The 70,646-nt window shown below is 49.2% G+C and overlaps 1 protein-coding gene across 1 annotated transcript; it reads left to right on the top strand.

Annotated features, from left to right (window-relative positions):
* The first annotated feature begins 17,237 nt into the window (after positions 1 to 17,237).
* SFRP1 (secreted frizzled related protein 1) lies at positions 17,238 to 59,331 on the top strand. Its single transcript, XM_037142511.2, has 3 exons — positions 17,238 to 18,059; positions 23,047 to 23,124; positions 55,773 to 59,331. The coding sequence occupies exons 1-3, from the start codon at positions 17,516 to 17,518 to the stop codon at positions 56,093 to 56,095; spliced, it is 945 nt and encodes a 314-aa protein (XP_036998406.1). The 5' UTR covers positions 17,238 to 17,515; the 3' UTR covers positions 56,096 to 59,331.
* Positions 59,332 to 70,646: the final 11,315 nt, after the last annotated feature.

The raw sequence follows: 70,646 nt of genomic DNA on the forward strand, positions 1-70,646 counted from the left end.
GGCCAGCCTTGGGAGCAGAGGTCCTTGTCTTCTTTGGCTGTTTGAATAAGCTTTCGTTCATAAACCCAGGGCAGAAAAATGTTAGGGGAACTTTGAAGACGGGCTACTTGAAGAAAATCAAGTAGAATTATAAAAAAGCAAATATCATCTCTCCTTTTTCTTCTTCTTGCTTTTGTTGGGAGTGGGGCAGAGGTGGAGGGGACTCTGTGCCCATGGAGAAACCTTGACTTGTTTCCTCAGAACAAGCACCCATGTTCTCAGTAGGAGGGGGCTGGGAGAGGGGAGTGCGGGTTGCAGAGAGGGCAGGCCTGGTGAAGTCCAAACTCATGAGCAGGACATAATTTACACAGCCAACGGCCTTATGAAACTTCTGGCAAGCTGGCAGGGCCCCCACCTCTTTCTACGAAGTCCTTCTTGGCCTAGGTGTTCTCACCTGTGCTCTTCCTCTCTGCTAACCTGGGCTCTGCAGGCACAGTGGGGGGGGCTAACCGAGAAGAGCCAGGATCCAGAGGCCAGACAGGCCTGCAGGAGGAGAGCCAAGAACGAGAAAGGCAGGGTTGTGGGGAGGAGAGGTGAAGGTGGACAAGAATCCACATACACCAGTCACAGAAACTCAGGACAAAGAGGCAAGTAGCTCTCACATACTGTACCTGCACACTCACTGTCTCATGAGTAGGCCGTGTTCTTTCTGCCCCTTCCCCCGGCTCCAGCCTTCCCCCACCTGGAACACCCAGCAGCCTCTCATCCGCCTAGCCCCGAGGTCACCCAGACTGGGCTCTGCCTTCTTCCTGAAACCCCCAGCTAAGTAAGTGTTAGTCCCACCTGACTTCATGCCAACTTGTTCCCTGATTGTTTCTGGGGTAAGGTAGGGGGTAGTCCTGCCCTGAGGCCCTTACCCTCTTGTTTGGGGTTAGACTGTCCTAAACCCACCATTCGGGTTCAATGTCACTTCTTTGGAGAGTCCTTCCCTGATCGAAGCTCTCCAGATAGAATCATTCTGTTTGATTTTTGTGCATAGCACTTCCCACTTTTTAACATCTTCTCGTTAATTTGTGTGTTTGTTTCTTCTTGTTTCATTCCACTAAAAAGAAAGGCAAGAGGGCAATATGCCTGCCTGTTCACTATGGTGCCTGGCTCATTGTAGACCCTCAGACAAATGTGTTGAACAAACTGGTGAATGAATGAACCCTCCTCCCCTCAGCATAGTAACCAATACGTGTTTGCTGATGGATTAGAGAAAGCTAACGGCTGCACCCTGAGGGGAGCGGAGGATGGAGCAGCGCAGAGAGGGCTGGGGCAGATCCAGGATTAGGATTTGGGTCTCCCAACTTCACCCGGTGGCTGACTCTGAGCAAGCTTCCCCTGTGGCTGCAGGACATACCCAGCCCTTCCTGCGGTGATTCTGGAGCTCTGGAGTTGAGAACATTCGGGACTCCCTGGCTTGGTGCATGGACCTGCCTTGGCAACCAGCGCCCTGTGTGCAGGGAAGGTGTTCCAACGTGCCCTGGGGGCTGCAAGACTCTTTATGGAGCCAATGGAACAGGCATCATTAGGAGAGGAAAGGGGAACAAAGAGCAACCTTCCCAATTATTAATAAGGCAGCACCCCCATCCATCTTAATGAGACAAGGCGGAAAAACCCAGCAGCCAGACAGCCAGCACACAATGGGATACAATAGAGACCTTGCTTTCTTTTTAAATAGGAGGAAAGAAAGAGAGACACGCAGAAAAGAAAAAGCTACACAGATTGGAAAGCAGTTCCAAAACGTTCACCTCTATGCCCCTGGTAGAAGGTGTCGCCCTGCTCGGCAACCACAGCTGTCAGAGAAGTGCAGAGGGCGCAGTGGCCCTGTGCTGGGCCCTGCAGAGGGGCGGGGTGGGAGCAGGTGCAATAGGGTGGGATGGGCAACCTTTACGGCAAGCGGTGGGTGGAATGGCACCCGTCCTAGCAAGAGACTTCGATTGCTGAGCGTAGTGTGGCCCAGTGTGAACACGAATATATCTGGTCTAGTTTAATTCTAGCTTAGCTCAGTGGGGGCTCAAAACAACTCGTTAACCTTTTCAATGAAAGCTGCTCTCCTCTACCTCCCACCCCACCCCCATGTTCTGTTAAAATTTTTCTGAGCCCTGGATCTTGGTTCTTCTATTTGTTAGTTGTGTGGGTTTGAGCAAATCACTTAATGTCTCACCCTCAGTTCCTTTAGAACAAACTTGCCTTCTAGACTTGCTGAGAAGGTTACATTGTTTGACAGAAAGGAGGCATTTGGTGCATCTTACTTGACCCAGAGCCTGAGTCTTATTTCAGCTGGACAGGCAAATGAGGTCTCCTCCAGGAGGCTGGGAGTATCTTGCCAAGGATCTGTCTGGTGTTCCCTCTGACTCCCCCCAGTTTAGCACCTGGCCCAGCACAGAGTAGCTGAATGAGTGACAGAAAGTCCAGATGCTGATCCACTGGTGGAGAACGAGGCTCAGCACTCACATCGGAAGCCCTCCAGTGGGGCGGAGCCTGGATCCCAATTAGAGCAAGGCCTCTTGCCAGTGACTGCCGCCTTTTGCCAGGATCTTCACTAGTCTGGCAGGAGATCCTCGCAGGCTTAGCTGGATCCCACCACATGCCCAGACACACTCCTGATGTTCGGATCACTAAGCTCTTAGCAGGTGACACACAGCTCGCCCAGCATTTCCTCAGGCCAAACATCCCCGGGCCTGCGCAGGAAGCTCAGGTGCTCTCTGGGGCACTCAGGAAAGCGTTTTCACCATCTCTCCTGTCCTGGGACAGGGCCCAGTCCATACAGGAAAGGTGTGTTTTGTGTGGCAAGTTATTACAGGGCGAATTCCTGCAGCCAGAAAGAGTGGCTGCCAAGAGCTCTACTGGTACGACAGGTATATGACCTTCTAAATTTCCCCTCTTGGCATGGCCATCTAATGGTAAATTACCTCAGGCAGCGTTTGTTCTATGCCCAGTGTGGCCAGGAGGGCGGAGGAGTCAGAGTTGTCTGTGCTGGGAGGGAGCTAAGGGCCTGATATCTACCGAGGACCTGTAGTAGGACTTTGAACAGGCTGTTAAACTTCCCTGAGTCTGTTTCAAACCCTGCTCTGCTCCTTGTGGAAACAGCTCAGAATCTCTTCTCTTAGAAGGATACACGATGCCATGAATAGATGCCCAGATTGGGCCTGTGATGCTCTGGCAGCGCAGGAAGCCCGAGCAAAAGCACACTGGGATGGTGGGAGGTAACAGGGAGCAGCTAGGAAGGGTGTGTGTATGAGGTAGAGCAAGGACACGTATCCTGGATAGAGCCCTGTGCGTAGTAGGAGCTCATTAAGTACCTGTTGACTGATTGCTGGCCTAAAAGCTCTCCCTCCATACTTCACTTCTGTGTGGTCTGGAAGGGAGATGTAGAATATGACTCCATAGGCATCGAGACCTGGACAATGGAGGCAGTTATCCAGAAAATGTGAGCCAGCACTCACCCCCCCCCCACTAAATCTGTTGCAATAATTACCTGACATTTCAAATGAAGCAGGATTTTTAAGAACCTATGTAATGGAGTCAGATATTAGAGATGCACACACTGTTCCCTCTGCCTGAGAAAAACATTTATGCTGTTCTATTCACCCATCTTTTCTTTAAAATTGAGTTATACTTTTACGTTCTTTTTCAAAAGTGCTATATGGCCATAGGAGAAATTTTACAAGATGAAGAAAAGCAAAAATAAGACAGTTTAAACCACCGAGGATTCCAGTAACCAGAGATGCTTAACAGTTCAGTGTACTTATTTTCAGTTCTTTTTAAAACTGTTTTCCTTTTCTCTCTCCTTTCTCCTTCTCTTCTTTCTATTCTTTCTGCAAAATTGCATCACATTATATATATGTTTGTATTGTATATTCTCTACACCAATCATTCAGCAAGTATGAGGACACTGTTCTTTGGGGTATAGTTGTGAACAAAACTGATAAAAATCTCTGGCTTTGGGAAGCTTAAATTTTGGTGGTGGTCATGGTGATGAGGTGGGAGAAGACAAAATAAATAAACAAAATATGTGGTGTGTTAGAAGATCATAACAAATAGGTAGGGAAATAAAGTAGAAGGGCTGGCGAGCCATGGAGAAGTCTGGGTGCAGTTTTCCATAGGGAAGCTCTCACCAAGGAGGTGCTGTCTGAGCCCAAGCTGGCAGGGCAGCGTTCTGTCCTACAACACTCTATTTTCAGTATCTGATCTTTGGGTTCTTAGAATGGCTTTCTCAGGTGCACAAAAAATCTCAGCAAAAGTCTTTGTGTATTAGCAATATTAATAATGCAAAATATAAGACCAAAAAAAGCAACAAAAAGTACTAACAGGTCTTTCCTTAGCTAAGTCCAGGTCTTTCCTTCAGGGTGATCAGAGTGTGTCCATGGCAGAAAAGAGAAGGAAATAAGGAAAGGCAGGGTATGTTGGGGGGTCACAATGCAGGTACCTGCTTGTCACAGCTGTACCAGTGTAGTGGCTCTCGCGTATCTCCACTTTGACTTACTGTGTTATAGTAACAGCTATATTTCAGGTGTTGGCTTTGCTTTCTTCACCGATTTTTGTCAAAGGTCATAATTATCACTAACATTTGTACTGAGCTTTTCAATTTTCCAAGTCCTGGTGTATTTGGAGTTCTTGATACAGTACAAGGTGGTAAAGTAAAGAAAGGGTGGTAAGAGTTTTCTATTTATATAAAATCTCAAAGTTTGAAGGTGTCTAGAGTCTTTTTGGTCCAACTCCTTCCTAAGTTAAGGACCTGAAGCTCAGAGAGGTAGAGATTGCACATGTCGAGAACTTCTGGGCAAGATGGAGGTATAGGTAGATACACTTTGCCTCCTTGCACAAACAAAAGAAGGACAACAAATTTAAAAACAAAAATCAAACCAGAACTGCCAGAAAATTGAACTGTATGGAAGTCCAACAACCAAGGAGTTAAAGAAGAAACATTCATCCAGACTGCGCCACAATGCAGTGATGTGGGTTGCCCCACCCTGGTGAATACCTAAGGCTTTCAGTGTGTGTGTGTGTGTGTGTGTGTGTGGGGCTCCACCTGCAAGGCTCCCCCAGCTGCCACAAATGAGAATAAGTCTACCAAGACATGATTTGCTTGGGGAGGAGAGGTGGCCAATCTCTCAAAGGAGAAGGGCCAAGAGCTTTTTCCTCAGTGGGCTTTTATTGGGTTCATTTTGCACAGGAATGCAGGTAAAGCTCATTAATCATTGTCAGGCAATAAGGATCAAACAATAAATAATAAAGAACTCTGAGGGCCTATTTTGAGTCAGGGTCAGATAGCTAAAGAGCTATAAAACTTTGAGGAACAAACTCACTTCTTGCTTGGACCCCTATTTAATTGAGAACATTCTAAACAAAGCAGGTTTCACAGGATTTTATGTATTCTTTCTTAGGCTTGATTGCCCTAGGGAATCCACCGTTTCTAGAACAGGATGGTACCCACCACCAGCATTGCTTCAGGCTTAAGGCATTGTCTCAGGCTTAAGTCAGGCAGGGGTAGTAAGGCAGCCAAGAAATTAGGAGACTTCTTGCAGACAGAATGAGGACTCAGGCTATGTCAAAGCCAAGGGGTGAGGGTCCATCACCCCCTTTTGCTGTAGCCCCCCCCAAGTTCTTCCTTGGGGCCTCCGCATGATCATGCCTATCTTAGGTTGTTCCCCTCTTGGGGAATCTTACCTGTCATTGGCTAACCTATCAAGCAGTGGGGGCCAGTTATGGATGAAGAAAAGGGAACAGAAGTGGTGCCCCTGCCTAGAGAGATAAGCTTTGTGTCCTTCATGGTGTGGTCCAAAGGTCACTCACTCAGCTTAGCCATGGGGGGTGGCTGTGGCTACAGATCCTGAAACAAGGCAGGGCAGTTCCCAACAGCTCTGCCCCTTACAACGTAACAGGCGCACTGAGACAAAAAAATATGACCCAAGTGAAAGAACAGATCAAAGCTCCAAAAATAGAACTAAGTGATGAGGAGAGAGCCAGCCTATCAGGTGCACAGTTCAAAACACTGGTAATCAGGATGCTCACAAAAATGGTTGAGTATGGTTGCAAAATAGAGGAAAAAGTGAAGGCTAGGCAAAGTAAAATAAAGAAAAATATACAGAGAACCAACAGTGAAGGGAAGAAAACAGGGACTCAAATCTACAATTTGGACTAGAAGGAAAAAATAAACATTCAATCAGAACAGAATGAAGAAACAAGAATTCAGAAAAATGAGGGGAGGCTTAGGAACCTCTAGGACAACTTTAAGCGTTACAACATCTGAATTATAGGGGTGTCAGAAGAAGAAGAGAAAGAACAAGAAATTGAAAACTTATTTGAAAACATAATGAAGAAGAACTTCACAAATCTGGCAAAAGAAATAGACTTCCAGGAAGTACAGGAAGCTCAGAGAGTCCCAAAGATGTTGGACCCAACGGAGCACATATTAAGGCACATCATGATTACATTAATCAAACTTAAGGATAAGGAGAGAATCTTAAAAGCAGCCAAAGAAAAGGAGACAATTACCTACAAAGGAGTACCCCTCAGACTGTCAACTGATTTCTCAAAAGAAACCTTGTAGGCAAGAAGGGGCTGGAAAGAAGTATTCCAAGTCATGAAAGGCCAGGACCTACATCCAGTATTGCTTTATCCAGTGAAGTTATGATTTAGAATGGAAGGGCAGATAAAGTGCTTCCCAGATAAGGTAAAATTAAAAGAGTTCATCATCACCAAGCTCTTATTATATGAAATGTTAAAGGGACTTACCTAAGAAAAAGAAGATAAAAAATATGAACAGTAAAATGACAACAAACTCATGACTATCAACAACTGAACCTAAAAAAAACTAAGCAAACAGCTAGAACAGGAACAGAATCACAGAAATGGACATCACATGGAGGGTTATCAGTAGGGAGGGGGAGGGGACAGAATGAGCAGAAAGGTACAGGAAATAAAAAGCATAATTGCTAGATACGAAATAGATGGGGCGGGGGGTTAAGAATAGTACAGGAAATGTAGATGCCAAAGAACTTATATGTATAACCCATGGACTTGAACTAAGGCAGGGCATGATGGTGGGAGGGGGATGCAGGGCATAGGGGAATAAAGGGAGAAAATATGGGGCAACTGAGATACCATAATCAATAAAATATACTTTAATAAAAGAGATTGCACATGTCACTTAGTTATCTCAAGCTGGAAAACTTGGCTCTTTCTCTAGTGTCCTGTCCACAACAGTGGGTTTCTCACGTGCGTTGATGTCATTACACCATCATTCCCTTTTAGCAGCCAAGTTGGTTTATTCCATGTAAAATTCTAAATGATAAAGAATGCTCTACAGTGAACCATTTGTAGCAGGTCTCTTAAATGATAAATGGAATCTGTCTTGCCTGTTTTCTTTACCTGCCTCAGGACCAGTGTGGTCTTGGTCCAGGGATGGGCCTGGGTGGCAGGTATCAGTCTTAACGCTCTTTCTTGGGTATTGGCATTCTTTGAGTGTGGGTCCCAGGAAGAAGCCTGGTGCTGGCACCCCTGTGCCTGTTAGTCAACCCCTTCTGAAATCCTGAATATGGTTCAGTGGACTCCACTGTGCTCCAAATGGACTAAACCCAGTCATTTGGCAAAAATCAGCTCAGTGGCCACCATTGTTCTTAAAGAGGAAGAGCTGAATGGGCTGTGGGACTAACGGATTCTATTATGCCCCTCAGGCTGGCCTCTGAGTGGGTGTTGGGGAGAGGCTTGCATTCAACAGAGCTCCCTTCCCCAGCTCTGCCTCCAGGGCTCTGCCTACCCTGTACCCCAGAAGGGAGCTGCCCAGCCAGCCCTTGGGCTAATTGGTGTCTCGCCTCCCAGGAAAAGCCCCTAAAAACTAGCTGTGGGGCAGGTCCCCCAGCTGGAACCCTTAGGTGGGAACACAGGGTATAGAGAGAGGCCAAGAATCCAGTAAGAGAACCAGGAATGGACATGGAGAGGCAGCCTTGGCTGCTGAGGGGAGCAGGAGTCGGGGGATCAGGCACGCTGCCCCCGCGCTGCCTCCCTCACACCGCCACCCCCCTCTGCAGGGCATATTCACCAGTCACGCCGTGTGTGTCTGCTGCCCCATTTCCCACCAGGAACATTCCTCCTCCAGAGGACAAGGAGGGTCACGGGGTTTGATCTGAGCAGCCTGCAGGTCTCTCCTTCCGGGGTTAGTTATGCCTGCACCGAGAGAAATATGATGTGTGAAAGATAAGGGGAGCGGGGTTTGGAGACGGGAGCCTGGGCTTACACATTTATCATATATGCCCTTTTAAGCACAAAGGAGGGGTTTGTGTGAGTCTTGGGTCACTACTTCTGGTCTTTGTGTTTGACAAAGCTAAACTTCCACCCCGGACTTCCCTTCATCTTGGAGCGTTTAAGGGACCCTCAGCCAGGGGAGAAAGGAGAGAAGGCAGGGTGTGGTTTGGAGATGAAGTGTCTTTCCTAACAAGACAGAGGTTTGGAAGTGTGACTTCCCAGCCCCAGGGCGTAGCCAGGTCTCTGTCCCTTTTGAACAGTAGCACTGCCTGTTTTTTTGCCCCACCGCCCCCTTCCACTGGCCACAAGTATATTTATTCTCACTGACGTCTACCCAGCCTTCGGGAGAGCCTACTTCTTTGGGATAGTTTGGGTGAGGCGGGATGGAGTGGGGAGAGGTAGACAAAGCAATGGTGAGACAGAGAGAGCGTCTCTCGATCCGACAGAATCATTAGGCCTGAGGCATCTCTGTGTGTCCAGTGCTGTGATGGGAGTGAGGTGGAGTCCTGCCGGGCTTGTTCTGGGGCCAAGTGCCTAGATGCCCCTTGGTTTCTCCGAGCTGCTGCACAGTGGGCGGGCACATGAGTGCTTCAAGATGAATCACATTATCCTGGCTAACTGACATCTCAGCCCGAGCTCTTCCCACACCCACTCCCCCAACCCTTTGCTCTGTGCACACTGCCCTCTTGGTCACCTTTGACGTGTGTCTTCCTTCTTCACTGCTGTGATTTTAGGGTTTGGGGAACCTGGCTTAGATGTCCTCTCTTTCCCACATGACACAGCCCAGGCCAAGGTTATGTCTGGAGAAAAGACAGGATGGAATTAAATTCCAGTCTGAAATCCCCCCTAATTGTGAGGACTTGATTTCCTTGGGATGGGGATGGAAATAAAACCAAAAATCAGGGAACTGGGGTGAATTGAGATCATGCAAGATGTAGAGCGCTTTATCCTCCCAAAGGAATATTTTATTCTGTGAAGGTGCCAAGGATAATGGCAATAAAAGAAAACATAAGCGGTGGTGGTAAGGATTATATGGCCATTTAGGAAGCAGCCGGTTATATACTTATGGGCCCAAATGGCTGGAAAACCCTTCACACCCGAGGAGTTAATGCAGAACTTGGAAAGCCCTCTAAGGCTGAGTGGCTGCATTCGGGAAGCTGTTATTTATGGAGCTTTATACTGTGTATTAAGCAATCTGGTGGTCTAGACTACAGTTAAAAATAAAGAAAGAACAAAAGGTTTTGATGGACAAATTATGCTTTTCTTGGGAGGGGATGGTCTTGTAACACTGTAAGTGTTAGAAGGATTTGAGAAAAGGCAATGTTTGTACAGTGACGTATTAAATATGATAGAGTGTGAAACTGCTGGAAGATCACAGAAGCCTCCAGATATATAGTTGCTTATGTCACGGTGTGTGGGGGAAGAAGGCAGGGTCTGTTGGCTCCTGGCTGCTGCAGTCGGCCTCAGAGGGGCCAAGCGGCAGGGCTTCTCTGCTGTCTACCCTACCCTGTGACTTTGTAGTGCTCCTGTAGCACTGCTTCCTTAAGAAAAGGGTTGCCTGTCCATCCTTTCTGCCTGCGAACTTGATTTCGTTGTTAAAGGATTGTCTGAGTGCTCTGGACATGGGAAAGCTGATGAGCCTCTCCTCTTCTGAAAAGGGGGGGTTCATAAGACCCTTCCAGTGGGGTGCTAAGTCAGGGGATACAGAGCAATGCAGGTGCATGTGTGTGAGAACTCCACCGACACTTAAAATACAGCGTTTCACAGCCATAGGAATGCAAGGTCTGTCCGGAAAAAGCCCAGCCATTGTTAACATAATGAGACTAGTTTGCACAACACTGATGTAATCTGGTTGCTGAGGAGAGTGGACTGGAATGCAGGGGCATGAACAATGATGACTTTACTGTACCAGTCAGTGGGGGTGGTTAGAGATGTTGAGTGAGCATGTGCACTGTGTGGCCATTGCATTCAAAATGATGGAGCGAGTAGAGTAACAGATCTGCATCAGATCTTGCGTTTAGCTTGGACGTTGCTCCATGGAAACTATTCGGATGATTCAGAAGTCATAGGAAGCTGATGACTGGCAGCTTCATTACAACAACGTACCCGTTCATACATCATGCCTCGTGCAGAGTTTTTTGGTGAAATGTCAAATCACCCAGGTGACTCAGCCCCTGCAGCCCAGATTTGGCACGATGTGACTTCTGGCTTTTTCCAAAATTAAAATCGTCTTTGAAAGGGAAGACATTTCAGACCATTGATGAGATCCAGGAAAATATAACGAGTCAGCTGATGGCGACTGGGAGAACTGTGAGGTCCCAAGGTGCCTCCTTTGAAGGGGGCTGAGGCATTGATGTCCTACATACAATGTTTCCTGTATCTTGTATCTTCTTCAATAAATGTCTCTATTTTTCATATTACATGTCTGGATTCCTTCTGGACAGACCTCATAGAAGTGGAAAAAGATGTACAAACTTCTAGGTACATGGAAGAGTTTCTTAGGATGTTGCTTCTTTGTCTTCAATATGCATAAGATTCACCTAGGAATCCTGTTAAAGTGAACATTTTGATTGACTAGATCTAGGGTAGGGCCTGAGTTCTGAGTTTCTGACAAGTTCCTTGGAGACACTGCTACTGCTGCTGCTGCTGCTGCTGCTGGTTTGGGGGTCGCACTTTGAAGAGCCCTAGGAGACAGTAAAAATTAGAACTTTCAATCTCTGTGTTCCTTGTCTGCTGTGAGAATCCCTAAATTATAGACTCATGTCAGTTGGGTTTGTTTCTAGCTATATGAAAGAGAAAACCCAAATGACTTGGACTTAAGCAGTCATTTAAGAGATTGTAGGTCTCACCTAATAAGAATTCCAGGGTAGGCCGCTCAGGTCCCTCCTTAACACCCAGTTTCTTTCCATCTCTCTGTTCCTCCACCCTATTGTGTGGGCATTTATGTTCATGCTTGTGGTCTCATAGGTGCAAGGTAGCTGCCGTACCTCTTGGCATCACACCTGAATGTTAGGTAGGAAGAAGAAAGGGTCAAGGTGCATGCCCTTTAAGGCCGTTTGTGTGCCACTTACCAACCTGTACTTACTTCTCAGTGTTCAGAACTGGTCTCACTCAGTGATGTCATGTCTGTGCCCTTACCATGTGGCGGACACTGGGCGAAGTACTAGAGATACGAGGACAAACAAGAGATATAGTTCCCATCCTCAAGAAGCTTCTGGAGGAGGTCAGACAGGTAAATGAGCAAACAGTGAGGAGAAATGCTCCGATAGCTGTGGTGCACGGGGCAGAGGGAAGAGTGAGCTGGCCACTTCTAGTTGGGAAACCCAGGGGGTGGCCTGGCAAGAGAAGGGGGAGAGCTGAGTCTTGGAAAAAGGCTGGGAGGACAGCAGGGCCTGTGGGGGCAGCGTGAGCTCAGCACAGAGGCAGGCAGCAGCCTGGTGCCTCCTGGGAACTGCCCCAGGGCTGGGGTCCAGCCCTCATATGCCTGTAGGGCAGCACGGGTGGTTTTCAACTGGGATACAAATCTGATTGGTTGTGTCCTACTGGATTTCAAATATTTTTAATATCATCCCTAGAAAGACCCTGGAACTCTCAAAATGTCCATAAATAGACCTCCTGCCTTACATGCTAGACCAGCCCTCTCGTTGGTGTATTGTGAGGCCTCCCTCTTTGCGTGGCTCATGATCTTTCTTCCCCTAGAGCATTTCTTCTGGGCATCTCCATGATGGCAGGTCAGAGACACAGGGTTTAAGGGCAGCCACCTGCACAGAGCACTGTGGTCACCGCTGCAACCCAGGACTGGCTTCTCAGGTACTTGCTTCGTTATGCTATTTTTTTCTGTCCCAGGATCCCACAGAAAGACACCTTGTGCACTGCCCAGACCATCAGACCTGCCCATGCATCCTCTCCCCTTTTCAGATCCATCTTGTCCTTCAAGCTGACCTCTCGGAAGAGTCTGATGAATGAAATCAGCATAGAAGTCAATGACAGCCAAAGGGTCTCTGGGTTTCTCTCCCCAGCGCTGGCATTTAACAAAGGCAATTAGGCCCAGGGCAGAGTCAGTAAAGATCAGGGTTCAGGACAGTCCATCCTGCAGCAGAGTGCTGTGATAGCTGGCCTGGTCCCGCCACTCTGAGCCTCTGCATCTTCTCCTGCTCAATGGGAATAACAAACTTGTTGTCAGCTCTGAGGCTTTTTGCCTCAGTCTGACAGTGTGATAATGCACACAGAGTGCAAACAGAAAAAGACTCCGGGAAGGTAGCTTACTTTTGGTGGGGTGCTATGTTGTGTCCCTGCTGGACAGTGCATTTCAGATGGGGACTGGTTTACTGGGTGGAGGAGGGAGATGGGAGGGAGAGGCCCCTCATTGGCCCAGGTGGAGCCCTGGAGGTGAGCGCCTTCACAGCCAGGGGTGAGGTCACCAGACCCTCAGGGGGGAGGAAAGGCCCTCCTGAAGGGTGGAGGGGTATGCTGATGGGCCCTCTCCCACTCCTCTCCCCCCACACCTCATTTATATCCGAGTTGTTCCCAGCTCCAACCCTTGAGAAAGGCGGTGGAGCCGTCTGGCGCGCCTGCCACGAAGGGTTAGGTAAATAAGCACAAGGCTCCTGGGGGAATGTGTCTGCCATGAGCTGCCCTCCCTGCAGCCGTCTCAGCAGATTTACGGGCCTCCCTTCACCGAAGCATGTGCCACTTCACTTTCACTCCTGGGAATCATCAGAGAGGAGGGGTCCCTAAAGGCCCAGTTCTGCTCCATGGTGTCCCAGCGAAGCTTTGAGCTCTGAAACCAGGATCTGGCTCCAGGTGTTACAGGCAGAGCCCTATTCTAGCTTCTCTGGCCTCCACTGCAATCCCAGGTGCGGGCAGAGGTTCCCAGAATCCGCAGCCATCTAGGCACCGGTCTTTGTTTTGGCACAGGATTGCATTAGGGTCTGGGGGTCAGCATCCAGGTTAGATTTACAGGAAGTCCTGTTTTCCTTCTGGGATTGGTCATTGCATTCACCAACCCATTCTTTACTGAGCAGCCTCCTGGGCCCGCCCTGGGGGGATAGGGGACTTGGGCGAGGCATCTGTCCACAGATCAGCTCTGGGATGGATGGGAAGAGAGCCAATGCAAAGGCCCCGCACTCTGCTTACAGTCTTCATAGAAGGCTCTGTGGATCAGTTCTCTCAGGAGTCAGATCTAGAGAAGATTTTCCATTCCCGCAGACAAAGACAACTATGTGAGTGATTCATGTTTACATGTTGCCTTGGTGTTCAGAGACACAATGCAAAATCAATGCTCAAGTGCAGTTCCTCTCTTAGCCTGGATATTTTACGTATCTTGTCCCTCACTATATGTTCATGCATTTTTGGGGGGTGCAGGGCCTTATTGAGCACTCACTGTGTGCCTGGCACCATGCTACATGCTCAGAGGTGGTGATAAGTGAAACAAAATAAGGCAAGATGCTGACCCTTTACGAACTCCAGTCGTGTGGATACCCCAAAGCAAGAAGTTATAAAACTGCAAGGTGTGTGCTGTAGTGAAGTGTGAACAGGGACATGCTCTGCGTGCTGGTAGGACACAGCACCTAATTTGCCTGGGGGTGGAGTTGCCTTCAAGTCCGAGTTTTTATGTGTCTTCCTAGACATCCCCAAATCCCAGGTAGCACATCAGCCTTGTTCTTGAGTCAGAGGGGCTCGGGATCAATCAGGTGCACACTGTATCTGCACCTGCACTGGACAGAATGGAAAAGAAGCTTGTCCAAGTAAGAGCATTACTGTACTTCATGATGTCTTGTACAGAGTATCACTTCAAAACTTTTCATATTTTACCAAAAGCCTATGTGTCTCCCTGATGCTAGCTATCAATAATTCACATATTTTATTTCATGAGGTAGCAGGGCAGGCAATGTAGCTCTGATTTACAGACAAGAACTCTAAGGCCAGAGGGATAAAGTACCAGTCACCAGCCTGTGAGCAGAATCGAGGCCATACATTGTATTTCCTGACTCTGGGCAAGAATATTTTCCTCTGCATGGCCCCAAAGCCACTGCCACCCAGCCACAGGCAGGAGACCCTCCCACTTCGCTGTGCTACTCCTGGCTGATGGAGAGGATTCTGGGTGTATCTTTGGAGAAGCATAAAAATCAGTGATGCTATGATAATGGAACAGAATAAAAGGAACGGGGTGGAAAGGCTCCTCTCTCCCCACCCCCCAGTTTTTCTAGCAGAGGGCAGGAAGGAGCCCTGTGTGTGGGAAGGGGCCCCCAGGTAGGCACCTGGGAGGCCTTTCGGTGACCCTGCTTGGCCTGACAGTTGGCTTTGGCAACAGGGAGGCTGAAGAATGCCTCCTTGAGCTGGCTGATGAAGCACCAGGCAATGCACTTCCAATTTTCACGTACAGGCATCTGGCAATGTGGGGAAATCAGAACCTTTCTGAAATGGAAAACACAAGTTGAAAACTGTATTTTGCCCCTGTTTTCACATGCAAGAACCCTGGTTTCCAGGAGCTCTGTCATGTCAATAGCATGTTTAAAGAACCATTGTTCTAGAACTTTCTCCTCTCCACACACACATTCTTGCCATTAGGAAAAGGAAGACTGGGCTTTGAAGTGTAGGGCTTTGAAAATATGAAAGAAGACAAACAAGCAAACAAACAAAAAACCATACTCAGTCTCCAGGCTCTTCCGCACGGCTCCACTGCAGAGCATGTGAACTGATCGGCAGTTGCCTTCCCGAATTCTAGGTGCGGGGTCACGTCTGTCAGTGAGACTGAGACCTAAGTCCTTCCTTTCCAGCTGGGCCTTCGAAGGAGCTAGAAATGTACTGGGTTTAGGATTCTGGGGTCTTATTTACAGCCACACTTTCTTTTTGTCCTTGAGACGGTTGTGTGCCCTGCATGGCCTGAGAGGCCTCTGTCTAAAGCAGTGAGACCATCTGGGGGTGGGGGATGGACAGGAGGATTGTGGGTGATCAAAGTCAGTGGGGACCAACCAGTCACAGGCGAGGTCCTCCCACAAATGCATTTGTGAGATTTACTCCTGACTTGAGACTCCAGGACTGGTGGAGGCACACTCACCCAGATGGAGTTCCAGAATTGTAATGGGGGACAGACTAAGTTCTCCCACCATTTGGGAAAAGGCACACACCAGTGAGAAGCCAGCCAAGCCTGGCCTGAGAGGTGAGAGGATGTTATTTACTAACACAACTCTTTCCAAGGAGTGAGTAAACAGACACATTTGGCTTGGGACTGAGGGCCTGGCTGGAGGGGAGAAAAGGACCCCCTACCAAACAGCATTTTTCTCTAAATGCCCCTTGAATTGAGACACAGTTGCCAGGTCTCCTGCGGTCTATTCTCTGTGAGGAATGTCTTCCCCAGCTTCTCAGCTGAGCACTACCAATTGTTTAGGGATTAACCCTTTGTCATCCAACCTCTTGTTTTATCTCTTTCCATCTCTTTCCCTCCATCTGCTCCTCTCACTTTGGCAGACCTTCCATTAGCCTAGAAATGGCAGAGAAGTTTGACCATCTGCAGATGTGTTTTGTGTGCGCAGTGGAATCACAATCTCCATATGGGCACGAGTGCTTTAAGAAAACAGTCTCGCTTCTTCACAAACTCAAGTAGCTTTACTTGGAATCTTTCCATCAAGAAATTTGGTCTGCAGAGTCCAAAGCCAGCTTCCCCGGAGCCTTACAAACAAGCCGCTGGCAAGGCAGCGCCTCCTACAGTGTCTGCCTTGAGCAATGAGATCTGTGGCCCATTGGCCACGTGGGGCGGTACCGCAACTGCTCAGATGCGGCCTTTTTTAGCATCCTTTGCCTCCTTCCACCCATACTTCAGGGCACACGCAGTGCAGATCCAGCGGACTTCATGAACTGCGTGCTGTCGTCTCCTGCCTCTGGGGTCGGTCATAGTCACACTCCCAGCTCTACGAATGTTTGAAACATACAAAGAATTCCCAGGGACTCTGAGGTGCAGGGTGGCAGGGAGAGTTCTGTTCTGGGGGGCTAGGTGAGAAGGCCCAGCTGTTTCTGCTAATACTCTCCCCTTGCTTTCTGCCTTAACAGGAACCCTTGGTTTTGACTTGAGCTTCCTGGACCAGCTATGAATGTAGCATGTGTGCTTGAGTGATGGATTTGATATTTACACACACCACGCTGATAAGTGCATGTGTTTTCAAAGTTTTGGCGTTCTACACCACAAACATGTCAGTGTGGATATGCGTGCACACACAACACAAACATGCTGTCGGGCTGGGGCTTGCGGAGGCCCCCCCCTCCTTTAACTGTCCTCCGAAACCCAACACCTTTGCAAGCAGTATTTCCTGCCACACCGAGCGACATTTACCTAGTGCCTCCGGTTTCAGAGGGCCACCATCCGGTTGTCCCACCTGGAAAAGTGCTGTAGTTTAAAACCAGCAAACAGCTCCAACCACACACCTTCTAGTGGTCTTTGCGGGAGCCGAGCTCGGCTAGCCGGGGATTTAAAGGCGGACCTCCGTCTCTTCTGCCTTCCTGAGCCTCAGTTTGTGGGGGAAACTCCATGTCTTTATAGTGCAGTTACAAAGGACGAAACCGAGGGGGTGAGCTGCCTGTCTGGTGAGCTGCCGTTTGAATGAGGAAGAAGTGTTTTTTAAAAAGTCTTCATTATCTTAAGGATTTTTCAAGTACTGTTAAATTCCTTGCTTCTCCGCGATCCGATGCAAGTTAATCACAGCGTTAAACATTCTCTTTATTCCATCCCGCACTTTTATTTTCTCTTCCTTTCATTTTACTGTTTTCTCTTCTTACCCCCTTCTTCTTTTATTTATTTACTCTTTGATTTTTGCTTTTTAAGGGGTGTTGAGCTGTGTTGCGTTCTAGTAAACCGGACCCTGTTGCAAGAACGGCGATTGGCTAATTTCGCCGATGACTGACGTGCTAAATGAGTGCGGCCCGCCGCAGCCCGGCGCTGATTGGCTGCGCGGGGAGACTCGGAGGGCTCCGCAGCAGGAGCACCGGGCACTCAGGTCGGGCAGCCTCGGGAGTCGGTGCCGCGCGCTCGAGCCCCCGCAGCACTCAGGCCGCGCACGCTCCCCTCCCCGCGGCAGGCCGAGGGCCGCCACCCGCCGAGGACTGGGCAGGAGCGCGCGGCCGCGGATCCGGGCAGGGGTGGGGACGACGCCTTTTGTCCCCGTCGACTCTTGGAAGTTTGCGGCGGGACACGCGCGGGGAGGCGGCGGAGGCACCCGCGACGTCGCAGGCGTGAGCGAGCCGAGCGAGCATGGGCAGCGGGCGCGGCGCCGGGGGCCGGCGCGGGGCCGCCGGGGGCGTGCTGCTGGCGCTGGCCGCCGGGCTGCTGGCTGCGGGTTCGGCCAGCGAGTACGACTACGTGAGTTTCCAGTCGGACATCGGCTCGTACCAGAGCGGGCGCTTCTACACCAAGCCGCCGCAGTGCGTGGACATCCCGGCGGACCTGCGGCTGTGCCACAACGTGGGCTACAAGAAGATGGTGCTGCCCAATCTGCTGGAGCACGAGACCATGGCCGAGGTGAAGCAGCAAGCCAGCAGCTGGGTGCCCCTGCTCAACAAGAACTGCCACATCGGCACCCAGGTCTTCCTCTGCTCACTCTTCGCACCCGTCTGCCTGGACCGGCCCATCTACCCCTGCCGCTGGCTCTGCGAGGCCGTGCGCGACTCGTGCGAGCCAGTCATGCAGTTCTTCGGCTTCTACTGGCCTGAGATGCTCAAGTGTGACAAGTTCCCCGAGGGGGACGTGTGCATCGCCATGACCCCGCCCAATGCCACCGAAGCCTCCAAACCCCAAGGTAAGGCCATCCCCTCCGACGCTCCGGTCGGCTGGGGACCCGGGGACCCGCCGGGCTGCAGCGGGGGTTGCGGGAATGCTTCCGCCACCCCGGCCTCCAGCTGCGGCACCACCCCGGAGTTCGGACATGCTCCCTAGAGACCGCTCTCAAGCGGAGCAGAATGATTTTTCAAAGCTCCCATTCCGTCCGAGGTGTTGCTTTGCGCCTTTCCCGATCCAGGTGCAGGGACCGCGGGGCTTGCGCGGCCGCGGCGGCTGTGCCGCGGCCGCGCGCAAACTTGGTCCTGCTCCTGGAGCGGCTCTTCCTGGGGTCCAGTCTTGCTTTTCCATACCTGGAAAAAAAAAAAAAGCGCTTAAATTTGCAAATGGAAGGAGAGCCCGTCTCTCCTCTGGAACGGAACCGAGTCCCCATCCAAGTGCTTTAACACCCCAAGCGGGATGCGCCTGAAGGAAAACAACCGAAGCTCAGAAAGGCCGAGGACCTGCTAAGGCGCGGGCTTATTTTCACAGGTTCCATGAAGATTTAAAACAAACAAACAAACAAACAAACAAACAACAACTCTTTCCTTAACTAGGTCGTTCGGCCAAGTAGCCCAAGCTGCAGAACTGGCTGAGAAAGTTTAGAAACTGGGAATTTCTGTTTCTCCACCTCGTTCAGGTGACAGCTTTGGAGAGGTTTGGGGGACGGAAAGGCTCTTCTCGCATACCCCCTGCTTTTCTCATTTACACAAATCCTCAGGTAATTAGAAAGATAAGAGTGTAATTAGTTCATTGTCCGTCTCTCCTTGGGGAGTGGGGTTCTGCGAATTGGAGACTTTCCCAACAGCATCAGGGATGGCCTGAGGTTCCTAGAAGAACAACACCCTCCCACTTAAAGGGCAGTTCTTGAGTGTTTTTTCGGGGGTGGGGGGAGAAATCCCGGAGGGGCAACAAAACAAAACAAGCAAAACAGCACGTGGCCTGACTTTTAGAGGAGTGAATTCAACCCTGAAATCTTTGGAACCAGAGTTGAGTCTCTGTCGGAGATGTGGAGATTGTCGGAGATGTGGAGATTGTCGGAGATGGGGAGATTGTCGGAGATGGGGACTGTGCCCAGGTGTGCCTAGCACAGGGGCAGGCATCTGGAGGGCTTTTTCAAGGAGCGGGCTGGCTGTGTGCTGACTTTGCCCATCTTTATGTGATGCCAAAAAGACTTGTCCACCGAAGGGTGTGTCCCCCCAGAGTGAAGGTGGGGGTAGATGTGAGGAAAAGGGCACCCAGAACTTTGAATGCACTTGCTAATCCCAGGATGGAGAGGATCGGTTTAAAGTGATTGATGCTGGGTGGCACGGGTCCTGGCTGGTGGAGAGGGAAAGACAGCAGCTTGCCTGCAGTGGCCCAGTCTGGGCACCTCTGCTCTCCCGCTTCCTGGGTATGTGCACAGGGTTAACCTTTGAGAAGGGCAGCCCTTTGAGAGCAAGAGCTGAGCAATTACCTAGAGCAAACAAAGCACTTTGTGTTCTTTGGTGTGGAGCCATCCCCTGCAGCCCCCAAGATTTCCCTTCTCCCCTTCCTCTGCTGGCCACTGGGGGATTAGCCCAGCCCAGACCTGCCCGGAGAGGCCTCGGCTAGCTCTGCTTGGTCTGAGTCCGCTTGTCCTTCTGGGACAGTTAGTTGGTGGACACGCAGACCTGTGGGGGAATATCTTCCGAGGGGAAGATCAGGGGACTAGCTGGGGTGCCGACCTATGAAGAAGTAAGAATTGCCTCAGCTGAATCCCCCAAAGGCCCTTCTTTCCTTGGCTGCGTGCGATTCCACTTGCCTGGTGCCTCTGGTCTGGGCCTTGCACTGTCCTCTTCCTTCCGTCCCAGGAGTGCACAGGCAGTCCCCACCCCAGACCAGCTGCTGAGCAGAGAGAGAGGCTGTGAAAGGACCGGTCAGGTGTGCAGCTAGGGAGCAGGCTCACTCTTGGCATCGTTGGTGTGAGGCCCTGCCTTGAGAGGGCATCCGTTCCCCCAACAGGACGACAGCCACCCCGTGACAGGGGAGTCCCATGAAATTTCCCCAGAAGTGGGAGGGCTGTGTGTGTGTGTGTGGGGGGGGGTGTCAGGGGCAAGTTGAAGTGGACCGTTCTTACGGCTGGAGGCTCCTGAGTAAAGACTGGTACTTTTGGATGACAATAAGTACACGCACTATTTTTATTCTTCATTTTATTCTTTAGAGTTGAGTTAAAACTGAGTTCTCAAAGCGGCAGCATCAGATCTCTGCATGATCTGGCTGGTTTCTGTTTACATCCTGGGCATGTACAGCTGTGGGATTTGGGGCAGCCCTTTGCGGCCACATGTTATTAAAAATAAACTCAGTAATGAGAAATGAGACAAAAGACACCTTTCCCCATACAGGTCATTGTCCAAGCCACACCAAGCATCTGTTATGGGAGAGGCAGTGGTTCTTTTTCTAGGAGAGTAATTTCTGGCCCTTACATTAGACCTGTGCCCTCTGATAAGTTGTTCCTCCTCCCTCCCTGCCAGGTTTTACTATTGAGGTTGTATGAACAAGCACGTACCGTTAGTTTAGTTTTGTTGTTGTTTAGGCATGTTGTGCATGAAATCAGCCTGGCTGCTTTGGCCACAGTGCCCTCATTATGCCTGAGAGCCTTCCATAGAGTCTCTTCCCCCTGTAGCCAGGAGCTGGCCCGGGAAGACCTGCCCTGTGTGTGTGTGTGTGTGTGTGTGTGAGAGAGAGAGAGAGAGAGGGAGAGGGAGAGGGAGAGGAAGGGGGAGGGAGGGAGAGAAGGTGCTCAGTGTGTGTGTTCACATTGATTTTAAAAAATTCACTTAATCCTGGTTCCAGTGTTGGACTTGTCTTCTACTTGCCTTTAAATGTTAATAAAACATAAAACATTTTAGTTTTTGGTTCCTTTGCTTTCAATATTATTTTGAATATGCTTTAAAACAGCGATTTAGTTCCACCTCTCAGGCAGATGACTGGGTGGATTTCTCCTGCGGAGGCAGCCTGTGGGGCCCCAAGGACAATCGTAGGGGGCGCAGATTAATATTGCATTACACATTCCTCCCTGTTCTGGATCGAGCTGCTGCTGCTCTGGAGTCGGCGGGGAGGAAAGCAGGGTGGGGGAAAGCCACATGGAGAACACGCAGCCCTCACCTCCAGGAGCTCCCATGCCCTGAGAGGCACTGATGGAGGTGCCCCCAAGGGAGAGGCTTCTGTGGGGTACAGAGATCCCTCGGGGAGCCCAGAGTGTCTAGATGAGACACACGGAGCAGATGAAGACCTGGCGTTGATAGTGTGGTGGCCGTCGCCCTGCCCTTTGTCTGGTTAAGATTATATTCATAGAACCTTGCAGCGTGATAGCTTCCGCTTTTTAAAAAATAACGTACACAAGGAAAATCCCCAAACACAGTGGACTCTCCTACCAGAAGTCACATGGTCCTTCCCATATTGCGGGACTTGCTTTCCCTGTTTTTCTCCCCATGGAAGCAAGAACCATATGTAAAACTCTGGGCAAGTTTTTCCCTTTGTTGGAAACACTACCAGTTTCAAATTTGCTTTTGGGTGAAAAGCAAATTTCCAACATCTGGGCCAAAACACAGTCCCACACCACAGTCTTCTCCTTAGAGTGTGGCTGTGGTTCTTGCTGCACTGAGAATGTGGACAGCGTTTGGCCCTGGGGATAGAGGTGGAGAGGAATCTGTCAACAAAGACTGAGGCACGTGGTCTCTGCTGGGCCATGTAGGGACCCTGCTTCAAGTGGCGGCTGTGTGGCCAGCTCTGGACTAGCTGTGTCCTGGGAGCAGCATTGGCTTGGGAGGGCTTGCAGCTCCCTGCTTACTCTTCATCTCGGGAGGCTTTGCCCACCTCCCTGAGCCACAGCGGAGCTCACGAAGGAGGAGATGCTATTCCAGAAGTCATGGATGGGAAAGGGAAGGAGGACTGAGAGCCTTATATTTCAGCAGAGGTCGCTCAGTACACCATACTTCTTCCAGGTGACTTTCCTGTGCTCCTTAGCTCCAGCCTGGCATGGCTTAGAGTGCTGTGCCAAGGATGGAGTGCCCTTAGAACATACCGATGCTTTCCTGAATCATGGCTCAAACTCCAAGTTGTTTGAAAGATGGTAACAGTGGTGGTGATGGTGAGAAATGGTGATGGTGATGGTGATGATAAGCCGCCTGTACTCTTCTTGGGAGTCACTGTACCACTTTTTTCCTGCCCTTCCAAAGAGACACTTCATCTCCTGGGATCCCTCCAGCATCAGTAGCGTTTTGGCTTGGAGGAGGCCTCCCGCCCTGGCCTCGGGTGCCTCTTCCCCCTGGGCCTTAGCCACCTATCGGTGGTCTTCTTGCCAGCCGCACACACATTTCCTCTTCAAAGCACTTCGCAGTACCATGAAGATGCCTGCAGATCCGTCCAGCTCTGTCCTCACATTTGGCAGCTCTTGCTAGCAGTAGCCCTTTTGAGGAGGGGTGGGTGTTCAGGGCCTAGGGTTACAGTTCATGAATCTGGCTGAATTTTCTTGGCTCCTTGAGAGCCCGTCAGATTGATCAGCTCTTTTGTTGGGGGGTTGGGGGTGGGAAGGGGGCAGGATTCAGATGGGAGGGTATTTAAAAGGGAGGGGAGAAAGAACAGGAAACAAACCAAACCAAATGCGTTTGGTTTATAAATTAACTTTCCCCGGGGACCCGCCATACCCCTTCAAGCCACAGTCGGAGGACTCACTCCCACCCAGACCCTGACGTTGCTTTAAGTGGTTGTGCCATACTCTACAGCTCTAGCCCCCAACTTTTCAAGAAATCGTATGTCTGTTTATATAGCTTTAGGTCCTGGGCTTTAGGACCCTTCATTTTGATTCTCGGGTTGCCCTTCAGAAATTCCAGAAGACCTTTAGCTACTTGCATTCTGGTTGTGGGCTGATCTTTCCCGGGAGAGCTTCTTTCTGCACCCCCCCTAATCCCCTAACTCACAGCTCCTTTTTCTCCCCCTTCCCTTCTTAGGCACAACTGTGTGTCCTCCGTGTGACAACGAATTGAAGTCTGAAGCCATAATCGAACATCTCTGTGCGAGCGAGTTTGGTAAGAGAGCACCCCCGGCCTCCTTGGTGAGGTTTGGCATTCCCTGGTTCTCCTGGCCCACGTGCCTGCTGAACAGAGCCTGTCGATGCATCTCCTTGAGGCTAAAGTCAAACTTTGTTCTTGTCCCTCCGTGTGGGAGGTTACTGGACAGGGGTTTGGGGACCTTGTCTTGGAGTGAGGGCTGTAGACTTGGGGGCAGGTGGGCAGGGAGTAAGGGAAAGCACCACTCCTTGGACACTCCCAGGAGGTACAGCAGGCAGCTTGGGCTGGCCTTCCCTCCACACTGGCTCTTTCTCCACCCACCCCTAGGTGTCAGCACCATCCTACCCAGGATCTGGAATGGCTGAGGGGCGGTGCCTTCCCTGGGAGGCGGGAGTCAGAGGAGGGGCCCCTAGCAGGTCTTTCTGGGCAAAGAAAATTGACGTCCCCACAGTAATGGAAGTTCTCCCCCTTTTTTCCCAAATCACTCAGGGTTAAAGGGGAATTTCAAATCAGTACTTAGAGCCCCAGGAGCAGGGCTGAATGTGGGGGGCCAGCCTCAGGTGGCCCGTAAGGGATGGTCCCTTATAGTCTACCCACAGAAGACCTGTGCTCCAGACACGCTGAGGGTCTCTCCTCTGGGAAAAGTAATTGTTAACCACATCCATTGGAAGGGCTGACTCCCTCTCGCCTGCCTGTATTTTATATGGATGCTGTGAAGTGGTTCAGGCTGGTCCTACTTTGCTGAAGGACAGGTTCGGCCTGATTGATGCTGAACAAGGCATTTCTCATAGTGCCTGCATTGTGTCCCTGAGGCTGAATATTGTACTGAATTCTCACCAGGTAAAGCAGAATGGTAGGTAATGCAAGTCTTTATGTCCATTTAGAGCTATCTAGTCTGTGTTTTCATTAACCCACCATCATAAAGCGCGCAAAAGGCCTTGTACTGGCAGAGCGCCACAGGTGAATGAGCTGCACGCATATGTACGTGCACATTCGAGTTCAAGGAGATTGTACATGTGACAGCTATGCTCTCAGGGTGTTTGCCGCCGTGGCTGAAGACGAGTGGGAGAACTCGGACCCTTTGCCACAGGGAGCCTCAGGAGGATGGATGCATTCTGTGCGCTTATTTCTACACCAGGTGTCTCTGCCTGCCTCCCTTGCTCTTGGTGGAGGACAGCGGGACCCCAGCGAAGACGTGGTCTATTCTGCATTTTTCTGCTTGTGTTTGTCACATACTCTTTATTGCTGTCCTTTTAAATGAACTCAAATAAAATTATGGTGGAGGGCTCTGGTTACCCTCCATCTAACCGAAGTGGCAGTGGCTTCTCCAAGTCCACACTCTTGTTTGGGCAGGAGGCATCGAATGCCAGGCTGAGCCTGGTGGGTCGCCTGCCAGAAAGCCTGGTGTAGGGGTGCATAGCCCCACACTGCCTCAGCGGCGAGCCCTTCCTCCACAGATGGGGTTGCACTAGAGAGGCCTTTGGGTGGGAAGGAAAAGGACATAAATAAAACCTCTCGCAGATCCTGATGGGAAGCCTTTTGCTGCATGGTTGGGGCAGGGAGAATCTGCTCAGGTGTGGCTCCTTCCCTGAGGGATCCTTAGGAGGGGTCGTAGACTTCAGATATTGTAAGTCTTCCACACATGCTATTCGAAATTGGGCCCCTCACATTTCATCAAATCCAGAGAGTCGTATTAATCTCTGCAGGGTAGTGTATTAGCTGATGTATATGCTCATAGGATTTCTGTCGGGCCCAGCTCCTGGGGGAAGTGTGCCGGAAACTCCAGAACTGAGTGTGTCCAGTATGTGGAGGTCACTGGCATACGATGTCTTCCTACTGTGGAGCTCCATTCAGTGCATCTGATTATTCACTGATTCAGGCATTTCTTCATTCGGTGTTTCTTGAGTGCAAAGCACTGCGCTAGATGCCATATTCAAAAATACGTACCTAGAATAAGCCAAAATTTAATTGGAAAAAAATTTAAATCCTGAACAAACACTAATCACTCATTTCCTAGAAACTGTGGAGTCGTTTTATAACTCACTGGCTGAAGGGAGAGCTGTCAGAACTTAAGACCAAAGTTAACGCTAAGAAGCTGTGAGGAGATAATCAATCCACGCTTATGCTCAGATTGTTGTCTGGAACATACCAGCCTGAACTTGTCATCAGGTCTCTGCTAATCTCCCCCAGTTACCCACCACAATTCTGGTAGCCGGGGCCTTGTGGCAAGTAGTTAGACTGGAGACACTCCCTGGACATAAGCTGAAGAGGCAAGCCTTGGGGAAGAATTTGAATTTGGAAGGTTGACCTCAGGGTGTAGGGTAGGGGACTAGAGGGTGCTCAGGTAACTCTCCTGGATGGACTTTTCTTCACTACAGCAGGCACCAACCAAGTCAGCAAGCACCTGCTCACAGTTTATAGGCTATATTTTATTTTAATAACCAGTCAGGTTTTGGTGAGTCTGAGTGATTAACTGTTTTGGAACTGTGTTCTTCTAGCTCTGAGATTATTTTCTTCTTGGGTTCATAGAAATTTTGACTTCCTCCTGGACCCTATAGGTCATCTTCTCAAGTTCACTTATTTCATAAGTAAGGAATCTGACTTTCTCAGCTGGCATTCTTTTACTCTTAGGGTTCATTGAGGAGAAGACAAACAAGCTCTGGTCTTTGCCCTGGAGGCATTTCTCTAGCCAGCATGGGTATGGTCTGTGCCAGGCTTCTCTGATCTGGATGCAGGAGAGACTTTTTGATTTTTTTTATTTGTAATGTTCTTCTACGACAATAAATAGGGGTCTCCCCTCTCCTTGCAGGGGCTGAGCTTAGCTCTGCCCTTTTTGGCACCCCAGAGAATGCAGCCTTGTTGAGAAACTTGTTCCCTAGCTTAGTTCATTTCAAGTAAGGGAGGCAGTCAGCTACATTGATGGGATTTAGCTAGGAAACAAAGAAATTCAGCAGTGTAAGCTGACACACAACAGAAAAGAGAAAGAAAGCTTTACTCCCTACTTCAGGGATCAAACTTTGCATTAAGTGGCCCTGCCATCCCCGACGGGAAGACATCGGGTTGTTGGAAGGCTCTCTGTGAGCCCCAGGAGCAAGCAGTGCATTCCTTCCGGGTCAGCACGCACACTCGCCCTGCTGCCAGCTCATCTCCGACTCCTGCTGCCCAGCCTGGCACCTCCTCCTCCTGGGGCAGTGCATTTTCACTCTGCCTGGTTCGCTTGGCCATTAGTCTCTCCACCCCTGCACTGTACCCCTCAGTGCAGAACACATTTTTTCCCCCAACAGGGAAAAGCATCAGTAGAAACACCTGTGTGCTGATGCTCAGGAATGTAGCTGGATCAGCCTGGATCAAGCACCAGATGTGGGGAAGCCAAAAGTTAGACGGCGCAAAGTCTGTGAATTCAACATGGCGGCCAGCCCGCCGGCTGCGCTGAACTCGGGACGCACCGATCTGCTTTCTGTCCTCTCTCTGCTTTTCCTGCTGTAGGACAACAGGGTGCTGCTCTCCTCTCTTAAACAGGCCAATATAGTATTTGCAAGCTGCCACACTAATAATCCTGCTGTTAACAACTCAGTGCCCATAGCTGTCTCTGATTTATAATTGTTCTGAGGTTAGGACCCTGCCTCTGGCCTCTCTCTCGCTTCCCCAGTATCTGCAAACACCCTTAAGCTTTTCTGGCAGTTACGCGCATGACGATATATTTTTGCTGAGACAGTTTAGAGCTTTCTCTTGTACTGGCTCCTCCAGTTTTTTGAGCTTGAGAGTTCACTTGGCAACTTCCTTAGCCCAGTATTTTCACACTGTGGAAAAAGATTTCTTTGCCCCCAGAAATTTTCCCTGCCTTCTGGAAGGATTTTTTCCCCCATTTATATGTTTCCCCATAAAGAGTAAAACCATACTTTGCAACACTAAAATGAGTCAAATAGGGGAAAAAATGTCAGCTCTCACTAGTAGTGTTGGGGAGTATTTCCTAGAAGAAATATTTTGGGAGGTTTTTGCACATTTGCTAATTTGTTCTCATTCTTTTTTCAAGGTGTCTTGGCTGTGCTGCTGTTCGGAGGCACAGTGTTTCCCTCCGAAGGGCAGTTTGATCTCTTGCAAAGAGTAGGTTCAACCTTTCCAAAGTAAGCCCTGAGTTTCCTTCCACAGAGGAGGAGAACTGGCTGCCAGCACAGTAATTGCAACATCTGTAAGCTGCTTGAGAGCAGGGGCTGTATCTTGTACCGTAATTTACCTAATGTAAGATGCCCGTTAATTGTGAGAAGCACTATTCATTTGCTTTGTACCACTGACAAAGAAAACATACTTCATGTTCAAATGTAAAGATAATCTGTATCTTAGAATGAACAAAACAAGGTCTGCTTGTACTTAAATATTCTCTGGCACAGTGTCTTAGACATGGAGGCATAAAATAAATGTTTGTCAGATGTGAATACGAATGACGGGATGGCAGTGATTTGGAAATTGGACTTCCTTTTTTTTAGAAAAGGAGAAGGCTCCTTTCCAAGTGAATATGTACCACTTGTTTATTAAGTTCAAGGAGAATTGCATGTCTTGTTTTGGGTGACTGAGTGTATATGTAAAAGCTCTAACATTCAAAAATCTAGTTCAGTCAAAGTAAAATGAAATAGACCCTGGGGCGACATGGGAGGAACTGTTGCCCCAGGGTAACAGCTGTGGTGGGTGAGCTCTAAAATGCAGATTTCTTTCACAGCTCGCTAAATACTTGGAAGGAGTTATTGTGGCATCTTGCCTGAGGAAAACACAGGCTGGGTCCTTTAAGTGCAGCTCCTGGCCTGAGTACCAGCTTCATCCTCCTGTGCACAGTGCTGGGTTGGACAGTGCACAGACCATACATAGCTGGACTAGGCGCCTTCTGACCTTCGAGTTGGCTGGGTGAGTCGTGATGTCATTGCTGGCTCACCCACAGTCTCAGATAGGAGAGTTCCTGAGTAGATCCCAAACCTGGGGTCCTGGCCAGAGGAATCCGGTCTTGGCAGTTTGGATTGAGGTCATATCAGGAGCACTTTACATTCCAAAGTCACGCTGAGGAAGTGAGGAAAAGCTGGGGAAAGAGTCATCCCCCCCCACCTCCCATGGGCGTTACACATCCTATCTCCACTTCTAGTACCGTTTTGGCTGTACCTGTCGCAGGAAAAGAGATGAAGCCAGTTTCAGTGAGAAGCGCTTCTCTTTAGCATCTTTGAACCAGTGAAAGCATACTCGAGTATGAGAAAGTACACAGAAACCCAGGATCCGTGGATGGGGCGTGGCCTGCTCTGGACCTGGGTTCGGTCTTCCCTGTATTACTCACTATATGCATACTCTGCAGCACCGGGCAAGTCTCTGAACTCTCCAGCCTGCAGTTTCCCTCAATCATTCCCTCCTGAAGTGATAGCTGATAGCCAGGTATAGGATTTGGTGAGGAACCTCGCCCTGGGCCTGGCCTGTAGGCTGGACTCACTGAACATTCGTTCTGGTGCTCCTCTCAGGGACGCAGTAGCCCAGTGACCTGTCCGGGGCAGATGAGGCCTCCCTTCATGACTCACCAAGGAAGTGAGAGGTGCATCTCAGAAACTCTGCTCTCAGCTTAAATACTGAAATCTTTTCTGAGCCTAATTCTATTTCCAGCCCTTCCCCGCTCCTTGCGTCATGCTGGAATGGTTGCTCTTCTTTGTCCTAAGACATATCTAGGTGTGGGCCACGGTTGGGTTCAGGATTGGCTGACACAGGGCTTTCCCCTCTTCGAGGTTGTTCCTCGGGACGGCCAGCTGCCATACGGTGTGGTCTGGGTGTCCTTTGATGTGCTCTCCCAGCTGCAGTTCTGTAATTGCAAGTAGCCCTGCCCCTCGCCTCAGCCCCATCTTTTCAAAAAGTGTATTGTGGCGAAATGTACATAACATAAAATTAACCATTTTTTGGTATGTGGTTTAGTGGCATTAAGTACATTCTCATTGTTGTCAGCTGTCACCGCCGTCCATCTTTGGGTGGTTTGAACACCCCTAAATGAAACTCTGTCCCCAAACACTCGTTCCCTGTCCCCCTGTCCGCACCCCCACAAACTGCCCTTCTACTCTGTGTCTCCGTGACTGTTCTCGGTGCGGTGTATCAGTGGAATCCTACAGTATTTGTCCTCTTGTGCCTGGCTTATTTCACTTAACAAAATGTCCTCTTTATCATTTGATGTATATATAAACCATCATGGAGAAGAGGGGCAGGGAAGACTTGCCCTCAAGTTCACCCCTGTTCTCTGAAGCTTTTCTGGGAGTGGTTGGAGAAAGAGGGGGTGAAGGCTGAGCTTGGATAGTGGGGCTGTTTGTAGCCCACGCAGCGGCTGTGGCCCATTACTTTGAGTGTTGTTTTGCTCATCGGTACCCCTTTGGCATTCTAAGCTGAGCATGGTGGGACTTCCAGGTCAGCCAGTCCGGGGCTCTCATCCTAAAGACTAAGGAAAAGAAAGCTCAGAGAGAGGAGTTAGTCACTTGATTGCCCAAGGCCACTCCACCTGGCATCCGTTACAGGCCCTGCGCCCATCAGCACCTAACCCGGGCAGCCTGTCCAGATTCCATACCCTTCCTACCTCATGTTCTCTCACGCCAGCACACTTCTGTCCTGCCGGGAAGTGTGAGGGAGCTCCTTGGAAAGGGGGCTGAGGGTGCTCTCTTACCACTTTCGGAGTTTGTGGGATGTGGATGGACTGATGTCTGTGCCTAACACGTGGGAGGAGCTCAGCGATCGTTGATTTCTTTCTTCGTGGAGAGAAGCAGGCAGTGCAACGGAGGAGAAAGACCACAGGCTTCGGGACAGATAGGCTTGGAGTAAATCCCAGCCCAGTAAGCTGAGCAACCAGGAGGAAGCCTCTAAACCTTCTGAGCCCGTCTCCTCACTTGCAAAATGGGGGTGGCGATTCGTGCGTTACTGTGGGGAGAACAGAATTAATCAAGTGTGTGCAGTTCCTGGAATATGGTGGCCACTCTATCCATGATGGGTATCTCTTCTTCCTCAAAAGAATCGTCTCAGGATGGAAACTAGCTTAGGTAGGAAGATCCTACCACTAATGAAATTGTCTGGTTTGGCAAAATTTTTAGGGAATGAAATGGACTGTCCTGATTAATTCTCAGGGTTAACAGAGGATTAAGCTGAAGAAGCCATTTTAAAAGGCCATTTGGAAAAACTTGAAAAGCATTATACTACTGCAAGGTGCTGTAGTTAAAAAACCGAACCAAACCCAAACCAAACCAAAGCAGACAGAAAACCCCTATGCACTAGCAGTTTCAGATGACGCCCTTATGTCATTGTAAAGCTGGGTGTCATTACATAGCTAAGGCTGTAGGACACCGGGAGCTTGGGCTGAATAGAGACCAATTCCAGGACATGCCCCCCGAAGTTTTTTCCCTTTGGATTTTTGTGTGTTTTTAAGAAATCTTATTCCTAATATGAGCTTTTCACAATTTACTAGGGTCTGTTGAAGAGAAGTTTTAGACCTTGGGTGTTACGCTTGCCCTGCTTTTTCTCTGCAGCATCTGCAGGGCAGGTTTTAGTTTACGTCCCAACAAAACGACGTGACGTTTGGTACGTGCCAGCCTTAACCGAAAACAGGCCGTGTGGAGAAGCCACTGAACATTTAAATATCGGTAAATTTTGTCCAGTTTTGCAAAAACAAGCCAGAAGCTCCCAACCTGTATGTTTTTTTTTTTTAAAGGAGAACAAATGGCCAAAGAAATGTCAGGCCCTTGCCCTGCCTCAGCCTGCTTAGAGCGGCCAATTAAACATGCATTAGCTTTGGAAGGCTTCTCAAAGGCCTATAGATTGCGCTTGAAATCTTTGTTTAGTCTTTCAGGAACACTGTCACATGGATGATTTATCAAAGAAAGTTGTTTATCTGGCAGTAAAATAAACTCTGGGCCTGTTCAGGCTAAGATTTCCCGTGAATTTCTACCAAGGTAAACACTGGTAACTGGCAGGTTGCAGATTCCGTGTGAAAGCCAGACACATACAATAAATATTTGAGCTACAGCTTTGCCGTGTAAGAGGCCCGACCTGTCACTGGCGCTGTCACTCTCGCTGTGCCTGGGAGGACCTGGCCCTGCAGCCTGGTCCGCTGGGCCTCTAGGAGCAAGAAATGGCTGGGCCTGTGTGCACAGGAGCTGCCCCTGCTGGGTGGGCCTCCCTGGGCTTGAGTGCCACTTAGTGCTGGCAATGGGGACTTCCTGGTTCAGAGGGGACAAGCCTCAGGACGGCTTCCCTCAGCATCACACAAACAGCCTGTGATGAGTTACAAGGGAAGTGAACCAGAAGCGGGCAGCTTAGGTTTCTTTGAAAATAGACATTTGTTAAACTAGATTGGCAGGGGGCTGGGGCCGGGGCATGGTGTGGGCAGGGAAGCTGCCGTGAATTCTGCTGAGCTGGAATTACCGTGGCAGAAGTGCTGGGGTGCTTCCCTGGGATCTCTGGCTTCGCTCATCAGTGGTTGTGAGCGGGCTCTTTGGGAAGAAAGAGGGCAAGTCTGGCTCTGTGAGTCCTGCTCAGGACCTGTCTGAGTGATGGGTGAATGGACAGATGAACGGTGGTGATGGAGAAGAGAGGAAACGGATCCTTCTCCATCTTTGAGAGGATGATGTGGAGGTCATTTTTCACAGCGGCTTTTCAGGGAGAGACCACAGAGTTACTAACTCCTCCTTCTCAGTCCCAGAGGCTGGAGCTTCTAGGTCACCATAGTCTTGGTCAGGGTTGTTAGCAGAGAATTGAGTTTACAGGTGTTCGTGGGTACCTTCTGTAACTTAGGCCCCGCTCTGGGTGTCTCTCGTCCCGACTTCCTTGGTGGGTCACGGAGGGGAAGCAGCACCCTGGAGGAGAGATGACACTGTGTCTGTTTAATGAGGGCTCATGTGCGGGGCGTCTATGTGCGGGTTTGAATCTTGAGAATAAACAGCTCTTCCAGGTTGGGTGTGTGAGGCCAGTCGGTTTTGACAACTCTTAGGGATTGATGTGCAGGTAATAGATGGCTTACTGGCTTGCAGATATGTGGGGGAATAAAGGAATATTTTTCTGTAGGGCAGGCAGGAGGGAAACCATTTACAAATTCTGAAAGGATGTCTGTGAGTGGCACAGAGATGCCCACACGGTGATTTGGCAGTGGGGAGAAATCAGGAACCAGCTTCTCTAAACTACGTTCTGGTTCCTTTGGGCAGGATTATGAGTGGGATTTTCCTTTCCTCGTTTTCTCCAGCCCTTCCGCCAGTGTTTTCCCAGGACATTTCCTCAGTACCAGAGCTGTGTTCTTTCTTTGTGAGCCCCTGGAAAATTAATTCACATCTCTGTGCCTTCCACAACAGAGCCTTTCAGCTTCTGGAAATGGCAGACGTAATCACCAACTCTGTGTCTGGCAGCAGAGGTAGAAGCGGGGCCTGGAATAAGCACTCTGAACCCTCAGAGACAGCCGGCACCTGCGAAAAGTCCCCTCACGCAGAGCTCCACGTGGGCCGGCGGCACCAGCTGCCATGCACAGGTCTTGGATGCAGGCAGGTTCTTGAGTCTGTGGCAGAGATGGCCTGTGTGCTGAGGCTTCCTGTGGTCCCAGCTCTGTACTGGGACCTGGCTTCTGTCTTCCAGAAATTTAAGAATCTGGTAGACGCAACCGGCCTCAGCCATACTTGTTTCTCTCCGTTCCTGGTGATTTCAGATGCATTAGTCACGCAGGGGTGTCCGAACTTTTGGCATTTCTGGGCCACACTGGAAGGAGAAGAGTTGTCTTGGGCCATACGTTAAATACATTGTGCATGTAATCACAAAAAAAATCTCATAACATTTTAAGTAAACTTATTATTTTGTGTTGGACCACATTCATAGCCATCCTAGGCCACGTGTGACCTGTGGGCAGCAGGTTGGACACCCCTGTTTTAGTGCATAGTCCCATCCCTCAGTCCTGAAGGAGGAAGGGCTTTTTTGGGGGGTGGGTGTGGGGCTGAAGAAATTCGGGCCAGTTTCCTAGAAGAGAGGAGTATCCTAACCTCGGGCTTACGATTAATGGAGAAGGTAAAGCAAAGCACTCCTGGTGTCCGGGACGAGGGATGGAAAAGGGAGTGAAGAGTCAAAACAAACAGTAATTCTTAAAGGGACAAAACTTAAATCAGGTCAATAAATGCAGGTAAAGCATGTCATTTGTGCTTTCTGGCTACCGTGTAAGGGCTAGCCCCGGCCAAGGACGTCGGGTCCCAAAGGCTGAACTGAGGTGTGGAGAAAAGGAGTTGGTTCTTCTCACTCAATGCTGCGTGTGTGTCCCACTGGGAGGGTGGTGAGGTCCTCACGAGTGAACAGCAGCTGGACTGGGCGGGTGTGTTACAGTGTCACCCGTTCCATGTGGCCATGGGTCCAGGTCAGAGACACCACCGGGCGGGCCTGGGATGCAGGAGGGAAGCAGACGAATCACTAAGAATTGGTGTCGCTCTGGCCAAGGTGCCGGGCAGTGGAGGGGCGAACCTCCTGGAGAGTCACAGCCTTTGTTCTGAGAGTCAGAGGTCCAAGGTGCCACATGCCAGCTAGCACCCAGCCTCTTGGGTTACAGCTTCTTTAAACACACATTCATTTAAAAACAGGCATGTGATATGTATGTGCACATGTGTGCCCGTGTGCACACATGCATTTTCTGTTTTAAAAAAAGATTTTATTTATTTTATTTTTAGACAGAGGGGGAGGGAGGGAGAGAAGCAGCAAAGTGTGGTTGCCTCTTGTTCACCCCCACCTGGGGATCTGGCCTGCAACCCAAACATGTGCCCTGACTAAGAATCAAACCAGTGACCCTTTGGTTCACAGGCAGGCACTCAGTTCCTGGAGTGACACCAGCCAGGGTGCATTTTCTTTTGAAAATCTAACTGTCTGCTGGAGGTATGGATTCTTGCACAGATGATTCTTGGTCTTCTACTGAGCACATGGCCCTGCTTGTACTTTATAGTGCACATGCTGACTTTGTGATCCACACCCAGAGAGATGTCAGCTGTGCAGATGTGTTTGTATCACTTCTTCCCAGGGTCCAGGAAGAGGGCAGTGCCCATAGTCAGAGCCAAAGCGAGCAACCACCTCCTCCCTTCAGGTGCTCCGAACCCTGTGTTGAGCCAGTGGCAAGAAAGCTAAGACCTTAGCTGGCCAGAAGACAGGTCCTGCCTGTGCACCTAAGCACAAGCAGGGGAGATTTTCAGTAGGTCCAATTCCATCCTATTGCACGTTGCCTCTTAAACTGGACTCTGAGTGAGAGCCCTGCACAGAGCCACCTTGTAGAAGTGTGAGCACCCTGCTTTATCATGCCTCTGCCTGACTGAACAGGAGCTGGTGAGTTTTGGAGGTGGGGTGAAGGTGTGTCTGTGGGCAAGCTCGTGGGAGGACTGGGGCGCCTCGCCCTCCCCATTGCCGGGGCCAGCTTGAGGCCCGAGCTTCGCTTGCCCTGGGTTTCCCCAAGGTGCACCTCTTCTGCGTCTCAGGCCCTGGCACTCAGCCCTCCTGTACTACTAGGCGTGGTGCTTCCTGCCCTAGAGACAGAAGTGCCTCGGTGACCTGATCGTGCGTTAGCGTGAGAGACAGAATGGCAGCGAAGAGGTATTATTGTGTGTCAGGGTCAGCACTGGTTCGTGCACACAAGAATGGTTGTGCAGGATGATGAGGGCACACAAAGGGAAAAACATGTATAAGACTGTGCCCTCAAATGCTGAAATTTTCGTAATAGGCAAGAACTGGGGGCCATGGGAGCACAGAGGAGGGGACACAGTTCTTCCCAGGGAGAGGGTCAGGGAAAGCTCGGAGAGGAGGTGCCTTGTGCTGTCCTCCAAGGAACTGGTGGGAGTTTGCCAAGCTGAAAAGATGGGCATAGAAAAAATATTCTAGGCTGAGGGCCCAGAAGAGATCAAGACATGGAGGAGTGGTGTCGTCTGTACGTTGGGGCGTGGTAATTCTCTCTGTGGTCAGCTCATGGGGTCTGTAGGGCGGGTATATAGAAAGGAGATGGATGAAGCTGGCAAGTCAGCTCTTGGAAATCTTGAATGCTGGGCCAGAGCATGGAGCCCTTTCTGGTTGGACGTGGTGGAGAAGCACCAGGAGCCTATTTGAAAATGTTACTGTCGCTTCTGCTGCAGCTGCCATTGAGGAGCAGCACCACGGCTCTCCACTACCCCATGGCCATGGGCCTCAACAAGGGCCACAATGCGGCAAAGAATGTGAGCAGGCTGAGGCACAGCCACCACCACAGCACCTCACCAAGCACGCCAAGTTCGTGCGGGACAGGGCCCGGAAGGTGTGTGGCTTTGCTCCCGTGAGTGGCGCGCCATGGAGCTGCTCAAGGTCTGTAAGGACAAGGGGGCCCTGAAATTCATCGAGAAAAGGGTGGGGACACACATCCGTGCCAAGAAGAAGAAGAGAGAATATTCTTGTGGCCATGAGGAAGGGGGCAGCCAAGGAGGACTGGGCCCCACCCCCTCTGTGTAATAAAACCTGTTTAGGAAAAGAAAAGAAAATGTTACGGTCACTCACATCTTAAAGGAAGACCTTGAGTGGGGAGCAGGGTGAGGAGGAGAAGGAGGACGCCTGAAGGAGAAGGTACTCACTGATCCTCGTGATGAAGTGCGAACAGCAGAGCTTCAGGCACTGGACGGGGTGTTTGGGTGAGGGCGGTGGGGGGCGAGGAGAGGAGGCCCTCAGTCGCATCCCACAAGGACGGGCTCAGGGCAGTGCTGGCTGGGCCTGGACCAGCCTGGGGCCACCCACCTGAGCTCCTGAAGGCTGTCCTGATGGGGTCAGCATGGGGCCCCGGCAGGCTGAGAGGGGCCGTCTGCTGTGGCCAGGGCCCCCAAGAGACCTGGTTCTGAGTGTGTGGAGCAGGAGCCAGAGCTTATAATCAGCTTGGGGTTGGGTCACTGCAGCGCTGGTCATTACCAAGAGCAGTCATCGTTAGGGCTGTCATAAACTGCCCTGACTTCTCTCTCCAGACCTTGTTAGTGGCCCAGGCAGGCAGCAAACAGTGCTTCTGGAGCCAGCCCTGTGGTCGTTGGACTGGTAATGGCATTAGTCAGGGCCTGAGGGGCCAGGTCAGTTCAGGTGTCTGGGGTTTGCTGGAGGAAGGAGCCAAGAAGGGTGGGGGCTGCAATATAGGACAAGGGGAGAGGCCTCAGTTGGGGTGCATTCATGGCTTGTGTGTGTGTTCATGTCTATGTGTGTGTATGCGGAGGTCTGGATTGTGGGTGCACGTGCGTAGCCACGCGGTGCTATGAGCTGCATGCACACATGATTGTCTGTGAGCTCATAGCCTATCTGCCTGGCAGGCACAGCCGTGGCAGACAGCTGCCTGCAGAGCTAATGGGAGCCCACCTCTTACACTGCCCGGCCTCTCAGTGCTTCGTCTGCACTGGTGAGGTCAGAGGCTTACTGCTTCCCCCATCGTTTCCCAGTGAGGCCTTCCAGCACATGGCCCTGCTTTCCCCAGGCTTGGGAAGCCCACAGAGGTTCCTCTGCAGCACGCCTTTACGCAAACCCATCTTGAAGTCTAGGGTACACTCCTGCAGTCTTAGTGTTTTTTTATTACTCCAAATGCCAACTTGGCCTACTTTGGTTAGGTTTTAGTGTTTGCAGCCAGTCCACCGAGGACTGCTGGTTCTCCGGGCAGGAGTCATTTCCTTAGCAGATTCCAGTGGGGAGCAGGGATTATCTAAAGGGCATGCTGTACTCCCAGGGGTTTGAACAGTAGGATGGAAAGAACATGCTTGGCCTCAGGAGTCACAGGGATCTAAGGTCCAGGCCTGGATCGACCACCTGCTGTGTCAGCTCAGTCAAGCCACTTAAACCTCTTCTTGACTCAGTTTACCTCCCTGTCACAAAACAAAAACAAAAACTTCTGTGCAAGGAGATGTGATGTGATGGACAACACAAATTCTGGAGGCCTGGGATCTGATTCCAACACTGCCACCGAATGGCTCTGTGAGTCAGGCCGGTCTGTCAGAGTCTCTGAGCCTGTTTCTTTAAGCAGATTGCAGGGGTGACCCTAGGTGATCGCTAGGGCTCTTTCTAGCCATGAAATTGTATAGTTTTATTCTGCATAAACTTTGTGATGTGGTTTCTAAGATTTTAATTTTTTTTTTGTTTTTAGAGAGAGGAAAAGGAAGGGAGAGAAACATTTATGTGTGAAAGAAACATCAGTTGGTTGCCTTTCGCATGCCCCCAACTGGGGACCTTGCCTGCAACTCAGGCACATGCCCTGACCTGGAACGGAACTGGTAACCTTTTGATTCACAGGCTGGTGCTCAATAATCCAAGCCACACCAGCCAGGGCTGGCTTCTTGACAGAATATCGTTGTTGGCAACTCCCTGCTCCCCAGAAGTTTCATTTGGGAACACTTGGCCTTCATTGTAGGCACCTGTGGAAGAGAAGCCAGTGTCTAGAGTGTGCAACAGTTGAAAAGTGAGTTGGATGCCCTCATCCAAGAGTTGAGTTGGGGGTGGAGTTGGGTTGCAGGACCACCGCAAAGGCAACGCATTATTACGTTGTAGATGAGTGTTTCCTGACAGTGCCTGAGGGGCTGCTGAACATCCTGACCTCAGCTGCACTTTGGACTGATTCCACTTTTGGGATCCCCCTGCTGACCTTGTCTTTGAGGTTCTTGCTCTTTTCTGTGTTTACTCAGAAACCCAGAGATGGAGAGCATAGGACCCTCTTTGCCTGCATGGAGAAGACACAGTCAGATGGGAAGGCATTTGGAGGCGTGGAGCAAGTGACTTGTAAGGAGCGCTATCTAAACCTCACAATCGAGTTTTAATTCCAGCTCCACAATTTACCAACCCTTTGGCCAACTTTAGTTCCCTGAGCTCCCAGTTTTCTTAGCTACCAAACAGGATAATTGTGCGCACTTGTCAGAACTTTCGTGGAGACCCTATGAGAGCCTATCCAAGTGTCCTAGAAATGACAAAGTGAAAACTCCCTCTCACGAGCTACGCCATGGCAGCCGGTCACAGGTGCCATCTCCCGGCCTCGCTGGGCATCCGCAGGAGACGCTTTCTGTTCAGGCAGAGGCGATCAGCAGGCCAAGCATGGCCATTTTTTCCTGAAAGCATTTACAACATAAGCTATACACCTGGCTTTCCTTAAAAAGGAAAAATAAAGGTTGAATGCATTTTACAGATATACCAACTCAAGCTAGTAATAGTGATGTTTCTCTTGAAGGAGCTTTATCGTTTTAGAGGTTCTTAAAACACAGGCTGGCCCTGAGCATCTCTGGGCTCACAGGGAATGCATATCACCTGAAGGCTCGGGCCCAAAACCAGGGGTGAGAGAGGAGACTTGGGAAATCGAGGCCTGTGTCTTTGTGCCAGCCTGGCCCCAAAGAGGGGACAGTGGCATGGCAGGCCCTGGTGTAGACGTGTCACATGTGGGAGTGACCACTCTGTGCTGTTCCTCTGCACCGATACCAGCGAGTAGAATGAGTGTTCAGCCTCCCTCTGGCCCACGGTGACCGATGGCAGGTACTTGGGGTACAGTGGCTGGAAACTGGGCTGCCAAGCTATTGTTCCCAGAGCTAGATATTGCACAGTTGGGCCGGATGTTTCCCACTTTCTGAGGGGCCTGGTGATTCTCCCCTCTCCCTCCTCAAATGGATTAGCCTGTGTGTTTGAAGATGTCTGCCTCTCAGGGCTGTGAGTGTTAGGAAAGCAGTGGTTGAGAGAGCTGGGACTGTCTAGTCCAGCAAAGGGAAGACTTGCTCTCTTTGCATGGGTTTGGGAGAGTGTGGCTTGGTGAGGAAATAAAACCGGGATGAACAAGGTAACAGGGTTTGCATCACAGGAGCCATTCAGAGGCTGGATGGTGCCTTGCCTGCGGTACCCAGAAGGCCTGCATTTGGTGGGAAGGCAGAAGGCATGCCCCTGTGGTAATTCCCAGCCCTGGAGGGTCCAAGATTCAGTGATTTACCGAGCACTTGTTACCTGCTTTTCACACGGGAGGTGGCTGTGTTGGTGGGTGAACTTTCCTTCTCTTAAGGCTATCAGATTACTTTCCTGAGGAAGGCAGAAGAATAAACAGAGACAGCCAGCTCACGAGATCACCCAGAACTTGGAGTGCCACCTCTGAAATGCATTTCTATGGCGCCAACTGCACGTGCAGACCCATTCTTCCACCAGGAAAGAGCCAGCTCCTGGGTGTGTGGAAACACACCCTCAAGTTCATTCCTAGAGGCGTGTCTTTGTGATGAAGACCAGAGAGATGGCTTGGAGCCTTCTGGTGCTCATGACTCTGGGGAAATGGTCTTCCAGTTGCCAGAGAGGAGGTCCCATAAACCTGGAATGAAGTGCAGGCCCTGGGCTGGGCCTCCCTCTTCTCCTCCCCTGTCCTACTCTTTTCTTCTTCATATAAGCAAGACCATCTGGTCTACCCCACTCTCGTATCAGTTTTCTTGGAGACTTTAAAAAAATCCCTTTTTGCTTTCACAGTTGTATAACTGTGTGTGATGGGGGAGGGTGGTGAGAATGTTGAGCCTGAAGCTGCCCCTTCACTGGAAAAGGAAAAGAATCAATAGACTGTTGTTGATTTTTCTGAGTGACTGACAGCTCTTTGCCTGCAGCCTTCTTTTCTTACAGACTTAATGTGTCTTCTGGCAAGTTTCCTTGTTTTGAATGGTTACTCGGGTGGGGAATAGTCAGCCTAGCGGAGAGCTCAGCACCTTCCCTTTATTTCGCTCATTGTCCCATCCAGGTCCCCCTTGTCCTGAAGCTCTTTGGGAGTCAGTTGGTGAACTGCCTGGGCCAGTGGAAAACTCTCTGTGCCCTGCCTTGCCCTTCAGGCTCCGGAGGAAGAGAAACCCAGGTGGAGCTGAGGAGCTGCTGGTTTTTCCCGTGGAGTCCTCAGCATAGGACACAACAGAGCTCCTTCTGACATGGTCCGGGGGGCATTGTCGGCGTCCCCCAGGCCTGCTGGGCTGGTGTGTGAGGTCCAGGAGCCCACATCTGGGGCTGCTCCTCAGGGTGAGAGTTCACAGGAGGAGCACGTGCTCTGTCTCGGCCCCTGCCTCTCCCCGGAACGCTCCTCAGAGGAGGATGGGCTGGGGACTCACCTGGACAGGTGGCCCCAGGGTTGCTCAGTCAGTTTCCCGAGAATCTTAGGGTTCTGTCTTTTCCACAGAGTTCCTCTGCGTCACACAGACAGGTAGCGGTGGTGGTGTTGGAGGCCGGGTGGGTGCTGCTGACGCTTGTGCTGTGGCCCCACTAGGACACCCGTGTCCAGGGGACAGGCTGGCCAGAGCAGTCACTCTGAGAAAGTGAAAAAATGCTAATCAGCACTATGTATTATATGAACTAATCGATAGATGTAAGAAAACTGGAGGGATGATTTTTTTTCCTTCTAGAAAAACAGTGTTCATCTGGGAGGTTTTTACGAGCTCAGCAGCCGATTTTGGTCTGACCTGACCCATCCATTGGACTGTCTTCACGTAAATGTCAAGAACTGCTGGAAAAGCAACCTGGTGCCTGTTCACTGCCTTCCGAGGACGGTTTCACTGCATTTCCTGTCCACGTCCAGCTCTGTCTGGTCTGGAGGACTTGACCTATTTCCAGGAAGGAGGTGTAAAGATCATTCTATTCACATTGCAGAGGGGAGAACCCACTCACTTTGAAGGGAGGGGCCCAGGAAGAGGAGATGGCCACCCAGTAGGCTCTCCTGTTCTGACACACACCAGGGAAGCGCGTTTTTGTTATAGCAAGGGGAAGAAGCACAGCCTGGCTGTGTCCCAAAGCTCAGGAAGTAAAGCTACTGAAATCTAACTGACAGAGGGAGAAGCAGGGTAGGGAATACGTGCTGTTGAAAAGCAAGGGTTGAAATTCAGCAGTGCTCTTAACCGGGAAACAGTTAGAATCTTCACTCTTTAGGGAGTAGGGTAAAGAACAAGGCGGTCGTCGATGGTCACAGAGAGCTTCTGGAAAGACCGCAGGGAAACGAACCAAAATTCTAAAGCTAGAGGTATTTTCCCTAAACACAGTAGAAAACTATGTGCACTTTTCTACTTCTGAAGGCAGAGCGGTGCTTAAAAATCGGGCAGAAGTTTAAGTGAATAAAATAAATGAATCAGTGAATGAAGGGTAAAAAAGACACAAATCTATACGTCTATTCATATTTAGTTTATTTATGAATATGTAACTTAGTTTTGAAAAGGCTATATAAAATAAAAAAAAATGTACAATACAATAGAGATTTAAAATTAACAGTAAGTTTGCCATTTTCAAAATGCTTTCCCATACCTGAGTTTATTTTTACACTGAGCCTACCAGCCACCCTGTGAGGAATGGAAACTATAATTATCCTTCTTTTTAGGTTGAGGAAAATGAAAGTCAGAAAGGATAAATGACTTGCTCAAGGCCACACAGCAGAGCTGCTAGTCAAACACAGGGTGGCATGGGCAGGCCTCAGGAATCAGATACTTCAGCAAACCCTTCATGGTTCTCAGGGCTGACTGGCTCCATCTGCTGAGGGACAGTGATGCAGTGAGGCTGGGTTTGGCTTGCATTGGTTTCTTAGGGCCACCACTACAAGTGACCACAAGCCAGGTGGCATCCACAACAGAAATTTGTTGTGACACGGTTGAGGAGGCCCGGAGTGCAAAATCGATGTTCCTCCTGGAACCGCTGAAGGGAGACTCTGTTCCATGCTTCTCTGCAGAAAAGAGCCACACTGCACGGCCGTCCTGGACCCTGAGGTTGCATCTTTCCTGATCGGACACGTACGTGAAATGCTTCATATCAGAGGGGGCACCAGTGTCCTCGGAACCCTGCATGCAGCCCTTCAGGCTGCCGATCATAATTAGCCACAGAGGGCGTGCTATATGAGGGGTGGTTTCACAGCACCCCCCCATTTGTGACAGGTCGGTGCCATGGCTGTTATATATACGGTGTCTCAGTGCACATCTGTGAAAGATCTAAACTGGTACCGATGCTCGTACAGCATCTGACCGTGGACAAGATGCCTTCCCACCTACCAGCTTCTCTGAAGTCTTCAGATGGTAGCCAGGAGCTCATCCATTCTGTGTTCTGAAGTGACTGTGCCGCAGCACCAGCTGTGGTCAGATGCAGGGTGACATTTGTCTTCCTTCTGCCCCAGCCTGTGGCTGTCACCCCAATCCTCCTCTGCCGAGACGGTGAGGGCTGCTGGGACTCCACCTCCTCAGCAGGTACAGGAAGGGCCTGCGCAGCCGCTCGCACCCCTGCTCGGCACTGGGGTGAAGCTTGCTGCTGAGGCTTGTGTGGTGGGCGCCCTCCTGGGCAAGGCCTGAGGTGTTGGAGAGGAGCTGCAGCAGAGGGGACACGCCCTCACTCCTGGGCGGGCCAGAGGCCTGGGAACAAGGTGTAGGAGCACTCGGCAGGTGGCACAAGAACTGAGGACAGGAACTGGGGGACTGTGGGTGTGTCAGCACTGAGGTCAGCTCCCTGGCCCCTCTGTCAGTAGTGGGCACACCTGCTGGGGCACTGGGCACTTCAGGCTGGTCCCACGGAGCTCCAGGCCAGAGCCTTTGCCCCAAACTCCTGGGATAGTGACTATGTTCAGAAAGAAAGGGTGCATTGTGCGTGGCGAGTAGGGGGCTCATTTAGAGGAAATCTGCCAGGTCTGCAGTCAGGAACTTGGTAAACACCCAGAAAACGTGTCACCTGAATGGTCCGAGTGCCTTCGGGAGCTGGGGCAGGACCCTGGCGTGTGGTCTGGACAGCTCTTTCCCGCTAAGCTCTGCCTCTGTGGTGCTCTGAGTCTCGCTCACTCATCAGACCTGGTGTGGCTGTCCTGGGCCTGGGGCTGTCTGTCCCTCCTCTGGGTCCACCTTAGCCTCAACGGCCATGGGGAAGCTTGTTTTCTTATACCTGTTCTGTCTTGTTTTTTAATAGGTAAGTGGCTTTCCTGAGAAGGAAATGGAGTTCAGAGTGGGGAGCGCACGTGTTTCCACTGCCTTGATTTCCCTTGTACCACCTCCCCCCTTTAGTCAGGAGAGTCAAACTCGTTGTCCCGGGGGCCACATCAACCTCTTGGTTGCCTTCAAAGGGCCCAATGTAACTTTAGGACTGTATCAATCTAACTGCTCCTTAACTAGGGGCAACGAGCTCGGCACTGCCACTGGGTAGAAACAAGGCAGAGGCTGGGTCCAGCCCGCAGGCCTTGTGTTTGCTACCTGTGCCTTAGGCTCTCAGAACCTCCACCTGTTACTTGTACGTGAGGCTCCAAATGGGCGGAGAGAGAGAACAGAGTCAGTGAAGGTCAGAGGACCCAGAGGCAGGAGTCAGGACATCCAGCTTGAGGCCAATACCACTGGCTGCCTTGGGTGTGTGCCAGCAGAACTCACCAGAGTGCAGACCCTAGGAAGTAGAGAGACCAGCTTTGAGTTGGGCCTGGGTGCCGACTCCCATTTACTTTTTAGACTTTTGGCTCCAGCCAAACCTGTCTCAGGCAGAAACAAATGTCACCTTCAGGAGGCCAGCATTTCTCTTCCCCTTGTTTGGTGACCATTATAATCCACCCGATACAGCTCTGTTTCCCATGGGGCCAGGCTGGGTGAAAGATAGAACCATACGTACTCTGTTGCCCTTTCCTGGCACTCGCAGTGAAACTGGGAGCTGCCCCGTCTCCTGGACAGGAGTCTTTTGCTGTTTACACAAAGCCTAGGAAGGTTGAGAAAAGATGAAACAGAAAATGCAAGTGCAGAAAGGTAGATACTCAGGGTCAGAGAGATGGGAATCAGTAGGAAGAACCTTGTATCAGGGCTGGTGGGACCTCGGTTTCTGCCACAGTGAGTCCTGTGAAGGTTGGAATGCAGGATTTGGGACCTGGGCTTGCCTTTTCTTTTTCTTTTTCCTTTTCTTTTTCTTTCTTTTTCTTTTTCTTTTTCTTTTTCTTTTTCTTTTTCTTTTTCTTTCTTTTCTTTCTCTTTCTTTCTTTTTCTTTTCTTTTCCTTTTCCTTTTCCTTTTCCTTTTCCTTTTCTTTTCTTTTTCTTTTTCTTTTTCTTTTTCTTTTTCTTTCTTTTCTTTTCTTTTTCTTTTTCTTTTTCTTTGTGCTTTCCTAGCTTGGTACTGTAGAGAAGTCCATGATGACTCTGAATCCTTTGCTTTGTATGATCAGGGTTTCTATATCGAATTTCTAGACATAAAAAGAAAATAGAAAGATTTAGAAGATTGTCAGTGCTGGAATGGAAATTGGGATTAATTGGTCCACATGGCTACACTGAGAACCAAGGGAAGGAAAACAATTTACTCAGGTTTGCACAAAAGTTAGCGATGGAGTCTGCACCGGAAGCTGAACTTTGCTGACTCTGGACTTAAGAGTCCTTTCCTTTGAAATATGTGCCTCTTGCTATCAACGCTTTTGTCTTCCTGACTTTGCAGGAATCCACCGCTGAGAGCCAGGGGCGCGTGGGCCTCTGCAGTTCTGAACCCAGTGCTAGACCGGCTCGCCCAAGGTCTGCTGGGTCGCGGACATTCTCGTGTTGGTCTTGCTGACCTCAGCGGACTTCCGTGCATTCGTGGGGCTGTCCTGGGCCTCCGGGATGTTGAAAGGCCATCTGAAAAAGTGTTCTCTGAACGCACCACTGTGATGAATAACCAAGGCCACAGATCACAAAGCCCACCTCACCCTCCTCCACCTCAGACTCTTTGAACTGGTGGTTCTAGGATAAGGTCCCCAGATTGGCAGCATCATTATCGCTTGGGAGCTTGTTAGAAATGCAGATCCTTGGGTCCCATCCCATTGCTACCAAATCAGAAACTCGGGGGGGCAGGTCAGCGATCTGCAATTTTACAAGTGCTCCAGGTGATTCTGATGACACTAACATTTGAGGACCCCTGTCTTAAGCATCTCTCAGAGCCAGGGGTAGCTCATGGCTTTTTTGATTCATTGGTTGTGATACCCACTTCTCACTTTTTTCCTTCCAAGAGACCATTCCACACTCCATCTTGCCATTCGTGTGAACAGTAGGGGGTGGAATGGAGAGGAATGGAAAACCAGTGACCCTGCGGCAGGAAGAACTGTTTGCCTTGGCAGGTTCGCCTGGACTTGGAGCCAAGATTCAATCAATCCTGGTGATTGACTTTATTTAAGCAATTCTCCCATTCTCCTCTGCCTCCTGCTTGGGGAGGTGGGGTGGGGGAGGGATACAGTGCTTCCTGGAAGGAGGGGCCCAAAGCTCTTCTTTGTCCCGCTCTGAGGCCCATACCCCTGCTGCCAGGGCTGCTAGTGCACACGTCTCCCCAAAGAAAACCACACTAGGCAGCTCTTTGCTCTTAAAGTGGGGTTTTCATTTTGCACCATTAGCTTAAACCAGTGGGGACTTAACACAATCCATGAAATCAAGCAATTAGGCAGCAGGATCCCGCTGGCTGACATCAGTGCCGCTGCGCTCCGTGAGTGTGTTGGGGGGGCTATAACATTGAAACTCCACTCTCCTGCCTGCCCCCCACCTCCCCAAGATGTCTGGGGTCCGGAAAACAGAACAATGCCAATAAACAAGTTGTCTCGAGTTAAGTCACTCAGGAGCATTCTCTGCATCTGCTGTTTCTGTGAGAGAGAAAAAAAAAGCTGCTTTTAATTTTTTTTGGTGGGGGTTGGTTTTCTTTCTTTTCTTTCTTTTTTGCTAATGTATGTCCCGTAGTCAGTAAATGCATGTAAGTATGCAACGTGTGGTTTGTGGTCAGGGCAGCGAGTCTGAGTTATTGTGACCAAGTGCAGCTCCTTTCTTTGCTAAACAAATTAATGACGCCAAACACTCCGCTGGGAGCGGAGAGGGCTGCTGAGCTGCCATTGCAGGGCCTTCATTTAGCACCAGTGCCCCAAAGCCAGCGCATCAAGGCACCCAAACGCTCTGCTGAGAGTGTCGGAAGGAGGCTGCAGTTGCTCACAGCCCAGCCTTACCCAGGGCCGTTACCCAGTCTCAGATGCACAGTTGGATTTGGGGATGGCGCTTTCTGCCTCAGGCACGCCCACCCAAGAGATCTGTGAAAATGAGGTAGGAAGCAGAAGATCGAGTTCTCTCTGTTTTTGTTGCTTAGTGAGGTCTTGTTCTTGAACCGGCGTTTTCATGGGGAGGCTCTGTGCAGGATGAGAAGTGTGAGCTGAGGCCACGAAGCGGATGCCTGGGCGCCCACTCGTGCGCTCCCCCCAGCTCCAAGGCGCCATACCAGAGTCTGCCAGTCCTACCCACCTGCTTCTCACATCGTCTATTTTGAACTTTGGCCTTCTGTGCAAGAGAAAGCAATTTAGGGAAAAAAGCAAGTCATCGGGAATCCGGGCGTGTGCTCTGTTATCTGTGGTGGGGAGAGTTTTCAGGAGCACCGATCAGAGAAAACGGATCCATGTGTTTGTGCAGTTGTCCCTAAGATCTCCTGGGGCACCATTCATCCCCTCCTGCTTCTCTGCTTGGGGGGCTGTGGGAGAGAGCTGTGAGCTTTGGCAGGGGCCCTGAGGGCAGGTCCTCAGAGCCTCCAGCTGTGTGGCCTCAGGCCAGTCACTTCGGAGAGTCAGTCTGTCCATCCCTCCGTCCATCCCTCCGTCCTTCCCTCCGTCCTTCCCTCCATCCTTCCCTCTGCTGAACTCGGTGTAACATCTCTTCCAGTTCAAGGAAAAACTTCAAATCCTAACCTAGTTGATTTTTTATCAGAAAAGTGGTGGGCGTTGAGTAGACCTGTAGGCCAGTCCCTTACCCCCAGCTCCAGGGGGTACACCAGTTACACCAGAATTCTTATTCGAGTATAACCCTTCAGAAGCCCCAGCTCCCGACTGGCTGCTCCAGTTGAAGGGACACTGGAGGGCCTGGAAATGTAATCTGTGTTTTTGAGATTTCACATTTTGTGATTCATGTATTATTTGGAGGCTATACACTTAAAAAAAAAACTAAGTTTTTAATCCATTATTGGTGGGATTGCAGACTGGTACAACCACTGTGGAAAACAGTATGGAATTTTCTCAGAAAATTAAATGGACCTGCCTTTTGACCCAGCAATTCCACTGCTGGGATTATATCCTAAGAACCCTAAAACACCAATCCAAAAGAACCTATGCACCCCAATGTTCATAGCAGCACAATTTACAATAGCCAAGAGTTGGAAGCAACCTAGGTGCCCATCAGTAAATGAATGGATAAAAAAATTGTGGTACATATACCAATGGAATTCTATGCAGCAGAAAAAAGGAGCTCCTGCCCTTTGCGACAGCATGGATGCAACTGGAAAGCATTATGCCGAGTGAAATAAGCCAGGTGTTGAAAGACAAATATCATATGATCTCACCTTTAACAGGAAGCAAAACAAACAAGCAAGCAAAATTAAAACAAAGACAGTGAAATAGAGAACAAGGGGGACAGTGACCAGAGGGTAGAGGAGAGGGAATTTCAGGGGGAAAAGGGGAAGGATTTACAGGAACTAGTATAAAGGACACATGGACAATAACTAAGGGGGGTGGAAATGGGAGGGAGGTGGGGGGGCACGGGGGGGTGGGCTGGGATGGGAGTAAAAAGCAGAAAACTACTTGAACAATAGTTAAATTAAAAAATTTTAAAAAAGAGGTTAGAGAACCCCCCCCAAAATAAAATAAAAAAAATAGAAAGTAAAAAGAAAAAATCCACTGCACATTAGTGTGAAAAGGTGTCAGGGATTGGAAGTTGTGAAATATAAAGGAAGAACATGTTCAGAGTCTTTTCCACGCATAGCAAGGAAAGCTGTGAAGAAGAAATCTTGGATCAGCCTAAGGTCAACTCAAAGCCAGACCACAGAGTTGAATTTATGTCCCACCCACTGCATTCTCTTTTCCGAAAGAGAACACGTGAGAGAATATTTTTGTATTTGCCCATCATAGTTATTCAACAAATCTTACTTAAATCTAAATATGCATGAAGGATTCAAAAGGTTTTATTATTTTTTTTAATTCTTGACGAATGATGAAGACCTACTTTCAATTTGAATTGTGTAATGATACAAAGTAACGAATCCTAGTAAGTTTAACGTCTCTGTGGATGAAAAGAGATGTGATCTACACCTTTTCAGTGAGCTCTAGAAATACCAGAATGAAAACTAAAGTTTGAATTTGTCAATGTGACCTGACCAGGACCACTCACCAATTAGACAAGTATATTAAGTGTCCAGAAACTACAGGACCAAGATGGCAAATGCAAAGCTGGCTGCCTACAGCGTGGAGATTACTCAGCTCTGCCTCTTTGACAGATGGTCTCCTGCAAATATGGCCTGTCTCTGTGATTCTCAGATTCTCCTCAGGGCCAAACCAAGTCCAGGTCAATGAGTAAGAGAAGGGATGGACAACAACAGAGGAACCAGATGCCTGGGAAGAAAGGCTGGAAAATGAGAAGCTTGGGGAAAAGAGGTTTGAAAAGCTCTTGACATATTTCTGGGACTCTAGAAAGCCATGGGTATACCCAGGAAAGATGTGAAAAGGCCCTAACGTCTGTGTATGTCTGGCTGACCTTCAGGCTGCGTGAAAACAGAAAGTACAGACTACAGCACAGTTGTGAGCTTCCTGCTGCGTGTTGAAGGTGTGCCCGAACACAGGCACTCTCGTCACTTCTGTTCAACATTGTACAGAAAGTTCTAGCAAAGACAACTCAGCAGGAAAGCCAAATAAAGGACATGTATATTGTAAAGAAAAAATAAAGCTATTTCTACTCACAGAAAAAATATAAATAAATAAAAATAAAATTAAGTTTTTGCTTCCAAATCAATGCAGCTTAAAGAGTCAAAGAGTAATGAAAGGCTTTTTAACAAAAATGGCAGTCCTTGCTCCTTGCCTTCCCTCCGCTAATTCCCACAGCCCAGAGACAATCGTTTTAGCTTGTGGTATTTAACGTGGTTATAATTCGACTTCTGAATTTTAATTTTTAAGGCATCATTTATGTTATTGAAGATAAAGATTTGCAGTGTTCCACACTCTCCAGTTCTCCCCAGTAGCTATATCACACTGTTGGTTAAATTCATATTCGATGCTTAGTTTGTTCTAACTATGTAAATACCATCTGCAGCTGCGCCAGGTAGTACACTGTATTTACATCTCCTTTCTTGGACACCTGTCCCCCTCTGAGTTGGTAGTTGCCTCATTTCTCTTTCCCAGCCCTTGTGTTAGTGTTAAGCATTCAGCCCCGAACTCTGCTGCAGGTGATGTGCCTGAGACCTCTTTCCTCGTCTCCGCCTGGACTGGCTGAGCTTTAGGTCTACCACCCGGTTGCTCTGGAAAAACCATTCTAAGACTTGCATACCTTTTATTTTAAGTTAGATCTTTGGTTTTCTGAATTCCGTGTCTTCTTATTCTGCACTTTTATAGAGTAAGGGCACCAGGGTGAGGTTTCCTGAGAGAAGATATGTGGGAGATAATTTTTCTTTAATCATTGAATGTCTGAAAATATCTTCATTCTCCTGTCTTCATTCTACTCTCACATGCTGATTGTGAGTTGGGCTCAGTGTCAAACGTGGGAACATTGAATGCGTTGACTGGGTACCGAGTGGCTTCTGGCGCCGCTGTTGCCATTCTTTTTTTTTAAATTTTTTTATTGATTATGCTGTTACAGTTGTTCTATTCTCCCTTTCATTCCCCTCCACCCTACCCCCCCATTCCCACCATTAACCCCCCTTTAGTTTATGACCATGTGTCTCAAGTCCTTTAGATTCTATATTTCCCATGCTATTCTTGCCCCCCCATCTATTTTCTTTCTACTGTCTATGCTACTTATTTTCTGTACCTTCTCCCCCCTTCTCCTCCTCCCACTCCCCTGTTGCTAACCCTCCTTGAGATCTTCCTTTCTATGTTTCCACTCCTGATCTAGCTGTCCTTTTAGTTTGCTTTCGTTTTAGGTGTGGTTGTTAATAACTGTGAGTTTGTTGTCCTTTCACTGTTCATGTTTCTTTAACTTCTTTTTCTTCGATAAGTCCCTTTAACATTTCATATAATAAGGGCTTGGTGATGATGAACTCCTTGAATTTGATCTTATCTGAGAAGCACCTTATCTGTCCTTCCTTTCTAAATGAAAACTTTGCTGGATAGAGTAATCTTGGTTGTAGGTCTTTGGATTTCATGACTTGGAATACCTCTTTCCAGCCCCTTCTTGCCTGTAAGGTGCCGTTCTGATGCCTGCTCCCTTGCCTTAGTGTGTATCCGCTCCTTTTTCTAGAGGGTTTTAAAAGTTCTCCTTACCCCTGGTATTTCTAAATGCCGTGATTCATTGAGCTGGGGACTGATTGATCTGAGAACTCATGTTCCTCATTTCCGGGAAATTTTCTTATGTTATTTCTTTGACACTTAAGAGTGAAGCACTCAGTTGGAGGAAGCTCTTTGTGCATCTGCATGGCCTGTGGTTCACGGTGCCTCGTGTTAGGGTTTCACTGTGGGAGCTGCAGGTCTTGTCCGCTGGGCTGCCAGTTCCTTTAGATAGAAACCCCCCTCCCCGTTCCTGACTGGGGGGTATAACTGGTGTTCTAAGACCCGAGGGTCTCAGATTCACTCTGCAGACTTTCAGTTAGTGCAGCACCTCACTTCCCCGTCCTGTCTGGCGTAGCTAAGCTAAGCCCAGTCTGCTGGTTCAAACCTTCTGGAGAAAATAAAGTTCTTGGCTGCTGCTGGAGTTGGTGAAGGACAGTCGCCTGGATTTATGGCCCAGACGAGTAGATCTGAGTGTCCATACATACCTTTTCCCAGTTCTTATGTTTAACGACCTCTGCGATGGACGGCAAGAGTGCCCAGTGGCCCCAGTTCTTGAGTGTTTCTGGGACCTGCAGTGTGTGGGTCAACTTGTTCTTACTGGCAGCTGAGTTTTAGCTTTTCCTCTCCCCGTCAAGCCAGCTTCCACCACCCATTTGCTTTCTATTACACTAAATGTTGATAGGCTCTTGTTTCCTTTACCATTTTCCTGCTTGTGTTTATAACTTTTTTTTTTACTATAATTCTAAACCAACTCCGAGAAGAAGTGGAAATGATTGCATGCCCTCAGTCTAACATGTTTGGCTGGAAGTGGCCGGCGGCAAATCCTCACAAACATTCCGGAAGCTCGGTGGCTGTCAGGACGGCAATACCTTTTCTTCCCACTTCCCATTGGTTGTCAGCTCTCTGGAATCCGCCCTCACCCTGTGGACCCTGGCCCCCCTCCGGTCATCAGCGACCCCTGATTGCCAAGCTGGGGGATCTAGTCTCACACTGCTTCCCAAACTGTGCAGCATTCGTCATCGGGAGCGGTTTCTCCATTCAAAACATCTTCCTCCTGTGCTTTCCGCATCCCCAGGCTGCCTGGTTTTTCATCTGTACCTGTGATGACTTTTGTAATAACTCTTCTCACCCCCGTGAAGGTGTCCCCTGGGGTCTGGTCTTCTCTTCTCTGTATTTGACTCTTCACTGTAACTACTGCCTGTAATCAGATGAGTCACAAATCTGACTACTAGCCCAGCTCCATCCTCACCTTTCCCAGAAGATCTTTCTCATATTCCTGCAGCAGTTCCTCGTTATTGGTTGTGTAAATGACCGGCCCTTGGCTAATACTTGTCCTACATCCCAGCACTCTGTCTAGGTCACTGACAGAATTGTGGCACTATTAGTGCAAGCAGATCAGGAGGAAGAGATGGTTTTGAAGAGAGGCTGGGTTTGTCTTGAGTGTAATGTGTTTTTTTGTTCCCACTGCAGTCTTGGAGATATGGCGAAGCCTCGTGGGAAGTATACCAAGGAAACATCATTTGTGGGAAAAAATATGGCTTAGGTGACTGAAGTGGAATGAAACTTAGGGTCTTCCTGAATATAAGGGATTATTTATTTTAAGATTGCTGAGAAAGGCCTGGACGGCTCCTAATTGTAACCCTAAATTTGGGGTTTTCAAAGTTTCTAGAATTTTGGAGTGACTGGTGAGGTGAAAGGTGGGAGTAATAAGAATAGTACTCTACTCCCGAAGGATGCCAAGTTGCTGCTAACCACAAACAAAAACACAAAGCCCTGAGGAAGTGTTTTGTTGATTTGTTGCTTTGTTTTAGTTCAGAGCCCCACTGTGACCAGTAGCTGAGGTCAAGGGCACAGCATGGGGGTGCTGGAGACAGTTTTGCCGCCACAGGTGTCTCCCAGTGTGCTGCTCTGGATGGTAGTACCTCTAGGCCTGCAGACTTTGTAGATGGAAAACAGACATTCAGGGAGCTCAAAACCAGATTTTGTGGTCACACAGGTAGAACCCAGGACCCAGAATCGGTCTGTTGCACCAGCTACTGCCTCCTGGGGCTTCTCCCTGCCCATCACCACCACGGGCATTGCAAACTTGAAAAGCAGTCCAAGGGCATGACCCCTGGGGTCCAGGTGCTGTCTGCATGGTGGGGGCTGGAAGAGGAGGCAGTCAGTCCCAGGCTGCCGCTGGGCCAGCACCCACCCCGATGCAGCAGCCCCTTGGGTGAGGCACGGCAGGGGGTTGCCCACGCATCCACAGGCACAGGGAAATCAACCTCCGACGGCTAATCGCCTATCCAAACATTGCTGGTAATCTGCATCCCTAAAATAAACCCCTGAGAGATGGAAAGATGTTAGTAATTTCTGGCCATATGTGCCTCCTCCTTCCCTGCTTTCCTTACCTCAAAAAAGAAAGTGAGCCAAATGGCAGGGAATAAAGAGTCTAATGCAGAACACATTTCCATCATTTGATTTCCTCTCTCCCCGTGCTGTCCCCCCACTTATGTAAACTGAATTCCTTTACACAGTCATGGCAAAGGACCATTAATTTTTTATTTGAGTTGTGATTAAAAGCAATGCAATCAAAGGAGTGAGATAATTTCCACTGAGGCAACATCATTCAAAGCCCAGGAATTGTATGGTGGGAAAGACCGGGCTCACTGAGGTCAAGTATGGCTTCTAATTCTGATTCTGTCCCTCACAAATGGTGGCTGTGTGTTGTCTTTACTTAACCTGAGTCCTTCTCCTTGTACTAAGTAATAAAGATGATTTTTCACGTGGATGCTGTGAGCCACACCGACTGCACCTATCCTGTGCCAATAGGCAGAGCCAGGCACATGGTGAGTACTTAAAAATGAGGCTCACTTCTCTGCAGAAAAGAGGGTGCCTGCATGGTCAGCTGGGCGTGCATGGACCTCTCTTGGTGGTGGAATTGGTCGCTCGTGGCAATGCATGGCTCCCGGCGTTAGACTTTGGGATGTAGCTTGAGACTCATCTAACACATGGGGCCGCTTCTTAGAGGGTCTTGTGAAAGGAGCAGAATTGTTCCCTGCGGCCTTTCTTCGGGGCTTCTCCTAGTCCCACTTGCTCTGTTTGGCAGAGCGGAGGCAGAGACGGGCCTGAATAGTGAGTCTCCTCTTACTGGCTCCTCACTCAGTCCCACTGAGCACCACTCTCCTTTAACCAGCCACGGAGCAGCACAACAAGTCTTTTCTCAAGTGAACCCCAGGTACAAGGTTTGTAAGCCAGCAAGGGAAGCTTACCCAGGTGTGGGCCTGTTTGGGTGCGCCTGGGGGAAGGTCCTGGAGGGGTGGTTTCTGCTGCTTTCCATTCTGCACCCCCCCTGCTGGTCCCACTGCACTCTGTCCACAGTGGGGGTGGGAGTCAAGTATCAGCAGTGGTGCTGAGCAATGGCTGGTTTGGGCTGGGGGAGGGCTAAAGAACAGACCACAGTGGGAAGCGGCTCTGCTCCGCCATGTGTGCGGGGAAGCCTGGACCAGCCCGTGAGGTCAGTGCTAATCCTCAGCGAGAGCCTTTTGCTGATCGGTGCCCAGTTCCTGAACCTTCTGCCACCCTTGGGAGTGAGGCATTTGATAAGAAACACCAGGTCTAGGGTATTACGTGGGGTTAAGTAGGTTGCAAGGTCTGGAGCCCTTTTTGTAAGAAAAAAAAAGCAGTGGGAACATGTTGAATTTACTGACTTTGACTCATTCATTAAATTGTTCCTAGGACTTTTCCCCTCTCCCCTTTATTTTTGGGTTAGACCAGGTGTGTGCTTTCTAACCAGCTAAATGTTAAATTATAAAGCCTTCACAATGCAGCTTTTCCTGTGCCAGAATAGTGTCTGTCAACCAGGAGGAACTCTTTACCATTTCATAAGTAAACTCATTTTGAAATGTGGGTGAGACTGGGAATAGAGTCCGTGCTCTTCCCTCTTATTTTTTTGGTCCATTTAATCAGTTCTTTTAAGTTTCGCATTCATTATAAAGACTTTTGCAACCATAGGGTCGGCATGGGCAGCCACGTGGTTAAAAGTGCACATTCAGACATGGGTTTCAATTTAGGATTAGTGAGGTCCTAAATTGACTTTGGGCAAGTCAACTTAACCCCTTATGCCTCAGTTTTCCCATCTGATAGCTGAGAAAATAATTGCACCTTCCTCATGGAGTTGTTAGGTTTAATTGAGGAAATGCATGGAAAATACTCAGCACAGTCTCTGGCATGCTGTATGCTTTCATCATTGTTAGCTATTGTTATTTAGTTCCGATTCAAGCCTTCCCTCATGGAGTGGGGGTGGGGTTCTCTGCATTATTAAAATGAGGGGCTGAGTAATTTTGAATTCGGAGGGATGCCAAAGATGTACAAATTTTCTGGTGATGAGCATCTAGAAAAGGATTTTCAGCTCCTTTGGAAACCCATGGGGCTGGCTGGTCTTACAGAGGAGAGTGAGCTGCAGTAGTGATGCCGGGTGTTGATGACGGACAACTTGGAGAACACCTCCACACAGTTATCGCCATCAGCTGACCCTGTGCAGCCATCACTAAAGTCTCTGGTGCACACAGTCACATAAAAATAGCGTTAGGTCGGGGTCTAGAGAAACAACGAAAAGAGAAGGCAGAGTTGGTGGACACACTTGCTTTCTTTCCCTTCCTGCCGGGGGTGGGGGGGTGGGGGTTGGTGCTCAGCATGGAAGCAGCCCACGTACCTTATTAGCTTTGAGAGTTCATCACCGGGACTTACCTGTCAGGACTTCACCAGGACTTGCTCTAATCTATTGAGAAGTCAAAATAGGGTTTGGTGCCATGTGGGTCTACTCAGTGGATAGAACATTCATGGCACCTGCTGGAGGCTGATTAGTGGTTGATAAAACATTAGCAGTCAAAACTCCTTGAAAGACATACTTGTGGGGCCCCGATTTCTCCATTGCTGAGGTTGGGTGTTGATGTTTAATGCACTTGAACGTGACCATTTGAGGCACCCTGTAACTTCCCCTTGCTGGGTGTGTGCACATAGAAGGTTGTTTAGAGGAAACAGCTTTCAAGAACTTTATGACCCTTGGATGTTAAAAAACCTTCACCAATGACTTTCTCTGAAGAATAAAAACTTAGGGTGTGATTTTGAATGCAGAAGTCTAAAGCATCAGATCACATGGATTATATTGGATTATACAATCCCCTTCTTCTCTTAAAGCATTGTGTGGTACGCTGAGTCACTGAGTTTTAACAAAGAGAAATAGGATTAGGTTTTGAAAATGTATTTTTGAGACTCGTGGCACCTCAGTATGGGTGCCACAAAACTGGAGTCTGTACACACAGGTTGACTGAGACACTGGTACTTACTTATGAAACTGTCCTTTTTCGCTTGCCCTTTGCGTTGCATTTCACCTTTCTCTTCAGCCAGAGGTTCAGGTGATTGCTTTCCATGAAAGACTGTTCTAAAATGCTTTCTCTCCCCTTCTCTCCTTGCCCCCTCTGCCCTTACCATCTCTAGCGCTGAGGATGAAAATAAAAGAAGTGAAAAAAGAAAATGGTGACAAAAAGATTGTCCCCAAGAAGAAGAAGCCCCTGAAGTTGGGACCCATCAAGAAGAAGGAACTGAAGAAGCTCGTCCTGTACCTGAAGAACGGGGCCGACTGCCCCTGCCACCAGCTGGACAACCTCAGCCACCATTTCCTCATCATGGGCCGCAAGGTGAAGAGCCAGTACTTGCTGACGGCCATCCACAAGTGGGACAAGAAAAACAAGGAATTCAAAAACTTCATGAAGAAGATGAAAAACCACGAATGTCCCACTTTTCAGTCAGTCTTCAAGTGAATCTCACGGGGCGGTTTGGGGAGGGAGCGGGGGGTTGGGGTGAGGGGTGGGGGCTGAGCAGACAACCCTGGAACTCACTGCTTCTTCTGTGGGTGGAGGACGCTGTCGTCCAGCTGGCTTTGCTCTTGCAGCATCCCTACTCTTCCCTGCACAGCCACGCTCCAGACCCCGGTGTAGCCAATATTTAAAGCCGCACACCCAGGTAAGGAAAATCAGCTAGATTAGGAAGCCTTGTATGATTCACAGTGTGGACCAGCATGTCACTGAGTAAAAGAAAGTGCAACACCATTTCCACCAGAGACACACTCACTAAAGAAAAACATGCCGCTGAGACGGGGTTAGGCAAAAATGTAAAAGACAACAGCAAAAAAGTCAGAGAGCAGCAAAAAATAGTCCCTGCAACCATCTTTGTGTCGTTACAAATTGTTGTGGGTGGTTCAGTTAGTTGTTCCTTCAGAACTAGACACTTGAAATTGTTGGTAAGAGATACATTGCTTTTGGTTCCAGAGCAGTTTCCCTTTCTGTCTGCTTTAGACAGAACCAGACACCACCACACTTACAACTTAAGATCAGTCTTGGAGAGGAATAGGTACAGGGAAGAAAAGCGCAAGTGGTGGGTAATAGTGGAAACGAGAGGCGCCAGGCCTGCCCTGCCTTCCCGTGTGGCTGTCTTTCGCTGGGAATCAGTCTCACGCGTCATGCGAGTGGTCGCTGACATCAGCCTTGGTGCGTGATCTGGCCATCACACACGTGGGGGGCACGTGCCTGCCTTCATGTGAGGAAAGGGAAACCCGGTGGGCACTGGACCCATGGCATGAGAGAGACGATGATTTTCAGACTCGGGAGGTGATGGTTAGTGGTTTTCCAAAAACGTAGTTAAAGAAGAGAAAAAGCAAAAATTTAGAACAGTCCTGCAAATTGCTAGTCAGGGTGAACCGTCATTGGGTGGAGAGCTCAGCATTCTAATTTCATCTGTTCGTTCCATTTCGCATATCTTTAAAGAGCAACACCTGAAAAGCCCAGTTGATTTTCAAGGGTTTTGTAAAAAGTCTACACTGAGCCTGTGAAAGGTGTACTAAGACCAGGGTCTCCTGGAGCATCTGAGGCCACTTTCCAGTAGGAAAGTGTCGCAGGGCACTGTGGGGAGGAGGGGGGTCCAGCCGGTAGCCTAGCTGTGTGGCCGTCCTCCCTGAGGAGCCGTGGGCTGCCCCGGCTGAACACAACACTCATCGGGACTCTCAGTGCTTCCCATCCTTTCCTCTCCTGCGAGGCAATGGATTCCTCTAACTTGATTGCCTACAAGTCAAAGAAATTTAGGACAGCCAGCCTGTCTGCCCTGCATTTTTTAAAAAATTACTTTTATTTCTGCAGAGGGAAAGTTAAGTCACAAGTGTCTCCTCATCCAAGGAGAAAATTTCCAAGGGAACACATCTCTGCAGTTTTCCCGAATGCCCTAAGATGTTTCTCAAAGCCCTGTGTTTATTAAATGTGTACATAAACCTGCTCACTTACAAAACTTCATTCCTCTTGTTGAGTGTATGGGAAATAATTGGAAGTAATCAATGCTAATTTCTTCACCAAGCCTGATTCTTAATCCTCTTCAGCACCTCGAGGACTTGAGTGATTGTCCCTCTGGGCAAAAGGCCATACTCACTGGGGTTGCTGTGGAGAGGCCAGGAAGTGTTGTTGCCTGGCTGCGGCCCTGCCCGGACACAGAAACAGTGGAAGATGCTGTTAGCTTCTGAAGACTCTGGTCTGAAAATCAGCCCGCCAACCTCGTTACCTACCTGAGGGTCATCCTGATGTAATTAACCTCTCACAAGTAGTGATCCTATTGTTTTAACACCCTCGTTTGTTCTCCCTGACCTTTAATCATAAAGTGTTGGGGACCTTAAGTGACTTGCCTGTAATTTTGGATGGTTTAAAAAAATGTGTATATATATTAGTTAATTAGGAATATTCTGCTTTCCTATTGTCAACTGAAATTCAGAGCAATTTCATGAGTGCATGGATCTGGGTCTTAGTTTTGGTTGATTGACTCGAGTTCATTGATTATATCTATCCGATGTATCTGCTCGCTGTGACAGAGAGAACACGTCATGCCCAGGACCCTCATTCCCAGGTAGGGGCCGTGGGGGAGGAGTGTATGTGGGGAATTAGCAGTCACGGCAGAAAGATGATGGAGGAATGGTAGGTGGCCGTGCTGTGCACCTGTCTACGTGGGGATTCTCAGGTAGGAGGGGACACGTTCAGAAAAAGTTCAGAATAAATGGGAGTTGTGAACGGCAGCTCCAGGTTCTACCCCAGCTGCAGAGTCCTAGGACTGTGAGCTACTGCGTGTTTGAGATGCCTGCCTGCAGCTTTCTCCAGAACAACTTGACAGTTTCAGGGCCAAAGGGAACCTGTGGGCCCAAAGCTGCATTTTTATCTCAAGCCTTTGTTTTGCCCCCGAAAAGGATATAATAAAACCAATGTGCAGACTCATTGGCTTGGTCATTGGTTTCCAAAAGAGTAGGGGAGGTGGGTGTGTGTGATTTGGTAATTATTGCTAGTGCAAAGGTCATATTCGTAAAGGTTTAAAATGATCATTCTGGGTTGAATCCTGTGAGGTCATTGGCAGAACTCGTCTTTCAAGCCTTTAAAAAAATAGTTACCTTAGAAGATAGAAAGGGGGCTGAGAATTCCCGGGACATTTGACTTTTAGAATACCCTGCGTAACACTTGGCTCTCAGTGCCGCTGAATTAGCGCCCAGGCAGAATCCAGTCGGAGCTCTAGTCTTCATCTGCATCTGGAAGTTTCAGAAACACCTTTGCCCAAAACTAGAATCTGTGTTTCTCATCAGACTCCAGGGACCAGTTGCCGAAGTGTGCGTCGATCGCGTGGGCTCGGACCATCCGATTTGGACGCACCCCCTAGGAAACTCCCGGGGAGTGAGGTGCCGTTCCCACCTGTCACCAGCAGATACACAGGACACAGACGGAATCCTTGTTCTCTCTAGTTCCTCCCTGTAGCAGTCCTCTTGTAGAGTCTAAATCTTTAACAAAAGCTTTGGATACTGTGAAAATGATTCTACATTCCATTTCATTTGTGTTGTTTTTTTTTAAACTACATATTACCAGAGGTTTTGATGTTATCACCTATGTTAATAGTAAATCTGTATGTGTTCATTTTATTTTCATGCTTTTCCTGCCATGTATCAATATTCACTTGACTAAAATCACTCAATCAATGATAATGTGAGTTGTGACTTCTTCCCCTGATGACACCACTCACCCTCTTTGACTGCACGCATCCCCCACTCCTGATTTTTTCCAGCGATGTTTTCTGGTGTCGGTTTAATAGCTTTCCAGGGGCAAATGGCCTGGGCGGGCTGCAAACTGCCTGCAGGCAGCTCGGGCTGCCCACACCCCCTCCCGCCTTCACCATCTGCCCCCGTGGATGACGTCGGGAGTGTTTCTCTTGGCTACGTGTGTTTCAGCTCAGAAAGAAAGTGAAATACTTGCTCTACAAGAATGTATCTTTCAACTCTGCCCAAGTTTCCTTTTCTGGTTTCAGATGTTCTTTCTCCTGTGGCTAATTCAGTTTTGAAATTAATGACTAAAATTTGAAAATTCCCTGGTGTCTGGAATCTTACGCCCACAGGAGACCTCTGAGGAGACCCTTTTGGTTTGCAGATGGAGAAGCTCGGGTGAGAGATGGCCGGATGTCCCAGAGTGGGGCTCCTGGGTCCAGAGTGTTGCTGGGGCTGGAACCCAGGGCTCCCAAGTCCTAGTCTTGTGGGAAGAACACCTTTCCACCGAACTTCCCTCTGGACCGAGAGGGTGGCCCGCGCTGGGTCCATGCTGTTTCATATGAGGTTATATGCTTGTTGCCTAAGGAATTGTCCAGTGTGACTTTTAATTCTGTAAGCAATTACAGTGACAGCTTCAGTTGATGTCACTCCCTGATTTAATAAGGCACTTCCCAACCTCAGACGACTAGCAATTTTACCTAGAAGAGAGCAAATAAATACTTCACACAAAACCACCCCTATGCACAGAGGCACTCTTTCAGGCATGGTTTGGGGACTTGTAAAAACATCCCATTAAAGTTACACTCCCAGACAGAAAGAGTTTCCTGTACTAGTCTATCTGACTGGCGAACTAGTGATACTCTAGCCCGGCCAAGGAAAAGATTGGCATTTCCTTTTAGCTCTCCTGTGGTTAATGAGAATGAAAATCTTGGCTGGGCACGGTTAGTGTTGTCACCCCACTGGGCCCTCACCACCGTGACCCATGGTTTTCCATTGCTGTTTGATTAAAAAAAACTGAAAGGACAATGAAGTATGTGCAAAGGCATCTTGGCTTCAGCTGTTGGAGTCGCCCTGGCATATGGGGTGTCCAAGGTCAGGACTGCTTGAACCTGTGTCTAGGAGAGACTGGACACACGAAACAGCAGCCTGGCCTTCAGAGCTCTGTGGCACCCACACCTCCTGACGGAATCGTACTGGTGCTCTCCTACTCAGAGGCAGAAAGAAATGAAGGGTCAGTCACTACGTTATGCAACTTGGGCTGGTCTATTTCTAATGCTGTCTCCGCACAATGAATCCAGAAGTGCCAGCATTTCACTTTTGCTCCTGAGAAAGAGACCTGTATCGATCATCCAATAGTAATCCAAAGAAATAGGGAGAAACATTCCTAAATTTTAGTATGTATATGAAGGGGAACTTGCTAATGTGCAATTTCTGTCTTTCACCCTTCAGAAATTCAAGTTCAGAAGGTTTGCCATAGGGCCCTAGACTCTGAACTTGGAGCTAGCACTCTGGGTATTCCAGATGCCAGCCATCCACTGGATCTTACTTTGTAAAACATTCTAGTAGGACATTAGTGGCTTGGGGATGAGAGAGACTTTTTTGGTATTTTCCTTTTCCCAACCCACACACGTCATGTTACCGTAGTCCTGTTGGAAGTCCTGTGAGCTCTTCTTACTAGGTATTGGTTAATGGAGGTAAATCCGATACACGAGGGAGGGACTGAGTCTAACCCCTCTATACTGGGTGCATCCGGCTGTCCAAGGAGCGCTTCTCAAACTTCAACATGCACGTGAGCCTCCTGGATACCTGGTTGAAATGCAGATTCCTATCCAGTAGGTCCGAGGTGGGGGCTGGGTTTCTGCATTTCCAATGGGCCCCTGGTGAGAGGAGAGGCTGGCCCTGCCTGGGCAGGCCAGCTCGCAGGGCACACCTGGAGTAGCGAGGCTCTAGGGGGCTCAGTGGTGTCCTTGCTCCCTGTAAAAAGTCATCACTGGGATCCACACATACAGCCCATCTCCTTGAGACTCAACATATTTATCATGCTTTGGGTTGGAAAGAAAATCAAACTGTGGAAGAGTCACAGTTAGAGACCCAAAGCTGCGGCTTATCCTCTTGACCCCACAGTAGATTTCACCCAACCAGCCTTGAGGGTTGGTTCTTCTTCCTCAGACTCCATTTATTTTGGAAACTCACAGATCCCTTCCTTTTTTTTCTTCCTTGGCAAACTTTTAGAATCTGGTCTCTGCCCTTTACCGAAGTCCCCCAGTCCCCTGTCGTGGACCACCAGGGGTCCTTGGAGTTAACCAACTGGTGGTATTTACTTCGATGGTTAAAGTAAGATCAGACTTTGACAACAGAATTGGGACTTTTCATGTTCCATTTGTTCACATCTGGACAGTTTCAGGCTCAGGTTATAGGAGAGGCCAAGGCAAGGTGGGGGGTGGGGAACTGCACTCTTTGGAGGGGAAATCCCACCTCTTTGATAAATTGAGGACAGCCTGCCAAGCAAGGCTGATTTACGGGGGGCACAGGCGTTAGGAATTTCTGTCCTCGAAGGCTGAGGAAGGCTGCCTTTTGTAGGCTTGGAGAAGATGGGTACCAGAACCAGCTCCAAATAGGAGCAGAAAGCTCCTGTGTCTTTATACATCTGTGGACTATTTAGATAAGAAGGGACTGTACTTAATCATGGAGGGAGTTGTTTGCTTAAATAAAGGGAGGGAAAGTTGCATGTGCGTGTTTAAGGAGAGAAAGAGGAGGTGGGAGGAAGGAGAAAGGATCCAGCAATTTTCCACAGCTGAAAGCCTACCACGAGGTTTTAATTAGGATGACCTTCCCATCACCTGAGTGCCAGAGCTGGTGGGTGGGAGCCCGGGTGAAGGGTTTGGAATTCTCTCGGTTCTGTCCTTGGGGTTCAGAGAGGCTCTGCTGTGGGCAGTCGTGAGCTTCAAGGTAAGGCTCTTATTTCTGCCCTTCCCCGGGTGTCCATTCAGGAAGCCTGGCCACTGGCTGGCCAGGCGGGGGCCTGGGTCGGGGCTTCTCTGACGTTCCCTAGATGCCAAGACTTAGAGCAGCCCAGACCCAGAACTGCACATGAGATTTCCTTTCAAAAACAAACAAACAAACAAAAAGAATTAAGAAGGAAAAGGGGACTTTGCTGTGCCGAAACGCTTAGCCCAGGACCGTGTCCGTTGCCCTTTTCACTAATGCTCAATAGCCTCTCCGTCACGGTTTGGACCTGGGAATGCACTGCGGGTGGGAGGCGGCTTAGGGGTCTCAGTTTCCATTTTTGCTGGCTGGTTCCCTGTAGAGTTTATGCAGATCTGGGTCATTTTGCCTCTTTGCCTAGAAGATTAAGCTCATAATCTGAAGGAATAAAGGCCTAACAGGCCAAAACCCAAGTGCCTATTTCACAATATGGTCTAGGGACAGCCAGGGTGGGTTTCACAGATGAAATGGATTCCTCTGGGGTCGGCACTGCCTTCCCAAGCTGGCAGCCGAGAATTTGGCTGCTGGTCTTGGTCGGTGACTCAGTGACTTCCAGCAGCAGTACATCCCTCCCAAGTGGCAAATCAGGTCCTGACCTGGCCGGCCCTCGCTGGGAGAAGGCACCACAGCCCCTGCAAAGGACGTCGAGGAGGGGGAGGGGGAAAAGGAGGCAGCTTGTCGTTGGCTAGAGAAAAAATAAGCCCCAGCCTGCAAATGTCAATTAAGGTCAGCAGGAAGCTTTCCTCGCTCTGCCCCTGACTTGCCAACCACCACGTGTAACCTTTCTGCAACCTCTCACCACTCTCTCAGGTTGCCTCCTTACTTCAGATGCCTCTTCTCTGAGGTGCAGGACTGACAGTTCTTATGACATGGAGGCTAGAGGTGGGTGGTGAAGGCATCCCACGATGGAGACGAGGCAGGGACTGCTTAGATGGACACCAGGACCTGCACTTGCATTGATTCCACTCCACGGGCTGGAAAGAAAGAGCTCACCTGTCTTGACTGCGCTGTGAATCTTGATGATGAAAAAGGACTGCTGGTGTATCCCCATTACTGAGGCTCTTAGCAAAACATTTGCATGCTGGACTCCCCTCCCTCCCAGGCCACCTCTCGTCCTGAGCTGGAGAGCACGCACTCTCCCTGGGGCATTGTTTTCTCCAGGTCGTTCTCAGCCAGCCTCAGTCTGAATCTTCAGCAGGTCCAGAGAAAATTCTCCCCTCTTTACTGACTCACTATTTCCTCCCCGCCTAGTGGATGGAAATGTGTTTGTTCAGGAGAAGTGGTTTCAACTACAGGGGAAAGAGATCCAGCTTTCAATCAAGTCAAATGAAATTCATGTGTCTCAAAAGACACACACACAGGCATGCCTGTGCACACACACACACACACCCAGTCACATACGTGCCCAGGGAGGGTCACGGCTCCACCCCAGGGGGCCTCTTTTTCCAAAGCACAGACTGCTCAGGGTCTGTATTTGTTGCTCTCGTTTTCATAATCACTGTTATGTGTTCACATGATTGTGAGTGGCATGGGGCATGTTTGTTCTCATGTAATTGCTTGTTTCCTACTGAAATTTCCATGTCAGACCCTCTCATTGTTCTCATTATCGCTTGCCTCATATTCTGCCTGCCAGAGAAGGCCCATCACAGCGCCTGTGGTACGGTTGGTATCGATTAGGGGGCCCGGTGCGGGTTCCCCTCGCAGGCAGGCCTTCAGGCAGCCGGGCTGTCAGGAGCCGGCCACAGGAATTCGGGGTTGTGAGCAACAGCTCCAGCTTGACCAGCTGGGGTTCCTGGTTGCTGGGCCAAATAGCAGGACAAGGGAAACTTGACAAGGGCCTGGCCTGCCTCCTGATTTTGGATTGGGTTAAACTCGAAGTGCATTTTGCACTCCTATCCCAAGTATTTCAGAGGAAATGTGACCCTTGTGTTTCTCATTCATGTGCACTCAGCTCACTCAGATGTTGATTTACAAAGGGCGAGCGATGTCCAAACAAACCTCCAGGGCTTCTATTCCAAGCCAGCCTTTTTTTCCCCCTTTCTTATGACTTTTTGTGAGTAGGTAGGTGGGAAGAAGAAATCAAAGATTTTGCCTTTGAACTGGAGAGTTGCATTCCATCAGGAATAAAACTTGGACGGAGAGGACAGGAGCGTAGACCTTTGGAATCAATTGGGTTCTATATTGGACAAGTCATGTGCTTCCAGACCTAATCAGAACCACCTGGGCTTCCTCACGGCCCAGTCACTTTCCAAGCAGCACGAAGCATTTGAACTTGACCTGTGCTGAAAACAAGCCAGAGTACATAAAAAGAAAGACCATCATCTGTTTACAGGAATAAACGTGTGTCTACAGAGAGTGCTTGGAATTCTGGGACAAACACCCCATATCGCCTCTTCTCTTTTTCACTTGAAATTCCAGCGACCGCCTCCCATGAACACTAAGTTCCTCTTGCAAAAACCCAACCCTTCCAGGAATGTCAGGTATATTTCCTTGTGGGGTACACACAAAACTTGTTGGGAATGAGGCAAAAGAACGATACATACTACAGATTCAGCCACAAGTGCCTTCTTTGGCCATCAAACTGTTTTAGGAAGCCCCAGCCTCTTGCCCATTTTTTGTTTGTCTCAGGAGAGAAACTAAAAAATAATGTATTCCTGAACTTGCCCGGAGCACATTTCTTCCAGGGTGTGGATGTGCACGTATGTGAGTGTGATTGTACATCAGTGTCAACATGTGTAGGTGTTGGTGTTGGTATGTGTGTGCTTGAGTTTGTGTTGACATCTGTAATGCGGCTCCAAAATCAGGCCCCACTTTTGCAAGCGCCCACCACACTCTGAGCACGATGGCATGTTAAAGTGTTCAGTTGTGTGGGCCAAGTCTGCCTTGTATTGATCGCTCTTGTTCCTGGGGTGCTTTAATCACTTCAACCTGTTTGCAGTCACCCCGTTACCACTGCCATTGCCCTCAGCATTGTGCCTTGCACAGGGCATGTACTCAAATAACTTGTGTGGGATGGTTAAGAAAGAAGAGGGGTGGGTTGGAAACGATTGGATTTCCAAGTCCTGCTGACCATGGCCTGTGTGGGGCCATCCAGGAGGAAAGGAAGTTACTCCGCAGGGGGAAGAGATTGGGCAGCGAGTCTGCAGCCTCGCCGCCTCTGCCCAGGAGCCCCTTCCTCATCCCCCATCCGCACTCTTGGGTTGAAGGTGTCTTCACTTAAACTAGCTTTGTTTTTTCCATTATGAGAGAAAAATGGTGAATTTATGCCAGTAGATATGAATGTGTTAGAGGTTGGTCTGACTTCACAGACGGTGTCCATCAGCTGCTGACATACCAGGGAAATTAGGGAAAAGCTGGTTTTCCAGTATTTTTTTTGGCACAGGACCCAGCAGCTGACAGTGGACCAAAATGAGGGCTCACAAAGCACAGGGCCAGGACCTGAAGTGCTGAGCACTTTCTTACAAGATGTTTTCAACTCTTATCTTTCTGGACAGTTAAATGTCTGGATTTGGCTCACCCCCTTGGGACCATTTATTGACTTTTTAGAATGATTCCTTTTGGGGCAAGTAGTGAAGACCTGAGCTGGCCAGAAAATCTGGGACATTTTCTCCTAAATAAGCAGTTCATTTGGATCTTTTCTGTGAAGTTGATTCTTCAAGATTCCGTATTGTAGGACTTGAAAAAAACATACTCAGGAGGCAGGAAAAAATATCCCCAGCATTAAAATGAAACCCACCCAGCAACAACAATGAAGCCAAAAAGCAAAATCCTAAATTTAACATAGGTCTGCCAAGAAAGGGTTTCTGATCATTGCACACGTAGACTCTGGCACAGAAAGTATCAGAAAAAAGGGTTGGTTTGATCTGGTCTATGCCTGTCCCCTTGGGGCTGGTCAGACACATGGAGCACACATACTGCATTCGCTGGGACAGGGCTTTGTCTCGTTTTGTTTCTGTCACTTAAGGGCATCTTAAGAAGAGCCATAGTATTGCAGTTGGCTTAAAATACTGTTCCTTATAGGCAACATGAGAAAAAATAGATAAATTAGACTACATCAAAATTAAAATCTGTGCATCAAAGAAAACAATCCACAGAGTTGAAAGACAAACTGTGGAATGGGAGGATGTGCAAATCAGGAATGTGATAAGGGATTAATATCCAGAATGCATCAAGAATCCCTACAACTCAAAGACAAAACAACAACGAACCAAATAAACTGGGCAAAGGACTTGAAGAAGAGATATTTGTACCCAAAGAAGGTACAGCAATGGCCATGATGCACATGCCAAGATGCTCGGCGCCGGTCATCATGGGGAAAAGCAAATCAAAACTACAACGAGATTCCACGTCTCACCTTTTGGTTGGCTGCTGTCAACAGTAACCCCTCATAAAATAACCTCTCCCCCCAAAACTCAGAAAACAATTGTTGGCAAAGAGGTGGACAAATTGAAACCCTTGGGCATTGTTGGTGGGAATAGAAAATAGTACAGCTGCTATGGGAAATAACATGACAGTTTCTCCAAGTTAAAAAGAAAGTTACCATATATGATCCAGCAATTTCACTTCTAGGTATATCCTCAAAAAAACTGAAGGCAAGGTCTTGAAGAGCTGTTTGTACTCCCATGCTCCTAGCAGCATTATCCACAGTAGACCAAAGGTAGGTGAGTGGATAAAAAGAAACAGGGTATAGTTGTAAAGTGGAATATTATTCAGCCTTAAAAAAGAAGGGAGTTCTGGTGCAGGCTACAATGTGGGTCAAACTTGAGGACATTATGCAAAGTGAAGTAAGCCAGTCACAAGAAGATACATTCTGTATGACTGTAGGAGGCACCTAGAATAGTCAGATTTCTAGAGACATGAAGAAGAGTGGTGCCTGCAGCAGCTGGGGGCGGGGGAGTAGAGAATGGATTGATGGTTATAGAGGTTCGAGGCAGGAAGATGCAAAGGGAACTAGTGATCGGTTGCACACACCGTACACTTAAACATGGTCCACATGGTAAATTTGGTTACGTGTATTTACACACAAGTAAAAATGTTGCTCCTTTTTTCCTGGGAATTTCTGGGACAAAAGAGGTTTTCCGAAGTTCAGGAATATGTGAGTTGGAAGCTATGTGTACAGCAGACCCTTATTTCTGAATTACTTCTGCAGTTTTGTGGCCTCCTAAATGGAAAAACTTCATGGAGTGCTTTTTCTACCTCCTTCTGCTCACCGCACTGGGGAGCACAAGAGGAAAATGACTACCCCCAAATCAAAAGTGACCCCAACTCTCGCCCTGGCAAGATTTCCCGACCCCAGCAGGCGAGCTCCTCATCCCTCCCTGCACACACACACTGTTCTAGCGGGCTCCGTGGGCATCTTCCATGAGACAACCCATTTCCCCGTCTCACTGCTGGGCTGGGCTGGGCTGGAGCCCAGAACTCACCCCCTTGGGCCTCCTAGGGATCCAGTTGTCTGGAGGAAGAGGAAGGGAATCTTTTCGGCTCTACCGAGGCACTCACAGCTTTACCACTGTGTGGCCCTACTCCCTGCTGGTATGGACACAGGAGGCCTGGGCCACGGGCCTCACCTTGGAGGGGACTGTATCCAAAACGCATGTTCTGTCAGCCAAAGAGGCTTTCCAAAACTGTTACCAAGAACATTACTTCTTTTTGTTTTATTTTTTAAATTGATTTTTGAGAGAGAGAGACATCGATTTGTTGTTCCACTTATTTATGCATTATTGGTTGATTCTTGGATGGGACCCAACCGGGGATCAAACCCACAACCTTGGTGTATCAGGACGATGCTCTAACGAATGTGCTACATGGCCAGGGCCAAGAACATTACTCCTCATTTGCCATTCCTTTCTCCTAGGATTTAAGATGTCCTATTTTCTCCTTTTCCTCCTTGCTCACTTTTTTCTTTTCCATTTTTACAAAAGTCATCTTTTTCATTTCTTTCCCTTTGGCCCCAATGATCCCTCACCAGCAGTCTTCTCTTTTCCCTGCTCCCTCTGTGTCTTCCTATCTCCTCGGCTCCCCTTCACGGCCATATGCAATGCTTGGTGCGGGGACTCTTGTTCTGAGGCGTGACAGCTGAGTCTGGCTCAGGGACTCTTTCAGACTGGGCCACTCTCGGGGAATGTCTGTCTCTGCCATAGCAGTTTATACAGCCCCCTCTGCACAGACACAGCCAGATGGGAAACTGTCCCTCTGGCTCACATCCTGTCACCTGATCCAGACTGCCTGTGACTTATGGGGGGCCACACCTGATGTATAGCCAGGTGTCACAGGGGACCTGCAGGAATTACAGCCTTGGGGAGGGACAGGAGGGACGCTGGCATGGTTCCTGTAGTTATGAAATGTGCCACCCTGCGCCTACACGCTGCCATTCATCCTGGTGCATCCTCAGATGCAGGAACAAGACAACCGGGACCGTTTTCCAGCTGGGTGGCATATTCCTTCCTCGGCTCATCACCCTGTAACCAGGCTTGTGCCGGAGCGCACACTCGGGGGTCTGAACAGTAGAGGTTTCCCTCCACACGATGCTAACGTGTCTTCCAGCTGTTAAGTCTGCTTCTCCATCTTGGGACGACTGGCACCAGGGTCAGTCACCCTGCTGGGCAGTAAGAGCCTGAGAGGGATGAAAGAAAATGTCCTGCTTGACTGAGACAGGGGATAGCTGGTTTCCTCATCTTCTCTTTTTTTAAACCCCTTTTATCATTGACTTGAGAGACAGAGAGAGAGAGAAAGAGAGAGACAGACAGACAGACAGAGAAATACCAGCCCATTGTTCCCCATATCCGTGTACTCTCCAGTTGATTCCTGTATATGCCCCGACTGGGGACTGAGCCTGCAACTCTGGCGCATCAGGATGCTATTCCAACCAATGGAGCCACCCAGCCAGGGTTGGTGTCCTCATTTTCTGAAGAGCTGAGAGAGGCAGAGAGCTCTTCAAAAGGGTCCATTTAGCAACCGATGATTTTTTCATAGTGCTGCTGGGATGTCCCTGGTAAGGATCCATCAGGGCCAGGGGCCTTCCTGGCACTTGAGGTGGGGGACAGACAGACAGCTGTTTGACTCTGCCCCACCTGCTCCATCCAGCCTGGAGGAGAAGGTGCTGCTGTTCTCAATCTTTGATAAAAGTCAACTTTATTGGGCAGCTACTCTGCCAGCTATCACGAAGTTTGCAAAGAAAAAGCAGAAATTGCTCTGGCCAGTGTGGCTCAGTTTGTTGGGCACTGACCCACAAACTGAAAGGTTATGTGTTCGGTTCCTCATCAGGGCAATGCCTAGATTGTGGGGTCAGTCCCCAAACGGGGTGTGTACGAGAAGCAACCTATCGATGTTTCTCTCATACACTGATATTCTCTCCTTCTCTTTCTCCCTTCCTTCCCCTCTCTCTAAAATCAACAGACATGGCCTCAGATGAGAATAAATAAAGAAGCAGAAATAAAGAAATAAAATCCAAGTATCTTATCATCTCACAGGGAAGGTAAGACATGGACCTCGATGACCACGGTGCCGGGTGGGAGGTGAGGTGTGCGACAAGAGAAGTGTGGACGAACTCCCCCGGAAGGCCCCAGGGCAGTGCCGTCCAGGAGGGTCAAAACCCCCGGGCAGATGGCAATGCACTTGTGCCTCAGAGAGGGGTTAGGACTAGATATGCCAAGTCAGGGAGAGAGCAGCCCAGGCAGAGGGCATAGCAGGACACTGAGTTAGGAGCTGGTGCTGGGGACACATTGCAGGTTGATGCTCGGGTGACCGGCCTAATCAGAAGCTGCTTCAAGGAGCCAGGAGAGCCAGCAGGGAGAGGCGAAAGGCACCGCCTGTGTCTCAGATGCCTGTGGGTTTTAACCACTGGCTACTTCGAAAGAGAAGTGGCTGCCTCTAATTGTCACTGGCCAGTGCTCCTCACAGTATGATCTACAGACTGGCTGTCACTGGTACACAGTGAAATAAGGGCAGAAATTGCAATTTAATGGAGTAATTTTGTCTGTCAAGTCTAATAATACAAACTTTGAGCTTGTTGCATGCTTTGCTTTCATTCAATTTTTTCAAATAATTTACTTTCATTGTATTTTACAAAATATAGTTTTGTGACACTTGAAAGAAAAAAAAAAACAACCCGTCTTTCATGATAGACAGTCTTAGCAGCACCTGAGCTTGTCCCTGCCATTCTGCCTGAAACAGGCTCCACTGTCCCTCAGTGACATGTGCTCAAGCCTCAGATGGTGTGTCGAGGCCCAAGGTCTGAGGCCTGATCCGTTTCTTCTTCACGTGGCCCAAGAGAG

The sequence above is a fragment of the Artibeus jamaicensis genome, unplaced genomic scaffold, assembly GCF_021234435.1.
Source record: "Artibeus jamaicensis isolate MK-2021 breed Jamaican fruit bat unplaced genomic scaffold, CSHL_Jam_final scaffold_833, whole genome shotgun sequence".
NCBI lineage: Eukaryota > Metazoa > Chordata > Mammalia > Chiroptera > Phyllostomidae > Artibeus > Artibeus jamaicensis.

Bases quoted from the DNA above. Each gene is read 5' to 3' on its own strand.
- SFRP1 (XM_037142511.2), top strand. From the start codon at position 17,516: ATGGGCAGCGGGCGCGGCGCCGGGGGCCGGCGCGGGGCCGCCGGGGGC. The intron at 18,060-23,046 runs GTAAGGCCATCC...TTCCCTTCTTAG, and splicing joins CGAAGCCTCCAAACCCCAAG to GCACAACTGTGTGTCCTCCG. The intron at 23,125-55,772 runs GTAAGAGAGCAC...TACCATCTCTAG, and splicing joins TCTCTGTGCGAGCGAGTTTG to CGCTGAGGATGAAAATAAAA.